Genomic DNA, 72,089 nt, shown 5'->3' on the forward strand with positions numbered 1-72,089 from the left:
ACTGGCTAGACCAAAAGTCCCTCTCCTAGTCAGCACTGCCCTATGTAATCCTTTCTTTCCCTATTAGAATGTAGTTTCCTTTACCGTAAGGGCTGTCTCACTTTTTTGCACATATATCCCCAGTGCTTATCATAGTACTGGGTACACAAAGTAGGCTTAATAAATGTTCATTCACTGAGAAAAGAAGCAAGAAATAGCTTGTCTACAATCAAAACTCAGTGACAGAGTTTGTACCCAAACAAAATGTAAATATTTATTTTTTTAAAAAAATCTTTAAAAAATTCTTTCCTTTTCAACCCACACATTACTTAACATTTAGAAAAATGTCAACATGAGGTTTCTAGTATTGGTGGTTTCCATTAGAAGGGAAGGCATTGATGAATGGGTTGCTATGCTGTGTTTCAGTTGTCTTTGGAATGCGTTTTCTTACTTTAAAGTAATATTTTCTTACTTTAAAGTAACATTGGAGGAAGACCATACTTACCTACTAATGAACTTGAAACTGATTTTTCTTAGAACTTTGGATAATGAGGAACCATCAGCTTTGCCAACACAGAAGAATCTTAGAGATTGAAACACTAAGTTGAAGGCAAAAACATTTATAATTCAGCAATGTAAAAAACCCCAACTCTGATATTTTTTTAGCTATAAGAGAGATAAGAATTCCATCTCTAGGTATCAATTTCATAGGGAAAGATTGCCTCCCAGAATCCTATGGAGGAGGTTTGGAGACATTATTATTCCATAAGTATTAAGTCTAGGCATATTGGGAGCTTTGTTCACATTTTCCTTTTCAATTATCTCTGTCTTTACTAAGGGGATAGGGGAGAAGTTAGGAATCTATTACTTTTCAGAAACTCATTTAAGTGGATCTATAGTCTTACAAGTGTGAGTATTCCTTCTAATAATCACAGCCTGTCCATGCCTCCCTGACCTTCCCATAAGATCACCACAGACCCCCACCCCCAATGTTCAGTTGAGTGGCATAGTTAAGAGGACACAGTATTTGGAGTCAGTTATTGATGGTCAGTTCTAAAAGCTTTCTGAATAATCTCTAGTTTTGGGGCTAAGCAAGGAGGTCTCAAACATTTGTTACTCACTCCTGAATTTTATGCTGACTTTAGAGTGGTTGAGAAATACTGTTTTCATGAACAGTAACACTACAAGAGAGTATAAAATATAAGGTAATAGTATTATAAGAAAAGATCAACATGATTACAAATCTTTAAATAAGGATATACATTTTTAACTAGAAAAATTTCTTGTAGCAAACATTTTATAAGGCAACTTGTATTATCTCATTATCTTAAATTATGAACAAGAAAAATGAACTGATTTCTTGGCCTTTCTTTTAACAATATAGGATATTTCTCTTGAAATATGACAACTTTCCCTGTGTCTCTGTATTGTTTACCTGGAAAGTTCTCTAATGGAAAATGGGTCTCATTATAATAGCCAATAGAAACCCTGATGGCACCAAAAACATAGGATTCCTATTTCCCATTGGCATCCACCACAACATCCCACTCACTGGCCAGTGGCAGAGAAATCAGAGTGCTTCCTCACACTGCACACCTTTGACTGGGAACAAATGGACAAACACAGGTCATTATGCCCACCATCTTCAGTTTCCTTACATTTGTAGAATGCTAGGACTCAATCTAGTAGATCGCATTTCTTGTATCCTGAAAAGCTTCATTATCCCTATGGGGCTCCAGGAACTGCACTCTCTACTGGAAATTAGTTTCCCTGAACAACAAAAAAATAATGTCTGATTTGTTGTTAATTCATGCTTTTTATGAGCCCACATTGATAAAACAATGAATTTGACCTCAAAGTCTTTCTGTCTAAAATTCTATGTGATGATATTTTCCCCCCAAAGAAAGGTAGAAGGAACCATCTGCAGGCTTTGTGAGATGCTAATGAGAGAGTCTCAGCTATAACTTTGTAGAAAATCAGATATTTTTCAAAGATGAACTGAACATGGGCATCTCTTTTCTCTCAACTGCATGGACTTTGTCCATAAGCAATTTGCTTGAAATCTGGGTATTCTTTCCTTTCTTACCAGGGAGTGGATGTACTTCAGAAGATCAAAGTAGTTCACATACACCTGGAGATACTTCATAATTTTAGAATTATGCAAGTAATTTGGGTAATGGTCAGGAAAAGGATAATCACTCTTGGCTGTCATCTCCTTGGACGTGATGCAAGTTCCTGACTTGTAGACACTATAGGGTCTTCTAGGTTCATAGTTTTTCTATAGATAACAAAGGACTTCACTGAATCAATAAAAAAAGAGTTCCATGTCTAATGAAGAATATTTCAGATATGGCAAAAAGTGAGGCTTCCAGATTTATTACTAAAAGAGAAAAATTCTTAGGGGAAGCAGTTGAAAAATATGTTATTAATCCACTCAACTTATTTGAGGTTTTGGCTCCATTTCCCCATAATTAAAAATGTGTCATAAGGAATAATGCTGGACAGGAGAGTCTGGGTGACCCAGTGGATAGAAGCCTAGCCTTGGAATCAGTATAACCTGATCTGGAATCTTTCCTTTGACTTATACTGGTTGTCATCATACTACTTAACTCCACAGTAACCCAGGCATCTCTCTAAGCCATAAACTGAAGTTGCAGATTTGTATTGGTAGAATGAGTTTCCTCCACACCAGCTCCCAACAAAATCACAATAACTAGAACCTGCTAAAGGGTAGGGCTTTAAATGTAAAGAAACTATTTCAAGGGGAATCTCTGACTTCCCTGGAATGGTCTTATATACTTTATTTAACAAGAGCATGCCTGTCCATCTAGACAATGGGGGATTGATGCTACTTTCCATCTGAGTCAGGCCTGGGAATCTGTTTCACATGGTAGGAGGGCAGTGGTTAATGAATTCAGAGACTGCGTGAACAGATTTTTTTTTAATATCTGTAAAATGGGGATAATTACATACAATCTGAGAATTTCAGAATTAGAAGGAAACTCAGGGAGCATTTATTCCAACTGGTACCTTCATGAAAACGCCCTCTGCAACATATCTGAAAAGTCATCACCTACCTCTTGCCCATAGACCTCCACTTTAGAAACCCAACATTCCTTAAACTGAGGCCAAGAAAAGTGAATTATCTTTCCCAAAGTCATGCAGATAGTGAATAAGAAAGCTGGGTTTTGTACCCAGGTCTTCAGGTCCAATTCTTTCCCCCGCCCCCTTCCAGTATGCTATTTTCATTGTGGTCAAAATGGATGTAACTGAAACATGTCTTTCCAACAAATTCTGGCAAAGGTATGCAGATGTTCTTGATTTGATATGAGGGACTGGGAAGTATTAGAATCAACATGCATGTGTCATTTAGGTGGGAAATTGGATAGCCAAGCATTTTGATCTTATACCCCATCTAGTTATGGTTTTTAAAACCTAGATACAAGCAAAAACATTTGAATTTTATATAACCATTCTTGCAGCTGGCCAATAAAAGCATACTATGCCAGCCCTAATGTGTAAAAAAATGTTGTCCTACTGACATATTGTCACACTTCTTACTACGTATAACCTTGTGACTATTTTTTCCTTTGTAATTATTGAAATGTTGACTGCAGTTTGATGCTTTCTGCCCCTGGGTCCAGATTCTTTGGACTGGATCGTGATATATCTTTTAGTGTACACATTCCTACACCGCACTTCCCAAGCCACTTCCCAGGCAGAAATTAACTCTTGATTTGCTTCTGTCTTGTGGTGGAATGAGACACATAGTGTGGAGGGAAAAAAAGTGAAATTAGTGAATTAACTGGTTCTGCAACTAACCGGTGAATTAGCTGGTTATTTGGTATTCTCCAAACAAAGTAATAAATTATTAATATTTCACCTTTCAATAGGTGGTGTCAGAATTTTATTATATAGATTTTATTTAACATGCTACTGGACACAGATTAGAATTCATGTCTGCTATGTTTAATTTGATGGAAATCATAGAAACTATCAAAACAAGGAGAAATCATCTGGGTCATTGTTACAGATCACCTAGATGCTGTAGTTCCATTTGAAAAAAGACAAGTTTACAAATGATACAGATTATTAGAACGTACGTGAAATCTAGAACATCGAGTTAACATGATAATAGCATAAATGAACATGTCAGCAATATGACAAAAACTGGACGGTCAGGTGTCAAGCGAGCTTCCCTTACAGAGTTAACTGTTTTGTTTTCTGCAACAAAGGAATGGTATTCTCAAGCATCTTTTGAAATCATCTTGTTAGTGTTCTGACTATGGTGTGAAGGGAGGGGAGAGAAAGAAGGAAGATGAGCATTTACATAGCACTTACTATGTGCCCGGAAGGGGCAGCTAGGTGGTGCAGTGGATAGAGCACCAGTGCAGGAGTCAGGAGGACCTGAGTTCAAACCTCAGACACTTGACACTCACTAGCTGTGTGACCTTGGGCAAGTCACTTAACCCCAACTGCTTCATCCTGGGTCATCTCCAGTCATCCTGATGAATATCTGGTCACTGGATTCAGTGAGGTTAGTGACCTGCACAGCCCTTCCTCACTCAAAACAAAGTCAAGTACAAGTCATGTCATCATTTCTCTGATGGCGTGGTCTTCTTCGGCAATAAAGGATGAACATACACTATGTGCCTCTAATGCTTTACAGATATTATATCATTTGATATTCAAAACAATCTCATAGGATAGGTGCTGCAATTATCATCCCAATTTTACGTTGAGGAAAGTGAAGTAAACAGAAGTTAAGTGACTTGCTCAGGATCACACATGTAGTAAGTATCTGAGATGAGATTTGAGCTCAGGCTCTTCCTGATTCCAGACTTAGCATTTTGTCTACTATGCCACTGGCTGTCTCTAGGACACTGTTTGCATTTTATTTAATAGCCAAGCACTGGTATGCCAATAGTAAGTTGTATCATATATGTGATATAGCCAATATATTTATTACATAATTAATGGAGTGATCCAGATAAAAGGGAAAAGTATACGGGTTGGGGTGTGGGAGTGAAGGAGAAAGGAAGCAAGTAAAAATGAAATGGGAAGTAACCATAATGAAAGGACAAGCCAGTATGAAAGGTTGTGGAGAAGGGATAAAACTGGCTACAGATCCCCAATCCCATAACCATTTACTCCAGTTGAGTGAAATGAGTTGTGTGCATTTACTCCAAAGTGACCTTATACTTTATGTCTAAATCTCTCAGTCTTTTTCTGCCCTATGGCTTGGCTTGTTTAAAGAGTTTGACTTTATCTCAAAGGGAAAATCCATTGATAGCTTCTAGTCCCATTTCCATATCATTTTCTCAGAGGGATTTAACACTTGATTAATGTACATTGTAAGTAATAATCCATTGATGCCACAATGGTGGATATCCAACAGCTAGGAAAACCCCAGATGTGAGTTATGGATCTTAATAGATTAATAGGGGGGTGGTAACTAAAAATCCACTTCCTTTCCTAGTAATTCCTGAAGGCTGATGAGAGGGTAACCACAGGTTTATTAACCTCAAACTAGAAGATTTCTAGAGCTCAGACAAAAGATAGCTAGGTGATGCAGTGGATACTTCAAATCTAAAATGAGTTCAAACCTGATCTCAGACATTTATCAACCTTGTGATCCTAGGCAAGACACTTAACTTCTTTTTGCCTTAATCCACCAGAGAAATGGCAAACCACTCCAGTATCTTTGCCAAGAAGACTCATGAACAGTATCAGTGTGCTATGGTTTACTGGATCACAAATAGTCAGACTCAGCTGAACAACAACAAAGACACTTAGATTCTCTCCAGCTTGTCTCCTCCCATTTTAATGGGACCCAGAGTGCTCTTGACTCTAGGCTTTTATTTATTATACAAGCTTTTCAAATATTCCTTCCACTGCTTCACTACCTTCCTCCTTTGTGTGTTCGTCCTTCGTTGCCAGAGAAGACCATGCTATCAGAGAAATGATGACATGACTTGTACTTGACTTTGTTTTTTGAGTGAGGGAGGGCTGTGTAGGTCACCAGCCTCACTTCTCCTCCAGAGCCATCTGAATCCAGTGACCAGATATTCTCAGGTAGGTAACCCAGGATGAGGCAACTGGGGTTAAGTGACTTGCCCAAGGTCACACAGCTAGTGAGTGTCAAGTGTCTGAGGTGAGATTTGAACTCAGGTCCTCCTGACTCCTGCACTGGTGCTCTATCCACTGCACCACCTAGCTGCCCCAGAGGAGCTACCTCCCTCCATTAAAAAAAAAAGGAAGTAGGGACAGCTAGGGGGCTCAGTGAATAGAGCACTGGCCCTGGAGTCAGGAGGACCTGAGTTCAATCGGGCCTCTTTCTTGACACTTTCTAGCTGTGTGACCTCAGGTAAGTCACTTAACCCCAACTGCCTTGCCTTACGCCCTCCAAAAAAAATAATCACTAGAGGGAACCTGTCACATTTATATGAGGCAAGTTGACTGAATGCTGGATTTGGAGTCAGGAGGATCCGAGTTCCAATCTTCACTCAAACACTTGCTAGCTGGGTAACCCAGAGCAAGGCATTTAGCTGTGCCCCATTTTGCTTGCCTGTCAAACGGTTATAATAATAGTACTTCTCTCACAAGGTTGTTGTGAGGATCAAATGAGGTAACATGTATAAAGTGCTGTGCAAAACTTAGAGTATTATACAAAAGCTATTATTATTGTGACTTTAAAGGGTGGGAAATTTCTTGAGTGATATCATTCAGTTACTCTTGAAAGTCTTTGGGTTATTTGAAGCTTCTATCTTTACTGGACCCTGATTTGTTTTGCCAAAGCAGGATGTAGCCAGGGGAAAACTACTGGTAATTTGGGTGCATATGGAAAGATAAGTTTAGGCAGATTCCAGTGTGCCTAGTATCCCTATTCACATATTTTTCTGCCTTAAATGCTTTTTAAACTTAGACATGAGAGAAAGAAAGAAAGAAAGAAGGAAGGAAAGAAACTTCTCTTCTTAGAACTTGGAGATCATCGATCAAACAGTCAGAGATGTTAACTGAAGACTATTTTGTGAGCTTTGCATCTACATAAAAAATATTAGCACTGCAGGATACTTAGCTACTGTAGTTTGGTCAAAACCAAACAGAAACCAGTGGCCACCTAACTACTTAATTTTCTGTGTTACTGTTGGCAAGGATAATGACAGTGTTATCTACTCATTACAAAAATAAACATAAATACAGCTAGACTAAGGAAAGCTCCTAACAACCAAGACAAGTTAGAGGATGGAGGATGGTTACATTTGAGGACCTGGGTCCTCATGGGTTTAATAATTCGTTCCCTTTGAGTGAGGATGGCTGTCCTGGCCCCAGTCCATTTCCCAGGCCCCTGCAGGCGGTACTGGTATGGGGTACAGGGACCAAAGAAAACTTCTAAGGCCAGTTTGGGATCCCGGAGGAAGAGAGAGAAGACATTAGGTTTGACACCAATTTCAGAAGCAACAGCATCCATGTAGTCAACGTACGGTACCCGACTAGCATTCCATGGTTTTGTCAAAAACCTGAAACCAAAAGACAAAGAAGTAAAGCCTCAGGTCAGAGATTTACTGTGTCCCCTTTCTGCAGTTGTTTCCATTATGTGAAAACATAGGTTTCCGTATGTCAAAATGGAATTTATCCCAGTTTTGGGGTCTCTAAGAAGTTATGAAACCATCCTTAAGCAACATGGGGTTTTAGTATTTTTAGTCAAGTCAATTCAACAAGCATTTATTTAAGTACCTACTATGTGCCAGGCACTGTGTTAAGTATTGGAAATACAAGGAAAGGTCAAACATAGTCCCTGTCCTCAAGGAGTTTACTATGTAATGGGGATGGTAGTGGTGACAACATGCAAACAACTATATTCAAATAAGATCTATATATGTAATATATATGTACATATGTGTATATAAAATAAATTGGAGATACTTTCAGAGGGAAATAATTATAAGAAGTACTAGGAATGGATTCTTGCAGATTTGAAGGAAGCCAAGGAAGAAAGGAAGTGGAGCTAAGGAGGGAGATGGTTGCAGGCATAAGCAATAGTCAGTGAAACTGCATGGAGTTTGGAGATGGGGTCTTGCGCAAGGAACAGCAGAGAACAATTGCTAGATTCTAGAGTTCATGGAGGATGACTGATTTCCATCAAGTCAAGTTATGTCCTGGTAGTATCATTCCGAACCAGCTCTTTATTCTGCAGTTTAATAAGCATCTTCTACCCTTATTTTATACATGTTTACAGATTCTGAAGGATGATCAATTCATTTCCTGCAGAATTTGCTTGTCTTAGCTGTTATATATGGAATACTGCTTCAATCCTTCCCCCCTCTCCTTAATGGACCTTATTCATAAAACTGTCGATTGCCCAGGAGATTGAAACACACTAAAACTGTTACAACTTGCATTCTAGTAAGGGAATGTGATAGGAGGCTTTCCACAGCAGAAGATTCTGTAGCTTTCTATAGTCTCTAACTGTAGGGTTGAGAAGCTCTGCATTGAAGCCAATCCTGACTGGGACTCTTAGAAGCTACATTTGGTAGGCCAAAAGGCTAGGCACCACTAATGTTTTCTTTCTTCTTGCCCTCTCCAAAAGGCTGCCAAGAACCCATCAAGGAATGCTGAGAGTTGATTTGTCTGACACCATGTCAGCACCCTAGGTCGTCATCCTAGGACACCAAGAATCCATTTAGGTTAGCTAAGAGGCAGGAAGACTCATCTCCATGGTCAGACTCTTTTCCCGTCACTCATTTCCCATGTATTGGGCTTCCCATATCAGCTTCTTGACTGAGATAGATATTACTAATTGTATTCCTTCTGGGAAGATGGAAAACCACCAGAACTATAATTTGCCCTGTTGCTTTGACTTCTAGACCCCCAGCACTGTTAGATGGCCTAATAGTGTAACCTACTAGCCATCCACTCTACTGACTTACAGGTCATTCCACTTGCCCTGTAGCTGAACTTTCTTTTATAAATTATATTTCCCCCATTACAGTGTGAGCTCCTTGAGATCAGGAACTGTGTTGCTTTTTCTACTTGTATACTCTGTTTTGGTTGTTTAGTAATTTTAATCATGGCCAACTCTTTGTGATCCTATTTGAGGTTTTCTTGGCAAAGATATTGGGGTGGTTTGCTATTTCCTTCTCCAGCTCATCTTCCACATGAGAAAACTGAGGCAAAGAGGATGAAGTGACTTGCTTAGGGTAACACAGCTAGTAAGTGTCTGAAGCTGGATTTGAACTTAGGTCTTCTTGACTCCAGGCCTGGCACTCTGTCCACTGCACCACCTAGCTGCCCCTATACTCAGTGTTTAGTTTAGTATACTGTAATTACTTTAAAATGCTTTTTCATTTATTCATATTATTAATTTATAGAACCTATTTAAATGAATTTGTATGTTTTTAAAGAGTTAGAAATTTTTGCAGAAGTTCACATTTTTACTAGTCTAAATTAAATACTTCTCTCTCTCTCAAGAACAAAATTGTCTGTTCTTTAAGGTTCAGCTCTCCAAGTGAACCTGAGATAAGAAAGCACTGGATCTTTAAAAGTTTTCGTGGAATAATCTCCATAGTCTTTTAAAGAGAAGACTATTTTAATAGAATTGTCTTGAGGGCAAGAGCACTTAACAAGTTTCTAACCCCAGTTGCCATAAGGAGAAGAATGTCAGTTAGGACTAACAAGCAAACATCAACCATATAGTTTCTTACAGTTTGTCCAATTTGGCTCCGGTCTGTTTAATTTCTGCCATCATATCTTTCTCTGAAGGTAATTTGTTCAATCCTAGGAAAGAAAAGAGAGAGAGAGAACCTGAGTAGGACTGATTGGAGAATCCTTGAATGAGAGGAAGTAGTTTCAGGAGAAAATTATGATATCTGTATCAGAAACTCAAAGCCAAAATTCCAATGGGGAGCTCAGAAAGAAGGAAAGACAGCATTAACTTTTGGGTTGCCAGTGTTGGGAAGACAAGTTATCTTATGAATATTGCAACAATGTTGTTCAGATACAGAGTATTTTAGATCACAGAACAAAAAAAGTGCTTTAGTGGAAAAGAACTTAGAGATCATGTCCTCTAGCCACTTTATTTTATAAAGGAAGATTACTGATCATCTACCAAGCTAATTCTGATAGAGAAAAAATAGTATATGAAGAAGAATATAGATAAGATACTTGGATTTTTGCAGGAAACAAAAATCCAAGGAAAGAACTCGTAGTATATCCCGTGATCTCAGACATCTACAAACAAATGTACAAAGTATAGATAAAAAAGAAAAGTGAACTAGATATCCTAATGCAAGAAGCCAATTTTATCTCCTTTTGGTGGGAATTCACAAGTAACATTTTTAGAAACACTACTCCAAAGCATTCCTGTTAACGATGGGAAACTTATCCATAAGGCACCATACTCATTTGGAAAGATCCCTGCTTCTGTCTACAAGTACATTCTATTTCTTATGGAAATCTAATTGATATGGTTTTTCCTTGCATTCATCTAAATTAGCCTTCTTATTATTTCCTTGCATTCATCTAAATTAGCCTTCTTATTATTTCTTCCCAATGATCCCAGTTCTGTCCCACGTGATCAAGCAAGTCCCGTCCTTTTTAATAATAATGATAATAATAACAATATTTACATAGTTATCTATTATTGACCAGACATTGTGCTAAGTGCTTTGCAAAAATTATCTCATTTGATCCTCACAACAACCTAGGAGATAGGTGCTATTATGATCCACATTTTAAAGTTGAGGATGTGGAAGAAAACAGATTAAAATTGCTTGCCCAAGTTTGGACAGCTAGTAAGTGTCTGAGGTGGGATTTGAACTCAAAGCTTTCTGATCACAGGTTCAGGATCCTATCTACTGTTCTACCTACAAACATTTTTCATATGACAGTCTTTCAAAAACTTGAAGACAGTTATCATTGTCGCAGATCTCCAGGATGATGATGATGATGATGATGATGATGATGATGATGATGATGATGATAAATAATAACAGCAAAAATAGAATCTAACATTTCCATAGCACCTACTATGTGCAGGCACTGTGCCACGGACTTTGCAATTATTATCTTATTTGATAAATATCCACAGTTTCTTTAATTTTAAAAATTTCTGTATTTATTTTTAGTTTTCAACATTCATTTCCCCAAGATTTTGAGTTCCAAATTTTTTCCCTTCCCCCACCCCAAAACACCAGGCATTCTGATTACTCCTTCCCCCAATCTGCCCTCCCTTCTTTCACAGCCCTCCCTTCCCTTATCCCCATGTTTTCTCTTGTCTTGTAGGGCAAGATAGATTTCTATACCCCATTACCTGTATTTCTTATTTCCCAGGTGTATGCAAAAACAATTCTCAACACTTGTTCCTAAAATTTTGAGTTCCAACTTTCCTCCCTTCCTCCCTCCCCACCCATCGCTACTGAGAAGGCAAGCAATTCAGAATAGGCTATATATGTGCAGTTTTTCAAAAATCTTCCTTAATAGTCATGTTGTGAAAGACTAACTATATTTCCCTCCATAATATCCTGCCCCCATTTATTCTATTCTCTCTTTTGACCTTATCCCTCCCCTAAAGTGCGTACTTTTAATTACTCCATCTTTCCATTTGCCCTCCCTTCTATCATACTCCCGCTCTACTTCTCCCTTTCTCCCATATTTTCCTGCAATGTAAGATAGATTTTCATACCAAATTGAGTGTGCATGTTATTCCTTCATTAAGCCAAATCTGATGAGAGTAAAATTCACTTTTCCCCTCTCACTTCCCCCTCTTTTCTCCTTCATTGGATAAGCTTTTTCTTACCTCTTTTGTGAGAGACAATTTGCCCCATTCCATTTCTCCCTTTCTCCTCCCAATACATTCCTCTCTTGTTGCTTATTTTATTTTTTTAGATATCATCCCTTCCTATTCAACTTACTCTATGCCCTCAGTCTCTCTCTCTCTTTCTCTCTCTCTCTCAATATATATGTGTGTGTGTATGTGTGTGTGTGTGTGTGTGTGTGTGTGTGTGTGTGTGTGCAATCTCTTCAACTACCCAAATTGAGAAAAGTTTCAAGAGTTACAAATACTATCTTTCTGTGTAGGAATGTAAACAGTTCAACTTTAGTACGTCTCTTATGATTTCTCTTTCCTGTTTACCTTTGTATGCTTCTCTTGACTCTTGTATTTGAAAGTCAAATTTTCTATTCTGCTGTGGTCTTTTCATCAAGAATGCTTGAAAATCCTCTATTTCACTGAATGACCATTTTTTCCCTGAAGGAAAACTCAGTTTTGCTGGGTGACTCTTGGTTTTAATCCTAGTTCCTTTGACTTCTGGAATATCATATTCCATGCCCTTCGATCCCTTAATGCAGAAGCTGCTAGATCTTGTATTATCCTGACTGTATTTCCACAATACTAGAATTGTTTCTTTCTGACTGCTTGCAATATTTTCTCCTTGACTTGGGAACTTTGGAATTTAGCTACAATATTCCTAGAAGGTTTTCTTTTAGGATCTCTTTCAGGAGGTGATTGGTGGATTCTTTCAATATTTATTTTACCTTCTGGTTCTAGAATCTCAGGGCAGTTTTCCTTGATAATTTCATGAAAGATGATGTCTAGACCCTTTTTGTGATCATGGCTTTCGGGTAGTTCCATGTATGTAAATTGTCTCTCCTGGATCTATTTTCCAGGTCAGTTGTTTTTCCAATGAAATATTTCATATTGTCTTCTGTTTTTCATTCTTTTTATTTTGTTTTGTAATTTCTTTTTTTCTCATGAAGTCATTAGCTTTCATCTGCTCCATTCTAGTTTTTAAAGAACTATTTTCTTCAGTGAGCTTTTGAACCTCCTTTTCCATTTGGCTAATTCTGCATTCTTCTCCTCACTGGCTTTTTGGATTTCTTTTACCAATTGAGTTAGCCTATTTTTAAAGGTGTTATTTTCTTCAGCATTTTTTGAGATCTCCTTTAGCAAGTTATTGACTCACTTTTCATGATCTTCTTGCATCACTCTCGTTTCTCTTCCCAAGTTTTCCTCCACCTCTCTTACTTGATTTTCAAAATCCTTTTTGAGCTCTTACATGGCCTGAGACTATTGCATATTTATTTTGGAGGTTTTGGATGCAGAAGCCTTGACTTTTAGGTCTTTTTCTGATGACATGCATTGTTCTTCCTCATTCAAAAGGATGGAAGAAAATACCTGTTCACCAAGAAAGTAACCTTCTATAGTCTTATTTTTTCCCCCTTTTTTGGGCATTTTCCCAGTCAGTTACTTAACTTTTGAGTCTTTTGTCAAGAGGAGGATCTACTCTAGGGACCTGTAAGTTCTCAGTTCCTCCAAGGTAACATAATCAAGGGAGAGGACCTTTCTCCTCTCCTGGCCTGCACTCTGCTCTGGAAGCAACCACAAACTTTTCTGCCCAGGATCTGTGACTTGAATTCCCTCTCCAAAGCCTCTACTAACTCTAACAGCCAAAACTCCTCCTCACCCCAGGACCATCACCCAGAACTGAGACCCAGATCAGTAGCTGCATTCCCCCAGGGTCTTTAGCCCAAGGGCTCCAAAAATGGATGCTGCTGCTTGATGCCAAGGTCAGATTGTGTTCCCTTCTCATCCAGGTGAAAGAGCTTTCCTACTGACCTTTGAAGCTGCCTTTGGTGTTTGTGCGTTGAGTAATCTGGGAACTGCAGCTGTTGCAGGGGATTATGCACCCTGAATTCTCCTCTGGTCCTATCCCTGCTGGGTTGCACAACCAAGGTTGGTCTGTGCTCCACTCTGCTGTGGTGCAATAGACCTTTCCTATAGGCCTTCCAAGCTGCTTTGAGTTGCAAATCTCCTTCACTCTGTCCTTTTGTGACTTTTGTTGCTCTACAATTTGTTTACAGTCATTTTTTTTTAAATTTAACTTTTAACATTTATTTTCACAAAATTTTGGGTTACAAATTTTCTCCCCTTTTATCCCCTCCCCCCCCCAAACCCAAGCATTCTAATTGCCCCTGTGACCAATCTGCTCTCTCTTCTATCCTCCCTCTCTGCCCTTGTCTCCGTCTTCTCTTTTGTCCTGTAGGGCCAGATAGCTTTCTTTACCCCTTAACCTGTATTTCTTATTTCCTAGTGGTAAGAACATTACAGTTGATCCTAACACTTTGAGTTCCACCTTCTTTACCTCCCTCCCTCTCCACCCCTTCCCTTTGGAAGACAAGCAATTCAATATAGGCCAAATCTGTGTAGTTTTGCAAATGATTTCCATACTAGTTGTGTTGTATAGGACTAACTATATTTCCCTCCATCCTATCCTGTCCCCCATTACTTCTATTCTCTTATGATCCTTTCCCTCCCCATGAGTGTTGACCTCGGATTGCATTCTCCTCCCCATGCCCTCCCCTCTATGCTCCCCCCCACCCTGCTTGTGCCCTTGTCCCCCACTCTCCTGTATTGTGAGATAGGTTTTCCTATCAAAATGAATGTGCATTTTATTCTTTCCTTTAGTGGAATGTGATGAGAGTAGACTTCATGTTTTTCTCTCACCTTCCCTCTTTATCCCTCCACTAATGAGTCTTTTGCTTGCCTCTTTTATGAGAGATAATTTGCCCCATTCCATTTCTCCCTTTCTCCTCCCCATATTTCTCTCTCACTGCTTGATTTCATTTTTTTTTTAAGATATGATCCCATCCTCTTCAATTCACTCTGTGTACTCTGTCTCTATGTATGTGTGCGTGTGTGCATGTGTGTGTGTGTAATCCCACCCAGTACCCAGATACTGAAATGTTTCAAGAGTTACAAATATTGTCTTTCCATGTAGGAATGTAAACAGTTCAACTTTAGTAAGTCCCTTTGACTTCTCTTTGCTGTTCACCTTTTCATGGTTCTCTTCATTCTTGTGTTTGAAAGTCAAATTTTCTGTTCAGCTCTGGTCTTTTCATCAAGAAAATTTGAAAATCCTCTATTTCATTGAAAGACCATTTTTTTCTCCTGAAGTATTATACTCAGTTTTGCTGGGTAGGTGATTCTTGGTTTTAGTCCGAGTTCCTTTGACTTCTGGAATATCCTATTCCATTCCCTTCGATCCCTTAATGTAAAGGGTGCTAGATCTTGTGTTATTCTGATTGTATTTCCACAATACTTGAATTGTTTCTTTCTAGCTGCTTGCAATATTTTCTCCTTGACCAGGGAACTCTGGAATTTGGCCACAATGTTCCTAGGAGTTTCTCTTTTTGGATCTCTTTCAGGTGGTGTTCTGTGGATTCCTTGAATATTTATTTTGCCCTCTGGTTCTAGAATCTCAGGGCAGTTTTCCTTGATAATTTCATGAAAGATGATGTCTAGGCTCTTCTTTTGATCATGGTTTTCAGGTAGTCCCAAAATTTTTACATTGTCTCTCCTGATTCTATTTTCCAGGTCAGTTGTTTTTCCATTAAGATATTTCACATTATCTTCCATTTTTCCAATCTTCTCGCTATGTTCTGTGATATCTGTCTTTCTCACAAAGTCCTTAGCGTCCATCTGTGCCATTCTAGTTTTGAAAGAACTATTTTCTTCAGTGAGCTTTTGAATCTCCTTTTCCATTTGTCTAATTCTGCTTTTGAAAGCATTCTTCTCCTCATTGGCTTTTTGAACCTCTTTTGAGTTAGGCTAGTTTTCAAGGTGTTAATTTCTTCAACATTTTTTTGGTTCTCCTTTAGCAGGGAGCTGATCTGCTTTTCATGCTTTTCTTTCATCCCTCTCATTTCTCTTCCCAGTTTTTCCTCCACCTCTCTAACTTGATTTTCAAAATTCTTTTTGAGCTCTTCTATGGCCTGAGCCCATTGGGTGGGCTGGGACACAGAATCCATGATTTCTGTGTCTTTGCCTGATGGTAAGCATTGTTCTTCCTCATCAGAAAGGAGGGGAGAAAATGTCTGTTCTCCAAGAAAGTAGCCTTCAATAGTTTTATTTCTTTTCCCTTTTCTGGGCATTCTCCCCAGCCAGTGACTTGACCTCTGAATATTCTCCTCACACCCACCTCGCCTCCTGGTCCTCCCAGCCAGCGTTTGGGGACTGAGATTCAAATGCTGCTTCCAGCCTTAGGGCTTTTGGCGGGGGCAGGGCTGCTATTCAGTGTGAGAATTAAGTTCAGATGGTCAGGTCGGGTCAGGGCCGCCTCTCAGGCTCCGTTCCCTCAGGGGGTTTATGTACAGACCTTCCACAATGGATCCAGGCTCCCGCTCGCTTGGGGAGCCCCTGTCTGCAGCCACCTCTCAGCTTGTATCTCCTGGGGGGGCCTGAGCCATGGGGGCACCCCACTCCCCTCTCAACCCGCCAAAGAGACTCTCTCACCGACCCCCGTCACCTGTGGGTGGAGGGGCTTGTGCGGCCACTGGAGATCCCGTCCCTGAAGCCTGCTTGGATCTGTACCTCTCGGAGCTGCGGCCGCCGCAGGTCTGGGCTGGGCTCAGCGTCTGCAGTGCAACGGCCCTTTTGCGAGAGGTTTGCAGGTCCCTCTGTGGGTGGAGGGACCCGCGTGGCCACTGGAGATCGCGTCCCCGTAGCCCGCTCGGATCTTTTCCTCACGGTGTCGTGGCTGCTGCAGGGCTGCCCTCTGCTCCCAGTCCCGGCGCCCAGTCCGCAGCGTGAAGGACCCCCCACGAGAGGTTTGCAGGTCTCTCCGGAACAGAAATCTGCCTCACTCCAATATTCCGTGGCCTCTGGGTGCAGAATTCACCGTGAGTTGGTCCCCTCTAGCCGTTCTGTGGGTTGTGCGTTCGGAGCTATGTGTATGTGCGTCTTTCTACTCTGCCATCTTCTACAGTCATTTTTTACAGGTATTTTATGGGTTGTGGGAGGGGAGAGCTTCTACAGGTCCATCTTTCTACTCTGCCATCTTGGCTCCACACTGCCCCCCCCCTTTAGTTTCTTTATCTTCAGTTCAGTCACTGTCCTGGTCTCCCTTTCCTGGGTATGTTTTCCACTTATTAGTGCCCTTCTTAAAAGAAATAAATTGTTCATCTCAATCTTGATGTGAATTTCCAAGGCATAGTCTGGACACTCTCCCCCTTCTGATACAGCCAAGGATAACATTATCTTTTTTTGTAGCCATGTCACACCTTTAACTCATACTGTGTCCATATAATTTTCACATGAACAAAGAACTGGACACTACTGAAAAACATCTGAAATTGTCTAGGTACATATCTCCTAATTCTGTATGATGAAGTTGACTTTTTAAAAGTTAAGTGTGAGACTTTTGAATAAATCCATCATTTTAACCCACTGAGATCTTTTTGGATTCTGACTCTACTATCCCACAAGCTTTTTATTTCTCTCAGCTGTGTCTTTTACAGATCTGATAAGCCTTCCATTTTGCCTTCATGAAGGTAATGAGAAAAGTGTTGAATAGTGTAAAGGTCCAGGACTGATCCTTGAGGCATTTTATCAGAGATCTTCCTCCTCATAGACAGTGACCCCTCTTGTTTCCAGCCATTCAGTCTGTTCTGAATCTACCAAAATTTAATCTCATCCAGCCCATATCTCTCCATCTTATCCACAAGGACAGCATTAGTGGCTCTGACAAATGCTAAGCCGAAACACAGATATACTATGGGCACAACATGCCCATGATCTATCAGTCTTGCTAGATAACAAATGTGTTCTCATATAAATCTTACCTGCTTTCACTTCTGTCTTCTGGTGATGTCTTTTTAACATCTTTATTAGTGAGACCCTTCCTTGTACATCCATATTGCTATTTTCAGGTTGTTTCCCCTTTGTTTGTCATTGCATTTTTTTTTGTATTTTTTACAGTATTTCATTCTTGAGGGCTCCCTATTACTCTTGGGAAGGCTTGCCAGGTAGAATTTTAGACCATGAAATAAAGGTAGGTAGCTGGATAAAGCATTGGCCCTGGAGTCAGGAAAACCCAAGCTCAAATTCAGCCTTAGATACTTACTAGAAGTGGAACCTTGATAAAGTCACCCACTTAACCTCCGTTTGCCTTAATTTCCTCAATAACAAAATAAGAGTCATGACAACAGCTACCTCCTAAAGTTGTTGTGAAAATCAAATGAGATAGTATTTGTAATGTCCTTAGTACAGTGGTTGGCTTAATCCATACTTCCTTCTCTCATAAGATCTTATTTAACATTTCTCTGAGTTCTTTGACATTTGCTTTTGCTAAGTCTATGGTACGTGGAAAGGTATGGCCATTTTTCTTCTTCTCTATGACTAATTCTAAGATAAAGCGAACATTTCTTTCTAAAGTTTCTCATAATTTGATGTCAGCCACCAAATGCCACTTATTAACCTGAATCAGACCAGAGAAGCAGTTCCCATCTTACAAAGGACAAACTATCACAAAGACAAGATAAAAAACTTATCAACTGCTCTGCCTTTGTCACTGAGAGAACTTTGCTAGATAATCAGCTAATGACTACGACTGTTTTATCACGTCTACAAAAGAATTGTGAAAAGGCTTGTCAAAAGCAATGCTAAAATGAATATTTGTAATTTTTTTCCTGAACCCTATTTATCCTCTCCATCCATCCAGATACACTCCCACCATGTATGATTTCTGGTCCTCCATCAGCTGACTTACATTTGAATGAGAGGTTTTTAAGAGGAAGGTGGATGACTATTTGCCAGAGGGGATTCAGCCCTGGCATAAATGGACTTGGTGACCTCTGAGATCCCTTCCAGATCTGATATTTTGTGTGTTCTGTAGGATATCATGACTATAATTTTTGATAAGGGGGAAATGGACAAAATGCGGCAATGATTTCAGAAGACAGAGACAAAGGCATGGGCTTCCATTTGCTTTCCCTGTCTTCCTGTACTTCAGTCACAGCCTTGGAATTCTGACAAATGTAGTCATAATGCACTTTCAAGGTGGGCCTTTAGTTTTGTTGGAGAACACATTATTGATTGTCCTTTGAACAGAAGTTTTTTTAAAAAAAGGGCAGCAATTTTATTTCTTGTCACAGACACAAGACTAAGTCTTGGCAAAATTGTGAGGCTGGCTAACTTTGTCCTCTCTCAGCTTCCTATTTCACCATTCCTTTCTCATACTGGAATTTCTGTCTCCTCAGGTACATTACCCATGGACCTCTGCCCTAATCTAATAGATCCTTGTTTTCAACCAGCAATCGCCACTAGGATGAAGGGATTAAATTAATAACAATAATAGCAATTAATATTTATATATCACTTTAAGGTTTGTAAATTGCTTTCCAAACATTATATCATATTATCCTTACAGCAATCCCAGGTGATAGGTGTTACTACAACTCCCATATTACAACAGTAAGATGCTTCCTTATGATGTCTTAATATGTTATTCTTTCAGAGAGAGATAAATAATGAGACTCTTGGAATTCTTAAATTCTTTAAGCTCCAAGGAACTGATTCTCTAGTCTTTGATTAGATTAAACTTCAGTTTGCCAGAGCAGCTTATCATTCTTTAGTACTTTCCTAAGAGCAGGTTAATTTTGGCACAGATTTTTATATCTGGAATTGCTAAAATTCACCAGGCAGTAAAATTTCCTGAATACCAATGGTGTACAGAGATGAAAGTCCAAAGGCTTAATTTCAGCCATTATGACAGATCAATAACAAAGATATATTGGGTATAGGCGACCTCTTCTTAAATCATGTCCTATAATTGGCTTTCTATTTAACAAATACAAATAGTTAATGTGGTAGAAAAACTAGAGAGCTGGTTTGGGGAGTCCAAAATGTCTAGGTTTAAGTCCTAACTTTAATAGACACTAGTTTTCTGATTCTACTTAAATCACTTAATTTCTCAGTGCTTCACACAACTGTCTGCGACTATACACAGTAGGAAGTTTAATCATTGGGCGTTCCCTACATGAGTGAAATCAAAAGTCTAATTAAAAAAAAATGGGTCCTCTACTTACCCTTGAATATACGTACAACCCATCTGCTCTGGATTTCTGATGTAGGAATGATAGCTCCCACTGGTTTGTGGAAACCAATAAAAGCTAGTGTTGGCTTCTTGAGAAAAGTTGGAAATACAAACTTATACATGGAGTTGTGGATGTCAATATTTTTCAAGTCGTCTTCCAAGAAAGGGAAGTCAAGTGTATATCCTGTGGCAAAAATTACAGTGTCAACCTCCTCTTCAGTACCATCCTCAAATATAGCTGTGTGTTCTGTGAATTCAGTCACATTTGGTTTCACAAGCAGTCTCCCAGAAATGATGTGGTTGGGCATATCATCACCGAAAATAGCCAGATCAGTCAGAAACCTATAAAAAAATGGATATGATCCCCAAAAGTAAATGTCCGTCTTTGTGAAGGCAAGTGATAAGCACTGAGGAGGAACTTCAGTTTGCCAAAGTAAGTAGTACACCATTTTTTAATACTTTCCTAAGGGCCTGTTCATTTTAGCATGGTGATTTACATCTAGCACTATTAAAATTCACCAGAGCAAAGAAGTGGAATTTGAGGGGATGCCCATCAATTGGGGAATGGCTGAACAAGTTGTGGTATATGAATGTAATGGAATACTATTGTGCTATAAGAAACAACGAGCAGGCAGATTTCAGAAAAACCTTGGAAAGACTTTCATGAACTGATGCTGAGTGAAATGAGCAGAACCAAGAGAACATTACACACAGCAACAGCAACATTGTGCAATGATCACTTAGCTCTTCTCAGTAATACAGTGATCTAAAATAGGGGTGGAGAACTTGTGTCCTCCAGGTCACATGTGGCCCTGGAGGTCCTCAAGTGTGGAACTTTGACAGAATCCAAACTTCACAGAACAAATCCCCTTAATAAAAGAACTTGTTCTATAAAACTTGGACTCAGTCAAAATGCAGCACCCAAGGACCTGGAAGGCCACATGTAGCCTGTAAACCACAGGTCCCCCACCCCTGAGTCTAAGACAATTCCAAAAGACTCGTGATGGAAAATGCTATTAACATCCAGAGAACGCACTATGGAATCTGAATGCAAAGAGAAGCTTAGTATTTTCTCTTTCTTTTTAGAATTTCTCATGGTTTTTCCCTTTTGTTCTGATTCTTCTTTCACAATATGACTAATGCGGAAATATGTTTAATATAATCATGCATGTATAGCCTAATTGGTTTTTTGGTATCCTGAGGAGGGTAAAGGGAGGGAGGGAGAGAGGAAAAACTCTGAAACTCGAAATCTTATAAAAGTGAATGTTGAAAATTATATTTATATGTAATTGGAAAAAATAAAACACTATCAAGTGGAAAAAAATTCACCAGGCAGTAAACTATCCTGAGCACCAATGGTGTGCAGAGATGAAAGTTCAAAGGTTAGAACTGCAGATTGCAAATAGGTGTCCTGCAATACATAGTCATTCGACATGTGGCAAAAAAACCTATTGAAATAAGATATACTTGTCTAGTAGTGATAGCATCAAATTGGAATTAAGAACCGACAATATTCTCATTCCTATTTCACTGGGAGAATTCACATATTCACAAGGACTTAAGAAGAACTCCACTAAGTTATACTTTATCTTGCCCATTAATCTATTTCTGACTAGAGAAACCAATGTAAGTTTGGGGGCGGGGGGGGAGCTTGTTACTGACTTCCCAGATAACAAACAGAGCTAGGGATGTTTCTTCAAATATGCTAATTTTCATTATAGGCTATCATCAATGAATTCCTCAAAACATGTTTAACCTAATTATATTTCCAGTCTGTCTACATAGTTCACAACTTTCTTTGTAATATAGTTTATAAATGTAAAGTAGTAAGTCTTTTGGTTATGAACTTGCCTCTTTCAAGACCCAAGGAGCATTTCCTAGTCCCTAGTCCACATTTGGATGGGCAAGTTCCTATTCTCTCCTTACTTTGATTTTGTGAAGTGATGTCATATTCTCTCTCTGAGCCTTTGCATTCCAAGAATGAAAATTTGAAGCATGCTTTATTCAAGGTCAAAGGATTCAAATCAAATCCTGGTTTGGCAATTGATTGTGACCTTGAGAAGTTATCTCCTCTCTTTTGCCCTCTCCTAGGGAGGTGAGGTGGCACCATACTGAGTAGAGCACTGGGTCTAGAGTCAGAAAATCTTGTCTTCCTGTATTCAAATACACACAATTCCTGGTGTGTGATGCTGGGCAAATCACTTACCCCTATTTGCCCATTTCCTCAACTGTAAAATAGACTGGAGAAGGAAATGGCAAACCACTTTCTTTGCCAGGAAAACCTCAAATGGAGTTACAAAGAGTTGGACTTGACTGAAAATAACTGAACAAAAGACAGGCTTCATCTTATTCCTCTATAAAATGGCAGGGTAGACTAGTTGACTTTGAGTGTCCCTTCTCATTCTAAATCTCTGTTCCTATGTTGTTATGATCATATAATTCCTAAATGTTTTCATTAGTTTTCATATGCAGTCCCTCAATTCTTTTGTTAAATTTGCATAACCTTTGGTGTTTCTGATGTTCCATGCTTGTTTTTTTTGAGATTCAGGCACTGGAACTGGACACAGTATCCCAAGACAGACTGTTTTTCCATAAGGAATAGAATTGTGTTTTTCTCTTTTGTTTCCAGTAATTCAGTAACTTGTTTCTATTAATTAGATGAAGCTAATGGCAAAATAAATAGAGCACTGGTCCTGGAGTAAGGAAGACCTAAGTTCAAAGATATGTGGAAGTATGGAACTCACTTAACTTTTGCTTGCCTCAGTTTCCTCAATTGAAGAAATGGAGATAATAAGAGCACCTACCTTGTGAAGATCAAGGGAGATAGTATTTATATAAAGGTGACTTAGTCCATTGCCTATACTATTTATATAGCAGATACCGTATAAATACTTATTTTCTTCACCAGCAGTTTTCTTGATTATGATTTCTTTGATGTCCTCTTGGACAGTACTATATAAATATATATTCTGAACATGGTTATTATTATGTGTATAATATATTGCATGCATATAAATAACAAATCTACACACACACAAACTTTTTTTAATACATCAGTTTTCACAAGTAGCACAGAAAGACCTGTCACAAAGTCAAAGAAAAAGAGAGGAGAAACCCAATGTACTACCCAAGAGGACAATGTATACATACACTGCGCATTTGTATAAGTACTTTTTAAAACACTTTTACAAATAGCACAGAACAACCTTTGTGTTATAAAGTCATAGAGAGAGAGATCAGAGACTTGATGTATTGACCAAGAAGACATTGTGTGTGTATACACACACACACACACATACATATATATTTACACACACACTTTTCTTTAATACACTAACTTCTACAAAGAGCATAGAATGGCCTGTATACACAGTGTATGTATGCACTGTCCTCTTGGGAAGCATATTGGGTCTCTGATCTCTCTGTGACTTCATAACACTAAAGTCATTTTGTGCTACTTGTGAAATTTGGTGTGTTAAATGTTTATTATTAAAATAAATATTAAATGTTAAAATAAAAATGTTTATTAACTATTTAGGGATAGAAAAGCTCCTTTATTTATAGCTTAATCACCTTTAAATAGAAAAGAACTTATGATTTATTAGAATTTGGTGTGACATGAGATGAGAGTAGAAGTAAAGGTGGAGTAAAGTTGATGATACACTGGGCATTAAGGTTTCAGAAGTGTATTTAAAACAATTCTCTTCATTCTAGAAAAAAGGCCCTTCCTCCTTAGTGATCACAGAGCATAGATTGATGAGAAGGACATTTTATCCACAATACAGGCTAGATTTTATAGCATTAATTCAAGAGTTTTATTTCCTTTTCTTTTCTAAACTTTTAGTTGGAGAAGCCCATGAATCCAAGAGAAAAGGAAATAAGAAAATTAAATGAATTACATGGGTTGATATACCTAGGAGAGAAAAGGAGAGGGCCAAGAGAGTTACTGCAAGTTCAGTTTATGAACCTAGTCTTTATTTATAACTTAACTAGATCTGATCCTTTGTTAAGGGTAGACAATTAGGAATGGGATCTAGAAACATATTCCTAACTTGCACATGTACCATCTATATGACTACCTTGGAAACTGACACCGTAATTCCTCATAACAAAAGGCAGTATAGCATCTCCATTTTTTTATTCTCAGTAAAAAATAAAGAGGCTCAGAAACTTACGAGGAAAGAGGCTATGATGCCCATTCATGTTATAGAACTGAAAGAGACATCAATGGTCACCTAATCTAAACCACACTCCCCAAAAGGTTTTATTATAACACTCCACTACCCATCCAACGAGTAATCACCCTCCTTTGCTTTCCATTTTTAAAGTTGACATTTTGTCCTGAGAGTATGTTTCCTGGAGGATTCCTTATAGGGAATTTAATCCATCTCCAAATTTCCTGCTTGACTAACCACTTCAATAGATAAAGGAAAATATCCCTCCTGTCACCTTTGAGGATACCTGTGCTGAGGCTGAAGACCAAAATCTGCATGATTAAACTTGGAATTGAGTTTATTCTCTACCCAGTTGTTGATCATGGAGGCTGTTAGCCACTTATTCATGTAGGCAAAAAAGCGTGTGAAGAGTACAGTGTCCATGGGCTTCCCATTGTCCCAAACACGGGTCCATATCCAAGCCCCTCGTCTTGTACTGAGAAACACCTAGATGAGAAAGAAGTTGCTGTAGCACAAGATACATACTTTCCATACTTTATCCTTATTCTCATCCTGATCTTAGTTTGATTTTACATAGCTCTTTAAGGTTCTCAAAGTGCTTTCCTTATGTTATCTCATTTAATCTTCTTAACAATCTTGGGTGGTAAATGGCATTATTTCCTCCACTTACAGATGAAGAAACAGTCTCAGGGAAGTTAAGTGTCCTGCCCAGTTCACACAGCTAAGTATCTAAGACATGTTGAACTTATCTTCTTTATTCCAAATCCAGCACTCTGTGCCCTGCACCACCTAGCTAACTATTCGTATGTGTCAAAGGTAGAACCTGAGTTCAGGTTTTCCTGATTCTGAGACTAACTCTCTATCTACTGTATCATATTGTATCATATTACCTCTTAGAAATACATTTTTTAAAGCCACATTTCATCAGATCATCTTCTACATGATCTAAACTACTTCCCCATAGCAGGAATAGACTCCTGGAGCACTAAATTCTCAGCATCCTGAAGCAGTGAGTCTTTTGGGTTCCAGCCATGCCTAAAAGTCCATATATGTGCATAGATAGTGGTGAATGAATTCCCTTGAAGAATAGTGTATTTCATAAAGCCAGACCTGTTTAGCCATATGACTGAGCTCGCAGGCTATGTCAGCTGCAGAATTCCCAATGCCAATCACAACAATTCTTTTCCCTAAAAATTTCTCTGGATTCTTATACTCCCATCTGTGTAAATAGGGTCCTTTAAATTTCTTGATTCCTGTGAGGAAAGAAGGAGAGAGACAGACATATAGACAGAGAGAGAAAGAGAATTAGGAGAGGGGAATGACAGAGAGAGAAAAAACAGAGAGAGAGAGAGAGAGAGAGAGAGAGAGAGAGAGAGAGAGAGAGAGAGAGAGAGAGAGAGAGAGAGAAGATAGAAGAGGAAAGGAGAGGAGAGACAGAAAGAAAAGAGAAAGTCAGAGACACAGACAGGAAAGGAATGGGAAGAAGAAAGAAAGGAAAGAGAGAGACTCAAGAAAGGCAGATAGAGAAACAATGAATTTAGAGTCTTTGCCATTATTTCTTACTATGTATCTTTCCTCACTCCCTTCACTGCATTTAGTCTGCATTTATTCTGTACATAATCATATCTACAACACACTTATTCTTCTCAGTGTTGAGGGGGTAGAGCTAGAAACTGGATCTGTGATTTCACTGACACGAGGAATTCCCAGATGAAGAAACCCCCTTACCATATGGGCACTGTCATGGCAACTTAGAACCTTAGAGAATTTCCTGGAACCGGTAGCAGTTCAATGACTTGTCAAGGCTCACATAGCCAGTTTGAGTCACAGGTGGGGCTTGATTCCAAGCCTTCCCAGATCCAAGGTCAACACTCTGTCCACTCTACCATCCAAAGGATGAAGTATCTAAAAGCATTGGGAGCTGGAATTATGTTTCATAAACAACTCTGCTGAGTTTTGGGAGGTCATTTTCTTATGAATTGACCTTGGAGGAGGGTATCTTCTCTAGAGAAACCTAAAATAACTTCCTAGAATTTTAATTAATGTTAGTTTAACTGTTTTGTAGAGGCAGCAGGATATTAGAAAAGATGAGCTTGAATATGAAGGCAGTTAAAATTCAGTCATCCCAAAGAAAGGAGGCAGCTGGTGGCTCAGTGCATAGAGAGCAATAGGCCTGGATTCAGGAAGTTCTGAGTAAATTTTTAGGGAAGCCTATAGCTTTTGGAGATGACCAGTGTGGTCCGAAGCAAATAAATCATGCCTGGAGTATATGTTGCCCTCTGTGGTGTTTTATTTTTTTTTTTTAAACTGATTTTTATGCACACAATATAATGTGGCATTGGAGCCTTTGAAAACATCAGTTGGATAATTGTATTATGTTAATGCATGTACAAATATATGCATACATGCATATGTATATGTCTACACATACCTTATATAATACAAGGATTAAATATTACATTTGTTTCTGTTGGATTATTCATTTGTGTTGGACTCTTTGTGATCCCCATGGACCATTATTGTTGTTCATTCATTTTTCGGTTATATCTGACTCTTTGTGAACCCATGTGGGATTTTCTTGGCAAAGATACTGGAATGGTTTTCCATTTCCTTCACTGCTCATTTGTAAATAAGGAACTGAGGCAAACAGGGTTAAATGACTTGCCCAGGGTCACACAGCTAGTAGGTGTCTGAGTCCAGATTTGAACTCAGGTCCTCCTGATTTCAGGGCTAGCATTCTACCCACTGTACCACCTAGGTCCTCCTCCCACTCCCTACTTTCCACTGTGGACTTTAGCATGCCAATATTGTCCACGGGATTTCCTTGGCAAAGAGACTGAACTGATTTGCCATTTCTTCTCCAGTGAATTAAAGCAAACAGAGGTTAAGTGACTTTACCAGGTTCACATAGCTCATAAGTGTCTGAGGATGGATTTGATCTCAGGTCTTCCTGACTCTAGGCTCAGTGCTCTAACCACTGAGCCATCAAGCTGCCTTTCTCTCTCTGTATACACACACACACACACACACGTGTGTATATATGTATATATACACATTTTAATGTATGCAGAACCAAATATATATGTATGTGTGTGTATATATGCATACATATATAAGAAATATATATTTCTTAGCTACTAAAATAAATGCAAATTTATTCAGAATACAAGTAATACAAAGATTCTCTATGGTTTTGTTTTACTATTCAGTTACTCCAAGTGAGTAGCAATACAAAGGTCACTCATTTTCTGTTCTCTCTGTGATAGAATACAAATAGAATATTTTTTAAAATGTTAATGGCTGCTGGTAACCTTATGGGTGACTTACCTGGAAAGTCTTTTAGTGGCAAATTAGGGTAACTATAACGGCCAGTGCAAACCATGATCCCATCAAAGATGTAGGATTCCTGCTTCCCATCAATATCTACCACAACATCCCACTGGCCAGTGGAAGAGAAATCAGAGTGCTTCTTTACACTACATACCTTTGACTGGGAAGAAAGGAATAAACACAGATCACTTTGCCTAGTTTCTTTAAATCTCTAATGTTTTTGTAGAATTCTAGACCTTGGTATGTGACTAATACCATCTTTTTCTGAACTCTAGTTCAGATAATAATGTCAAGTCCAGGGATTCTTTATCTCTTTTGTGTCATGGATTCCTTAGGCACTCTGTTGAAGTCTACAGGTCCCTTCTCAAAATAATGTTTTGAAAAAATATAATAAGATGTATAGAATTATAAAGGAAATAAATTATGTTGAAATATAGTTATTAATTTTTAAAGCCAAGTTCATGTACCCAGGTTAAGAATCTTTATTTTTTGCTGCTCAAGCCCCACCCTTCACCTTGTTGGGTATTGTAGAATAAGATTGTGGAACAGGAGGCATAGTAGAAATCTCATTTTGAGGTAGAGGAATCTGGTTTTCAAAGCCTCTGTTACTTCCTCTCCTAATGTCTATTACCAACCCTGACTTGGGTATAGATTGTGTTTTAGTAGAGTATACTCCAAGCACTGTTCTCTGCATAGTGTTTTTTGTAATGTATTTTTCTTATCTACCAAAGGATGAAATGGAAATAAAATTATTTAAATAAAATAAGAACCTTTATTCTAGTTCAACATTTCCTTCCAGAATTCATTCAAAATGGAACTGTCTTCACTCCTGGAAATAGGAACTTCCCTAGACTGAAAACACACCCTCCCCCTCTTTTCTATAACCTGAGTTGTCCATTTTATCATTATTAGTAAATTTGTAAAATGAGTAAATTAGCAAAATTTGAACTCTCTCCATTCATGGTCCAGTCATGTGAAACTACTCATACTCCCCATGAGAAATCTGGAATCTATGTATTCACTCTTTCCTTACTTACCAGAAAGTGAATATACTTCAGAAGTCCAAAATGCTTGGCATATGTTTGTAAATACTCCATCATTTTGGAATTGTGCAAGTAGTTGGGATAATTATCAGGAAAAGGATAATCACTGTAGGCAGTCATCTCCTTAGAAGTATTGCAGGTCAGAGATCTGTAGATAGAGGGTCTTCCGGCTTCTGATTTTTCCTATCAAAAAAAAAAAAAAAAAGAGAGAGAATTCTCAGCATCAAAAAAGCACCAAAGATGATTTTTTAAAATGAAGCTCACTGGTCTGCTACTTTTCCTGTATTAGACAAAGTCATCCTTCTCAATTATGTACATTAGTGGAAGAAATGTTATAGGACAAATAATGGAAAATGTAAAGTGATACACTTAGCTAATTTGAGGATTAAGCCTCTTTTCCATCTGCTGGGAAATATACCTGCCTGCTGAAATGACTCAGGAGCACAGATAAGAGTCAAGAAACCTGCTTTGCTAGGTGGAGTAATATGCAATCTATGTGAGGGAGGCAATAAGGTTATAATTATGTTTTCTTTGGCAATTATAATAAGAATGACTAGCATTTGTATAAAGTCTTTTAAAAAATACCATATCACTTGATCCTCACAAGAACCCTACGAACAAGGTACTATTATCTTCATTTTATGGATGAGGATGGACCAATTTTCTGCTTCCCTCCTAATCTAGGTTGCATTGAGTCTGTGCAAAAACTTTTCAATTTAATGTAATCAAAATTATCCATTTTGCACTTCATAATATTCTCTATCTCTTGTTTGGTCAGAAATTTCTCCATTCTCCATAAATCAGACAAATACACTATTTCTTGATCCCCTAATTTGTTTATAGCATCAATCTTTATACCTCGATCATGTATACATTTTGACTTTATTCTTGTGTATGGTGTCAGGCATTAGTCTACGCCCAGTGTCTGCCACCCTATTATACAGTTTTCCCAGAAATTTTTGTCAAATAGTGAGTTCTTATCCCAGAAGCTGGGGTCCTTAGGTTTATCAAACAGTAGATTGCTATATTCATTGACTACTGTGTCTTGAGTACTTAATCTTTTCCACTGGTCTACCTCTCTGTTTCTTAGCCAGTACCAAGTGATTTTGATGATTGTTGCTTTATAATACAATTTTATATGTGGTAGGGTTAGGCCACCTTCTCTAGCATTTCTTTTAATTAGTTCCCTTGATATTCTGGACCTTTTGTTCTTCCAGATGAATTTTGATATTATTTTTTCTAGCTGTAGAAAATAATTATCTGGTAATTTGATTGGTATAGCACTGAATAAGTAAATTAATTTAGGTAGAATTGTCATTTTTATTATATTAGCTCAGCCTACCCATGAGCCACTGATGCTTTTCCACTTACTTAGATCTGGCTTTATTTGTGTGAAAAGTTTTTTGAAATTGTATTCATATAGACCCTGGATTTGTTTTGGGAGGTAGACTTTCAGATATTTTATTGTGTCTACTGTAGCTTTAAATGAAATTTCTCTTTCTATCTCTTGCTGTTGGACTTTATTAGTAATATATATAGAAATGCAGTTGATTTATGTGGGTTTATTTTGTAACCTGCAACTTTGCCAAAGTTGTTTATTATTTCAAGTAATTTTTTACTTCATTCTCTGGAATTGTCTACATATATCATCATATCATCTGCAAAGATACATAACTTAGTTTCTTCTTTGCCTAGTCTAATTCGTTCTGTTTCTTTTTCTTCTCTTATTGCTCCAGCTAGCATTTCTAAAACAATATTGAATAACAGTGGTGATAATGGACATCCTTGTTTCACCACTGATCTTCTTGGAAATGCATCTTGCTTATCCCCATTGCATATAATGCTTGCTGACGGTTTTAGGTAGACACTGCTTATTATTTTATGGAAAGTTCCATTTATTCCTGTGCCCTCCAGTGTTTTCAATAGGAGTGGTGGTTGTATTTTGTCAAAAGTTTTTTCTGCATTTATTGAGATAATCATGTGATTTTTGTTAGTTTTGTTGTTGATATGATCAATAATGCTTATAGTTTTCCTAGTATTGAACCAGCCCTGAATTCCTGATATAAATCTTACTTGATAGTAATGTGTTATTCTCATGATAAGTTGCTGTATTCTTTTTGGTAATATCTTGTTTAAAATTTTTGCATCTATATTCATTAGAGAAATTGGTCTATAATTTTCTTTCTTTGTTTTGTCTCTTCTTGGTTTAGGTATCAAAACCATATTTGTATCATAAAAAGAATTTGGGAGAACTTCTTCTTCCCTAATTTTCCCAAATACTCTTTATAGTATTAGAATTAACTGTTCTTTAAATGTTTGATAGAATTCACTTATAAATTTGTCTGCCCCTGGTGATTTTTTCCTAGGGAGTTCATTGATGGCTTGTTCAATTTCTTTTTCTGAGATGGTGTTATTTAAGTATTCAGCTTTCTATTCTGTTAATCTGGGCAATTTATATTTTTTAAAATAATCATCCATCTCATTTAGATTGTCAAATATATGGGCATGCAGTTGGGCAAAATAATTTCCAAGTATTGTTTTAATTTCTTCCTCTTTGGAGATTAGTTCACCCTTTTCATTTTTGATATTGGTAGTTTGTTTTTCTCCTTTCTTTTTTTAATCAAATTGACCAAAGGTTTATCAATTTTATTGGTTTTTTCATAAAGTCAACTCTTAGTTTTATTTATTAGTTCAATAGTTTTCTTAATTTCAATTTTATTAATCTCTCCTTTGGTTTCCAGTATTTCTAATTTGGTATTTACTTGGGGATTTTCAATTCATTCTTTTTCTAGCTTTTGCAGCAGCATGCCCAATTCATTGATCCCCTCTTTCTCTATTTTATTCATGTAGGCATTCAAAGATATAAAACTTCCCCTAAGAACTGCTTTTACCATATCCCATATGATTCTGTAGGTTGTCTCATTATTGTCACTCTTTTGAATGAAGTTGTTGATTGTTTCTATGATTTGTTGTTTAAATCACTCCTTCTTTAGGATTAGATTATTTCATTTCCAGTTAATTTTTGGTTTATCTTTCCATGGCCTTTGATAACATATAATTTTTATTGCATTATGATCTGAGAAAGAAGAATTGACTATCTCTGCCTTTCTGCACTGGATTGTGAGGTTTTTATGGCCTAGTACATGGTCAATTTTTGTATAAGTGCCACATACTGCTGAGAAAAAGATATATTCCTTTCTATCCCCATTAAATTTTCTCCAGAGATCTATCATATCTACCTTATCCGGAGTTAACTTCTTTCTTGTTTATTTTGAGGTGAGATTTATCAAGTTTAGAGAGGGGGAGGTTGAGGTCCCTCACTAGTCTAGTTTTGCTGTGTATTTCTTCCTGTAACTTCCTTACCTTCTCCTCTATAAATTTGGATGCTATACCACTTGGAGCGTATATGTTAAGTAATGAAATTGCCTCATTGTCTATAGTGCCTTTTAACGGGATATAATTTTCTTCCTTATCTCTTTTGATTAGATCTATTTCTGCTTTTTCTTTGTCTGAGATTAGGATTGCTATCCCTGCTCATTTTAGATCAGCTGAAGCACAATATATTTTACTCCAGCCTTTTAACTTTACCCTATGTGTATCCCCCATTTCAAATGTACATAGCTTTCTTTTCAAGAATCAAGAGTCTTTTAATTTCTTGGCTGCAGTCATCATCTGCAGTGATTTTTGAACCCAAGAACATAAAATCTGACACTACTTCCTTTTCTTCTCCCTCTGTTTGCCAGGAAATGATGGATCAATTGCCAAGATCTTAGGTGTTTTTTTTTTTTTTTGTTATGTAAAGCTGCAAGTCAGCTTTTACACTCCCCTCTGTCACTATCATCAAAAGACTTCTTAATTCTTCACTTTCTGCCATCATAGTGATATCATCGACATATCTGAGATTGTTGGTCTTTTTTTCTGACAGTCTTAATTTTATCTTTTAGTTTATCTGACCTGACATTTTGCACAATGTACTCTTCATATAAATTAAATAAATAAGTGACAACATACAGCTTTGTTGTACTCCTTTTCCCATCTTAAACCAATCAGTTGTTCCATATTCAGTTCTAATAATAGTTGCTTCTCAGCTTGCATACAGGTACCTCAGGAGACAAGTAAGATGATCTGGTACTCCCATCTCTTTGAGGACTTGTCATATTTTGTTATAATCCACACAATCAAAGACTTTAGTGTAACCAAAGAAGGAGAAGTTGGCATTTTTATGGAACTCCCTTGCTTTCTCCATAATGCAGTGAATATTGCTAATTTGGTCTCTAGTTCCACAGCCTCTTGAAAAATCAACCTGTTCTTCTGGTAATTCTCAATTATTGTTGAGGTCTAGCTTGTAAAATCTTAAGTATAACCAGACTAGCATGTGAAATGAGTGCAAATGTTTCCCCTTTTTTAGGTTTGTGGTACAAACTGATTTTTTCCAATCCAGTGGCCTCTGTTGAGTTTTCCAAATTTGCTGGCATGTTGAGTACAGCATTTTAACAGCATCATCTTTTAGGATTTCAAATAACTCAGCTGGAATTCCAGTACCTCCACTAGCCTTATTATCCACAATGCTTTCCTAAGGTTCACTTGATTTCATTTCGCAGGATGTCTGGCTCTAAATCAGTAGCCATACCATCATGGTTATTGGTGATGTTAAGATCTTTCTTGTATATTCTTTTGTGTATTCTTGCCACCTTGTCATAATTTCTTCTACTTCTGTTAAATTCCTACCATTTTTGTAAGTTATTATACCCATTTTTGCATGAATCATTCGATTAATAGCTCTAATTTTCTTGGAGACCTCTTGTCTTTCCCATTCAGTTGTTTTCTTCTATTTCTTTTCATTGGTCATTAAAGAAAATCTTACCTTTTCTTGATATTCTCTGGAATCCTGCATTCAGTTGGGTGTCATATTACAATCAAAATACAAATTATGCCAGGCCTAGAGGCCTGAGGCCTACCCGAGTCTTACCTTACCTGTATCGCAGGTCTTCGGCCGGCCAAACCAGATAAACGTATGAGAGAAGAGACTTTACGGAGTCGAACAAGGGTTAGGCGTTATTCAGGGTCCTGGTTACAAGTGCAGGGGGAATTCTTCCTTAGGAGGGAGCGAGGAATCTCCCAAGGAGGCAAAGATAAGTGGGGAGAGAGGGGGAGGGGAGAGAGAAGAGAGGAAAAACGGAGGCTTCTGTCCTGTCCGCGCCCCTCCCACGCTAAGAGAGCCTTCAGGCTTTCCTGATCCTAATTAAGCTCTCTGGCCGCATAGTTTGCACCTGAATACCGTGCCTGTTAGATAACAATAGGTGTGCCCAGATCCGGGACAGTCTCGAGGGGGATGCTCCTCCCATCACGTTTCTCATGGGAAGAGGTGGAAATACACAAGATTGCTCGGTCTCACTCCTCGATTCCCTGCTGTTTTATGGGGGGCCTCATGAGAACTCTAAGATTTAGAAGTTCCCACCTTTACCCGCCCGAGACTGTCCACATGGAATTGAGCTTCCACTCCCAACAAAATTATCTCACATATTTCATTAGAATATTCTCCTTGGGGCAGGAATTGTTTTTGGTTTTCTTTGGCACATAAAAAGTGATTAAGATAAATGCTTGTTGATTGGTAGTTGATTGATTTAGTTGATTGATAGTTGATTGATTTAGTCAAATTATCTTCTCTGACAATGGAGGTTAAAAAAATAAAATTCCCACATACAGAAAGATGTCTGACCTTAGCAAAAAGTTTCAACTTACCTCATATCTCCAGAGTCCTCCAATATCATTGCTTCCTTCAAAGCAGGTAGGTTCCAGTCCTACTTCTAAACACCATTTGATGGCACCTAAGCCACTTACCCCAGCTCCAATCACTGCAACTCTTTTCACTGGCATTATCTTCTGTAAAAAAAGAAAACACAATCAAAGAGGTCTTTTAGTTCTGTTTTTTGGAAATAAAATGATATTTAATAAAAAGACATTTTAACATCTTGCACTTTATTCTATATTTCAGAATTTCAATTAAAATGAGCAGGTTGTTATGATATTTCTAAGTTTGGTTAAAAACTCATGCAATCTCAACTTTTATAGCATCCTGTGAATCATGTGATAAGATCAAAGACCACTGTCACTTCTAATTGGAATCCCAAGTAACAGGTTTAGAATTTCCGGGGGGCAGAGCCAAGATGGCGGAGTAGAAAGACGCACATACACATAGCTCCGAAACCACAACACATAGAACGGCTACAAGGAAGTAACTCATGGCGAATTCTGCACCCAGAGGCCACGGAACATTGGAGCAAGGGAGATTTCTGTTCCGGAGAGACCTGCAAACCTCTCGCGGGGGTTCCTTCGCACTGCGGACTAGGCGCCGGGACTGGGAGCTGAGTGCAGCCCTGCAGCGGCCGCGGCACCGAGAAGAAAAGATCCAAGCGGGCTTCAGGGACGGGATCTCCAGTGGCCACGCGGGTCCCTCCACCCACAGAGGGACCTGCAAACCTCTCGCAAAAGGTCCGTTGCGCTGCAGATGCGGAGCCCAGCCCAGACCTGCTGCGGCCGCGGTCCCGGCACCAAGAGAAACAGATCCAACCAGGCTTCAGGGACGGGATCACCAGTGGCCGCACAAGTACCTCCACCCACAGGTGACGGGGGTCGGTGAGAGAGTCTCTTTGTCGGGTCAAGAGGGGAGTGGGGTGCCCCCATAATTCAGGCCCCCCCGGGAGGTAGAAGCTGAGAGGCAGTTGCAGACTGGGGCTCCCCAAGCGGGCGGGAGCCTGAATCCATTGTGGAAGGTCTATGCATAAACCCCCTGAGGGAACTGAGCCTGAGAGGCAGCCCTGCCCCCACCTGACCAGCTGATCTTAATCTCACACTGAATAGCAGCCCTGCCCCCGCCAAAAGCCCTAAGGCTGGAAGCAGCATTTGAATCTCAGACCCCAAACGCTGGCTGGGAGGATCAGGAGGCGAGGTGGGTGTGAGGAGAATATTCAGAGGTCAAGTCACTGGCTGGGAAAATGCCCAGAAAAGGGAAAGAAATAAAACTATTGAAGGCTACTTTCTTGGAGAACAGACATTTCCTCCCTTCCTTTCTGATGAGGAAGAACAATGCTTACCATCAGGCAAAGACACAGAAATCAAGGCTTCTGTGTCCCAGCCCACCCAATGGGCTCAGGCCATGGAAGAGCTCAAAAAGAATTTTGAAAATCAAGTTAGAGAGGTGGAGGAAAAACTGGGAAGAGAAATGAGAGGGATGAAAGAAAAGCATGAAAAGCAGATCAGCTCCCTGCTAAAGGAGAACCAAAAAAATGTTGAAGAAATTAACACCTTGAAAACTAGCCTAACTCAATTGGCAAAAGAGGTTCAAAAAGCCAATGAGGAGAAGAATGCTTTCAAAAGCAGAATTAGCGAAATGGAAAAGGAAATTCAAAAGCTCACTGAAGAAAATAGTTCTTTCAAAATTAAAATGGCACAGATGGACGCTAAGGACTTTGTGAGAAAGACAGATATCACAGAACAAAGAGAGAAGAATGGAAAAATGGAAGATAATGTGAAATATCTCATTGGAAAAACAACTGACCTGGAAAATAGATCCAGGAGAGACAATTTAAAAATTATGGGACTACCTGAAAGCCATGATCAAAAGAAGAGCCTAGACATCATCTTCCATGAAATTATCAAGGAAAACTGCCCTGAGATTCTAGAACCAGAGGGCAAAATAAATATTCAAGGAATCCACAGAACACCGCATGAAAGAGATCCAAAAAGAGAAACTCCTAGGAACATTGTGGCCAAATTTCAGAGTTCCCAGGTGAAAGAGAAAATATTGCAAGCAGCTAGAAAGAAACAATTCAAGTATTGTGGAAATACAATCAGGATAACACAAGATCTAGCAGCCTCTACATTAAGGAATTGAAGAGCATGGAATAGGATATTCCAGAAGTCAAAGGAACTAGGACTAAAACCAAGAATCACCTACCCAGCAAAACTGAGTATAATACTTTAGGGGAAAAATTGGTCTTTCAATGAAATAGAGGATTTTCAAATTTTCTTGATGAAAAGACCAGAGCTGAAAAGAAAATTTGACTTTCAAACACAAGAATGAAGAGAACCATGAAAAGGTGAACAGCAAAGAGAAGTCATAAGGGACTTACTAAAGCTGAACTGTTTACATTCCTACATGGAAAGACAATATTTGTAACTCTTGAAACATTTCAGTATCTGGGTACTGGGTGGGATTACACACACACACATGCAGACACGCACACATACATAGAGACAGAGTGCACAGAGTGAATTGAAGAGGATGGGATCATATCTTAAAAAAAATGAAATCAAGCAGTGAGAGAGAAATATATTGGGAGGAGAAAGGGAGAAATTTAATGGGGCAAATTATCTCTCATAAAAGAGGCAAGCAAAAGACTCATTAGTGGAGGGATAAAGAGGGAAGGTGAGAGAAAAACATGAAGTCTACTCTCATCACATTCCACTAAAGGAAAGAATAAAATGCACACTCATTTTGGTACGAAAACCTATCTCACAATACAGGAAAGTGGGGGATAAGGGGACAAGCAGCGTAGGGGGGATGATAGAAGGGAGGGCATGGGGAGGAGATTGCAATTCGAGGTCGAAACTCATGGGGAGGGATAGGATTAAAAGAGAATAGAAGTAATGGGGGACAGGATAGGATGGAGGGAAATATAGTCAGTCCTATACAACACAACTATTATGGAAGTCATTTGCAAAACTACACAGATTTGGCCTATATTGAATTGCTTGCTTTCCAAAGGGAAGGGGTGGAGAGGGAGGGAGGTAAAGAAGGTGGAACTCAAAGTGTTAGGATCAACTGTCGAGTAATGTTCTTGCCACTAGGAAATAAGAAATACAGGTAAAGAGGTATAGAAAGCTATCTGGCCCTACAGGACAAAAGAGAAGACAGAGACAAGGGCAGAGAGGGATGATAGAAGAGAGAGTAGATTGGTCATAGGGGCAATTAGAATGCTTGGTGTTTGGGGGGAGGAGGGGATAAAAGGGGAGAAAATTTGTAACCCAAAATTTTGTGAAAATGAATGTTAAAAGTTAAATAAATAAATTTAATAAAGAAAAAAAAAAAAGAATTCCCCTGATTGGAGAACCTTGTACCTACACCATAACCATTGGTGCTCTTTTTAATACCAAAGGAACAGGTGAAGCATCTCCATATTCATTATCAGTAGTAGTTTAATCAAGTATTATGAATACTTACAAATGGGGCACTCTGGGGTGGCAGCCAGACAATTTTGTGGATCCTCTACTCCTGAACTCCCAAATCCTCGAGATAGTTATAGAAAACAAAGGCAGGAGGAGCTAGAGAGTGCATCACCACTGATTAGTGGATATTTTTGGTTTTCTGCTTAGTAAGGAGATTTGGAGTTAAGCCAATATTATGGGCAAACATAAGTTTATGTATTGATCATGTTGTACTGTCACAATATTCTAGGTGTAGTATCTTAAATTTTTACTCAGTCTCTAAGTTATAATTTCTAAACAGGTCACCATGTTTGGACTTCCTTCTTTCATACAGTTTAAGTTTTTATGGTGTTGATCCTCAAAAATTGCGACACCCTCTGGCTCTGAAAAATGCATAAGTACTCTGAGGTGAGGTTTTACTTTGGGGCTTACTCATTAGAAGTATTTGTTTGGCCAGATGAGACTCTGGGAAGCCACTAAGGAGCCCTCCCCTCCTTGAAAATTCAGATGTTGGTGTGTCTTTCCCTGTTAACTATATATGTATGGTCAGACAATTGAACCTGTTGATCTGTGATGTATGTATTGCTTATGTCAAACAGTTGGAAATCCTGTCTGTTGATTATTATTTCTTTGTATTTTCTCTGAAGTTCAGAGCGCTGACTTTCCCCCCTTAACTAAGTAAATGCTGTATGTGCTTGATTAAAGAGATTGTTGATCCCTCAAAAATTGCCTTTCCTTTTAGAAAGCAGATCTAATAACCTGTACAGTAGGCCTTCCTGTGTAGGTTGCGGTGCTTACTTTTACATTTACTCATGGCAGCTTCGCCTGCTCACCAGCTCCCCTGGCACCACAGCTCTTCATTAGGTTAAGTAACAATACCGTTAGTACTGCAGTGCTCTAAATAGACCATGCAAGTCATCTTTCTGAAATATACTGACAATGCATGTGCACTGTGAATTCTAAGCTTGTGGACAATGCACAAGAGATAAATGCATATTCACATGCCATTGGTGAATACGTTGCTGCTGTTTACTTTTTAAACAACATGAAAAATAGAATTATACCATTCAATGATTGTGCAATGAAAGATAATTTTTCAACTGAAAAGAAAAATGGCAAAAAACAGGGTATGATGATTATGTGGTGGCAACAAGTATGTGGCAAAATACAGTAGTTCCTGACACAATATGCTGAGAATTTCCAAGTCAAGGATAGTCAAGTATAAAATATCCAAAGCTATCAAATTGCTTAACAATCTGTCTCTAGGTCATAGCTAATTATTTCCAAGATAAGAATTACACCGTGCTTCTTACCCCTAATTATCATCTTTACACGTAAAAAAGCTATACTGATAAATGAGTCTATTGGTGTTATAAATGCAGTCAGGGCTACAATAATCAGGGTTGATTGTAAGTCATCTAAATGACAAGATAGGATTTATTATTTTATTTTCCTTTTTGGTCAAAAAAAGTATCAATGGAACAAATTGACTGTTTTATTTTTATTAGAATTTTTTTAGTCCTATCCACAGAATAAGTTCTGAGTTGAATCCTCCTCATAATCTTTCTATGTACCTTTGGCTCATAATTCCCATCCTCAACCTTCCTCTCCCCGCCTCCCCCATGCCTAGTTGGAGCTAATTAACATTCATTAAGTTAGTCAGTCAAATAGCATGTATTAAATGTCTACTATGTGTGAGTCATTTTGCTAAGAACCAGAAAGTCCATGATTAAATTTCTCATTACTCAGTTATAGTGCCATAACCCTGCTCTATATGTGTGTGTGTATGTGTGTGTGTGTGTGTGTGTGTATGTGTTTGTGTCTGTGTTAGAGGAGGTGGGGTAGGAATACTGTCTATTAACTATTGTATGTATAAAGCATTGATACAATGGCAACCTACCATAGTGGATAGATAGCTGGCCTTGGAGTCAGAAAGTCCTTAGTTTGAGTGATACCTGAGCAAATCACTTACCTTCCCAGTACCCCTGGCAACTCTTTAAGACTCTTAGTTGTATATCAGCTACTGCTCTCTGTTGGTAGAGGGCGTTTCCTCACTAGACATTCCCAATACCAATGAAATCATAGGGACAAATATGCTATGTGTTAGAAGGGGATGTTAGTAAATGACTCTTCTGGAGAGGAAATGGGGATCATGACTCATTAATCTGAGAACAGAGGAGCAGAAGTGTCACAGAAAGCTATAAAATCTTTATTATTGGTGGACTTTTTATTTCAGTTTTTCCAGTTGGAACACAGAGAGATCGCAAAAGAAAAGGAACACGGAGAGGATTCTGGGATAAGTTTTCAAATTTTTCTTTGTAGCCCAGCTCCTTGTACAGTATTTTTCATGTAGTAGGCTGTTACTAAATGCTAAATGAACTGAATTTTGAATGAGCAAAGTCATAGGTCTCAAAGTGTGATCACTGTTAGATGAAGCATTTGCAGGGAATGCTCAAGTGTCATTGTTAGGCAGTTGGTTAAATTCACAACAAAAGGCTAAACCAATTATAACAACAAATTTTGGATATAGTGACTTTGCATTGCCAGAAGAACATGAAATTTTGGCCACTAGGCTGTTGATAATTCTGGAATACAGGTGAAAGATGTATGCTTGGTATATAGATTTGGGAGTCACCTTTGTAGAGATATTAAATGAACTCACATAAGTGGTGCGATCACAAAAGGAGAGAGTATAGAGAGGAGAGATAAGTATCCTGGACTATCAATTAATCAACTGATCCATCAACAAGCACTTATTAAGTAGCTACTCTATACTAGGGGCAGCTAGATGGTGCAATGGATAGAGCATCTGGTCTGGAGTCAGGAAAATTCTTCTTTTTGAATTCAAATCTAGTCTTAGGCACTTACTAACTATGTGTCCTTGTGTCATTTAACCCTGTTTGCCTCAGTTTCCTCATGTGTAAAAGGAGTTGGAGAAGGAAATGACAAACCTTTGCAGTATCTTTGCCAAGAAAAACCCAGATGGAGTCATGAAGAGTCAGACAAATGAAATAACTGAACAACGGAGATAAAAGCAGTACATTCCAGCTCTGTACACATGCACGGATGCAGGAAAAGATATGAGCAATTTTGAGGAAACACTAATAGAGTTTAGTTGGATTGCAAAATTGGTGAAGGGCAGTAATAAGAAATAATCCTTCAAAGCTTGGTTCCAGCTGGATTGTGGAATACCTAAAGTGGAGGGCCTTAAGTGTTTTTGGAATACAATTACTGTGACTCCCTTCACCCTCTCCCCAAGTTTGTTCTTTGAATTAAGTATCTCTAGTTTAGCTCTAAACAGTAGCCCAGTCTCCACATCTTCCCTATGCCATCAGGTCTCCTACCTGAGCGCAGCCATGATCCTGCAGGGGGTAATGTTTTAGATTATTTCATATTACTTCCCTTCACCAATTATGCTATCCAATTTTGCCCTACTAGACTATCCTCAAAATGGTGCTTCCCAAGCATTTATTAAGATAATATTTCTTGATAGAAAAAATTGAGATCTTTCTCTTTTTATTAACTGATTATGAAGAGTAAGTGAAATATAGAATGAGAAACATTTGCCTGCCAAAAGTATTTGTCACTATCATTGGAGACATCTAGCACAGAATCCAAATGAAAGAGGGATTCCTTATAGATTGTGAGATCTTATAGATAACTGTGCTGACCATATCTATCCCTGACATACTACAACCTTTTAATTGAGATCTCCAACAAATTTAAAGAGTTTCCAGTAATATTTCATATAAGAAAAGCAAAATAGTTGAAGAGTACATTCTCTCCAGAGCATGTTAAATAGTTGACTAGAGAGGGCATTGATTTAATACATCAGTCCATATATCTTGGCTAGACACTGGACAATTAGATGAGTCCAAAACTGAATTGGAGAAAAACAAGAGGGTGAATTGTATTTGGGAAACTGTATACCACTTTTAATGATTCCAAGCTATTACATACATTAAATCATTTGAACCATACTAGCTCTTAAGGTAGGTGCTTAAGGTTTTTATTTTTGTTTCCATTTTCAGACAAGAAACCTAAAGTTAGTTAAATGACTTCCTATATTCACACATCTAGTTAATGTTGGAGATGAGATTTCAACCCAACGTCTTTTGATGTTATATCTAATATTCTCACCATTATGCCATGTTGCCTCTCAAGATATTATTAATGACATATGTGATAGGGAAAGGAGATGGGTTGATGACATAGGAGAGTTAACTATCAGATGAACAATACACTGTGTTGGTACTTGCATAACGTTAGGAGACCTAGTGGAAAGATATCTAGTATATTATATGAAGGATTGATAGGAAGACATAGACAAGAATAGAAGAGGAATGAGAAAGTGTGCCTGGATTATAATCTGAAATGTGTTGAAGTTCATGCACTGTTCTAAATGAAAAGTTCACCATGGTATGCATACCTTTCTTAAGATGAACTCCTCCCTATGTAGCTAGAGTGACCTTTAAATGGTGGAACCATCCTCAAAAGTCTTTCTAGCTTGGTGGAAACTGCATGGTCCTACATACTGCTGCCATGGTCTTTGACACTTAAATGTTACATTAATGCTTTGTCAAGGTACCAGAGAAGGACTTTTGTGGAATATATAAGGTCCAGGGTGATAAGTGACCTCTTGATATGAGGGATGTAACTCTTTGAAAGCTGGATATAAGATAGATGCACAAAATACTTGTCAAATGAATGAATTAAGTTTATTATTTCATTTTTTTCTCACTAAGTTACTAAATTGGTAGATGGGGAGTAAGGATGCTGTAGAAAGTATCCCTATTATTCTTGTAGAGAAAAAATATAGATAAAACCCCTCAATTAGTTGGATTCAGACTTGGTTGATAGCTGGACTCAAAGAGGAACTAGTTCTATATCAGCTTGAAACTTTGCATCTGTAACTTTGAAGAGCCTGCCAACTATTCCTATATCCAAATTATAGTTAAAAATATTCAACAGCTCAGGACAAAGCATAGATTCCTGTAGACTCTTTACATACTGTACCCTCCTAGCAGAATGCTAGTTCCTTAAAGAGTATAATATGGGGGGACACATAGTGGCCTGTTAGTCAGGGAACTTCAAATCAAACTCTGACTCTCCTACCTAGAAAGTGCCTGAGCTTCAGTTTTTCCATCTATAAAATTAGGAAATGGGACTAGAAGTTGTATGAGGTTCCTCCCAGCTCTAAAATTCTCTGAGAACTTCTTCGGACTTTCCCTTGCCCCCTCTCCCAATCATGGATTAAGGGGCTGATTACTTTAGCTGTTCTATTCTTACATTGACTTTTGTGAACTGAAAATAGACCCAGAGGCTACAGGCAATCGCTACAGCTGGTATACCTGTAGAATTCGTCAAGAATCTATATCACTCAACTTCGGTACTGACTGCATGATCTTACAATTTTACGTATCTGTGTTCTGTACCCGTGATCTCATGGGTTCTACAGATAGGTAGCAATAACACATAATAATGAAAATAGTTGCCAATTATATAGTAATTTGGCCCACTAGGTGCCAAATACTTTGAAAATGTCATCTCATTTTATCCTCACAGCAACCCTGGGAGGTAGGTGCCATGATGATTCCCAATTTACAGTTGGAGAAACTGAGGCAGATGGCAGTGAAGTGATTCTCCCAAGATCACATAGCTGGTAAATATCTTAGGTTAGGTCTGAACGCAGGCTTTCCTGACTCCAGGCCCAAGTGCTCTGGGCATTATGGAACCCCTTAGCTGCCTCTACATACAGTGATAAAGAGTCTTTGCAGTTAACAACTTCTATCATCCCATGAAGTTATTCTAAGCAGAAAAGCATAGAATGATCACAGAATGTTAGCACCTGAAGGAAGCATAGACATAATGAAGTCACAGCTCTCTGGAGAGGAGCTCTCTCTGCTCCTGAGGAATCTAAAGTGAAGTTACTGGCCCAAGGTCACATTGTCATTTACTAGTCATACTGATAAGATTTCTTTTTCTAAAGAAAACAAATGAGAATAGCCATCAGAAATGCACAGAAGTTGTTTAAAACATTCTTCTAGCTGGATAAATTAATTTTTAAATCAGCATTCAAAAGCTGAAGTCCTTAATCTGATGCTTTTTTCCTATATATTTGAGGTTCAATGCTATTGATGCGGTCGTGGTAATCTTAAATTAATTAAAAGTTTCAATCGTCTCTGCCTGCCCCTGCTAAGTGCCTTCTATGTCTTCATCTTTTCTGGACTTTTAATTTCCCTAACAAAGGAGGAAAAGGAGGAACAAATTCCATCCTTGTCATTACTTCAGTTCAGTCTAACAAGCATTTATTAAGAATATATTATGTGCCAGGTGTTATGGTAGTTGATGGAAATATGAAGGGAAGGGAGAGGGTATAAAGCAGCATACACGCCTCCTATGTGCCAGGCCTTGTGCTAAGTACTTTACAAATATTATTTCATCTGATATGAGGACAAAAGGAAATAGCCCCCGATGCCAAGGAGATTGCATTCTCTAGGGCAAACAACAGATATTCAATTAAATAAATGGAAAATATGTGCAAAGCAAATAGAAAGTAATTAATTTGTAGGGCAAGGGCAATAGCAAATTTCACATTTGCCATCCTAGTCTTCAGTTTCACCGAAAACGAAATAGATCAATATTTAGGGAGCTTTTGACCTCTTCAGTCCCGATACTCCTCTCGTTTGTGGATTTTGTGCACCGGATTAAATATTATTGGTTACTATATAATAAAGAACATTTTTCAACAATGCAATGATGTAGACATAAAAATAACATTTCACCTGTATTCTTCATACATTTTTAGAAAATAGAGTTCACCGAACTCACCTGGAGCAAAGGTGTGTCCAACACCACCGTGTAACAAAAGAGGGAGCTTCTGGGTACTTGCCAATTGAGGCTGTGCTGCTTCCACTGGATTGAGCCAGGGCACCAATGATGTATTTATATGTCGTGTAATGTTGCAAAAACTCCTCCCTGTTTCTCTCCTCTCCTTCTTTTGGTTTTAATAAGTGGTGTATATGTATAGAAATTTGGCATGTCATCACCTTGTTTTTTTCGTTTTTTAAACTGAGTCAGTTCAGACTGAGAACCACAGGGGGTCTGCACCTTGTTCTACTTATTAGGCATTCAAGGGCACAGTCTACAGCTCTGGAAGTTCAGGAACACTATTTCACCATCTCAATCAGGGGTCATCCCATTAATTTACCCTAGTAAAACTCCAAAGAAACTGATGAACTAAAATGAACTAAAGTTTCATTTAAAAAATATTTTAAATACAATAACTGTCAAGGAGCTGTTCACTCACTCAAGGCATTTCCTTTAACCATGACAAAAACCAACTAAGGAAATCAAAAGAAAACTAAAAGGCTTGGTAAAGGTGTTAGTAAGAGGATCTGACTTCCAATCTCATGTCATCACTTAGACCTCCCAGAGCCTTAGTTTCCTCACCGTAAAATAAGGACAATAATAATTATACTCTCTACTCCATAGGGATCTTATGAGAAAGACACTTGGTGAGCCTTAATGTGCCCTAAAAAGGGAATTATTTAGTTTTGTTCATGTTTTTAAGAGATGCCAAGAAATCCCTACAGCGTGATTCACTCATTAGCACTATAGACACAAAGTTGCCAATCAGTCGAACATTAGAGGGTTTTCCACTGTAACATTTTCTCATGACAGATTTGTTACAATTAGTGCGGGGTCCCTTTCTTTTTCCTAAGCTAGGGGGTATGGTGGGACTTTAGTTATTACTGAGAGATAAAGTCCCCACTTGAAGAGTTGAGATTGATCATAACTTTAGGTGACATGATTAATGTCAGAAAATGTTTCAGGGTAATGAATTAGTGGAAATTGGGGTGTTTTCTTAGCTTTGGGACCTGGAGGGAGTAACCTCTTAGAGAAGGGAAGGCTCACCCCAAAATCAACAATAGGAAAACATCAGAGTTTGAGGGAGGTTGATACCACGAATGATAATAGGGTCAGTGACATTGTCTTATGCGGTACTCTACTTTTGCCCCATGAGACCATGCGACTAAATGTAGAAGGTCTTTGGAGTGGACCTCCAGAAAAGATTAGCTTCAGGTACATGGCACATCTAGCCTTAACAAAAGGGATGCCACCATTGGCCTTGTCCTTTCCTACTTGAGCTCTTTTAGAGCAGAGTCTGTCCTTTGCCTTTCTTTGTATTATTAGCATTTGGCACAGCGTTGGTATATATTAAGTGCTTAACTAGATGTTTATTGGTTGAGTGAATGACTCCAGAAGATACTGTAACATCACTCCTTGCTCACATCTTCCCACTCACTTGAGAGTAGGAAGGTAGCCTTCCCTGAAAGACTACCTAAGAAGACACTGCTAAGAATTGCCAATGGATACAGCAGTGACATCCTGGCAGAAAGATGGGAGGTAAGTCACTGCCAGATGAGATATAGAGCTGCTTATAGAGCGTAGGCTGGAATGGCTGCAGGAAATGGTAGACAGATGTAGTTTAATAGACAAAAAAAATCCACACATTCCTATTCCAGGCCTCCTGGTGTCATATAGATGACCTTGGGTTCTCTGACCCAATACAAATGGCACATACGCTCTTGTAGATTCTTCTACCATGCTGGAAAGATTCTGAGTAAAATCTGAAGCTGCTGTCCAGGAATCAATCTAACTAGAGAACAACACACCAATAAGCTGGTCACTGATAAATCCATGACCATGGCAACCCAAGAAGAGCCAACTGAAAAATTATCTTTAGTCCTATGTCTTCACACTCTCAGTACACCATTTCTTCAGAGTTACAGGTGGAAAATCAGAAATAAAGTGTCAAGATATAAACAAATTTTGATCTGCATATCAACAAACTCTGGCTTTTCCCTCTTACTTGCTTTGTGACCTTATAAAAGTCATTTCAACACTATGGGCCATAGTGTTCTCATCTGTAAAATAAGAGAATTGGATTAGATGATTTTTGCAGCATTTTCCAACTCTCAGTGAGATTCTACGGTCTTAAGACATTATGATCCAGAAGCAGCTAGGAGGCACAAGGGATAAAGCATGGATTTGGAGTTAGAAAGACTTGTATTGCAATCTACCCTTAGATCCTTAGTAGTATGACTAGTATGACACTCTGTGCCTCAGTTTCCTCATCTATAAAACAAAGCTGTTAAGAGTACCTATCTCCCAGGGTCACTGTGAGGATCAAATGAGATGATATTTGTAAAGTCCTTTGCAAATCTTAAAGTGCTACGTAAATACTGACTGTCATAAATATTGCCCCATAGTTCACTATAATTACTATTTCAGTTAGGAAATGATTAATTACTGATGTGGGGATTGTATCAAATCCTACTGCGGATGTGTAGGCAAGCCATTACTTTATTAAAGACAAGGTTAAAATCAGTATCAAATTAGAAGAAAATCTAAAGATGATTACGATATAGTGGAAACTGACAAACCTTTTACCTGACCTTTTCAAATGAGTTAATGTTACCAAAAAAGGAAAAATCAAAGAGAAGCACATTAATCTCTTAGTGGGCCAGACATTGAGTCATGGGTAAACAAATAGAAACAATATAAAACAAAACAAGAAAGTCCCTGTTGTCAACTAGCTTACATTCAGAGGATATTTCTTCATTAATGAATTCCTTATGCCAATGAAAACACAGGTCCCATCCAGATACAGATACAATATGTGGGAATGGTAGCTCAAGATGGGTATTTTGTTCAGGAAAGTCATAAGGATGATGAAAGGAGCCAAAGAATGATTGATTAAAGCATATTTTTTTTGAATGATAACATTAAATTAAAGTAAATGATCATTTTTAGGGGTAAGGAAGAGAATTCAATGGTATGGTATGAAGATGACTAGAGAAAAATAGTGTGGGGAATCTGGGTTGGGCTAGAAAGAATGAAGGCTCACCAGTCAGAAGCCAAGGGACCCAAATTAGATTGGTGGAATTGCTAGAACTGAGTGGGAGTCTGGAGCACAGTGTCATGAGGAGTCTTGGTTAGATTAGAAATGGTGAGGTCTTACACCCATGAGAAACCAATAAGCTTGTTTATTGCCACTTACTCCAAAACTTAACCCATGGACAGCAAATGATAGAAGACTTTTGTTCTCCTGGCAAAATGGTTGGGGAACATGGGAGTAGAATGTTGCATATATTGTCAGTCATGATTGGTCAGTTTATTTTGCTTCAACATGGGTTAAATGAAGGTAGAAGGGACTAAACTGGGAAATCACTGTGAGGTTGATCAATATCTCTGTCTATTTACCCAACAGTTACTAAGTAGCATGGCATATGGACAGATCGCCAATATCTGGGTCAACAAGACCTAGGTTCAAAGTCTTCCCTCTGACGCATAAACTGTCACCTTGGGCAAGTTTCTTAACCTCTCAGGCTCCCCCAGGCCATCCTCTTGGATTATCAGTTGCAGAGGAAGTAGTGGTATGCTATGATTCCTTATTAAGGAACTTGTCATACTAATGAAAGCACAGGTCCCATCCGGATACAGTTGCCACAAAGAGTAGAACAATAGACCACAGAAACACCAGTCAGCCAATGCTTGATCTTGCCAAAGTGGAGAGACAAGGAAGTCAAGTACAGCATCCATTTAATAGGAACTCATTTGTCAAACTCTGAGGACTGCAGGAGAGTATGAGTAGCATTGCCTTAAAAAGCAACACAAACTAGTGGAGGAAAATATAACTCTACAGAAAGTTTGATCTGAAACCCAACCAGTCCTCATAATCCCTAGAACACTTAAAGATGAAATTATGTGATTATAATTGTAATTGTGGTTATAATTATAACTAACATTTATGGAGAACTTTGAAATTTGGAAAATGCTTTACATATTCTCATTTGATCTTCCCAATCACCCTGTAAAGTAGGTGCTATTATCATTCCTATTTTACAGATAGGGAAACTGAAGCTGAGAGAGCTAAGGTAATTATAGAAAAAATAATAAATATGTCAACTTGTTGAATGATCAAAAGTCACTTAATTATCATTGGCAAAAACTACCATATTTGGATCCCAAGGTGACAGAAGAAGTAGAAATTGCACTTAGAGAGACAAATTCAGGAAAAAAACAACCCAACCTGACAAAGTCATATACCCAATATGGAAGTACACACTGGAGATGATGGGTTCTTGAAATCATTGGGTGATCCTTTTATAAGACATGATAGAAACAGAATAGCTACAACTGCTTATTCAGGGTGATGATATCCCAAAGCAAGTAATCAGGAAAACAGAACAACTACAGACCTATGTTCATGCTTTCTTTCATTCTTTTAAATTATTTATGAAAAAGATCAACCTAAAAATAAGGACTTGAAAAGGGAACATGCTGGCTTTCATAAGTTGCTCTCTTCAGCAGGCAGTTGAACAATCAGTCAGTCAATATTTATTAAGCAGCTTCCTCCTGGGAAATGGGCAGATGAGAACAATTTATTCTAATAGTCACAGGCAGTTGAAGCAGGTGCTTTAAAGTACTTGGAACCTGGCTGCGCATTGATGATGCCAGGGTCATCCACTGTCAGCCCTTGCCAGTCATTCTTACTTTTGTCTTGTCACTGGGCTTTGATGACTCAGGAAGAGAGTGAGGTTGATGACTTTGCTTAACTCTGCCTCACTTAAATTCAATTCACACACAAGTCAAGACATCACCCATCATTGGTCCTCTTTGGAAAGGAAGGATGAGCAACATGAACCATCTACTATGTGCTAGGCATTGTGCTAAATACTGGGGATACAAAGAAAGACAAAAGATAGCTTCTACTTCCAAAAGGAGGAGGGGTGGAAAACAACCTTTGTCAGTCAATAAACATTTTGTTAGTCAGTTGATAAGCATTTATTAAATGCATGCTATGTGTCAGGTTCTGTGCTCAGTGCTGGTTATAGAAAGAAAGGCAAAAATAGTCTCTGCTTTCAAGGTGCCCTCAGTTTAATAGGAGAGGTAACATGTAAACAATATAAATTGAACAGTCAGTTTGCTGAAATGGCTTGGGTTTGGTCGTATAATCACTGCCTGTAGTCCGTGTTCAGTTGTTTTTCAGTATGTCCAACTCTCTGTGACCCCATTTTGGCCTTTTCTTGGCAAAGATACTGAAGTGGTTTGTCATTTACTTTTCCAGCTCATTTTACAGATCAGGAAACTGAGGCAAACAGATTCTAGAGACTTCTCCAGTGTTACATAACTAGTAAGTGACTGAGGTTGGATTTGAACTCAGGAAGATAATTCTTTCCTACTCTATGTCCTGGATTCTAGCCACTGGCCACTGGCTTCAGTTCCTCATCTATAACATGAGCTGGAGAAAAAAGGGAGGGGGGGCAACTAGGTGGCATAATAGATAGAATATCAGCCCTGGAGTCAGGAGAACCTGAATTCAAATACAGTCTCAGATACTTGACACTTACTAGCTGTATGACCCAGGGTAAGTCACTTAACCAAAAAAATTTAGCTGGAGAAATGGCAAACTACTTCAGTATCTTTGCCAAGGAAACTGCAAAATGGGGTCACAAAGAGTCAGATATGAAAGAAACGATTGAACAAGCACAGCCTAGCATGGCATAAAATGTGAGAGATAATCCCATTTAACTATGTTTTCTTCTGAAGATGGTCAAATGAAACTGTTTGGGGATCCAGGATGGCAATTCTTAACTTTTGAGGGGTTATAGTCTCTTGGGCAATCTGGTGATTTCTTCAGAATTGTTTCTTGTCTGCGTAAATTTTTTTCCTTTTATTACTATTATAATTTTTTGATTACATTTGAGTTTCAAGCTGTTTCCCTCTCTCCCTCCCAACACCTTACAGAAAAGGTCAACATTTCTGTGAAACTATACAGTGTATACTTCCATATATCAGTTCTTTCTCTGGAATTAGATAGCATCTTTCTTCATAGGTCTTTTGTAGTTGATTGGAATATTATATAACTTAGAATAGTCAACCACATTTACTCTTCACATAGTATTGCTGTTAGTACACAGTGTTCTCTTGATCCTGCTCATTTCATTATTCATTATTTCATGCAAGTCTTTCTATGTTTTCCTAAAATCAACGGGCTCACCCTGTCTTAACAGCACAGTGCATTCTATTACAATCATTTTCCACAACTTATTCAGCCATTCCCCAATTTATTGGCATCCCCTCGATTTCCAGTTCCTTGTCATCATGAAGAGAGCTGCTAAAAATATCTTAGAAGATATGTTTCCTTTTTTCTGTTTTTTCCAATTAATTAATTAATTTATTTTAAGTTTTCAATATTCATTTCCACAAGATTTGGAGTTTCAGATTTTCTCCCCATTTTCCCTTCTCCTACCCCCAAACATGGTGCATTTTGATTACCCCTTTCCCCAATCTACCCTCCCTTCTATCATACCCCTCCCTTCCCTTATCCCAATCTTCTCTCTTTTCTTGTAGGGCAAGAAAGATTTTTATACACCATTACCTGTTTTTCTTATTTCCCAGTTACATGCAGAAACAATTCTCAACATTCTCTGCTAAAACTCTGAGTTCCAACTTCTCTCCCTTCCTGCCTCCCCACCCATCCCCGCTGAGAAGGCAAGCAATTCAATATAGTCCATATATGTGCAGTTTTTCCAAAGACTTCCATAATAGTCATGTTGTGAAAGACTACCTATATTTCCCTCCATCCTATCCTGCCCCCCCATTTATCCTATTCTCTCTTTTGACCTCATCCCTCCCCAAAAGTATTTTCTTCTAATTATCCCCCTCCCCTCATTTGCTATCCCTTCTATCATCTCCGCACACCCCAGTAATCCCTTTCTCCCCTATTTTCCTGTAGTGTGAGACAGATTTTCACACCAGATTGAGTGTGCATGTTATTCCCTCCTTAAGCCAAAAGTGATGGAGTAAGTTTCACTTTTTTCCTCTCATCTTCCCCTTTTCCCCTCCATTGAAAAAACTTTTTCTTCCCTTTTTTATGAGAGATAATTTGCTCCATTCCATTTCTCCCTTTCTTCTCCCAAAATATTCCTCTCTCACCCCTTCATTTTCTTTATTTAGATATCATCCCTTCGTATTCAACTCACCCGGTGCCCTCTGTCTATATGTGTGTGTGTGTGTGTGTGTGTGTGTGTGTGTGTGTGTGTGTAATCCCTCCAACTATCCAAATACTGATAAAAGTTTCAAGAGTTACAAATATTATCTTTCCATGCAGGGATGTAAACAGTTCAGCTTTAATAAGTGTCTTATGATTTCTCTTTTCTGTTTACCTTTTCATGCTTCTCTTGATTCTTGTGTTTGACAGTCAAATTTTCTCTTCAGCTCTGGTCTTTCCATCAAGAATGCTTGAAAGATCTCTATTTCATTGAATGACCACTTTTTCCCTTGAAGTATTATCCTCAGTTTTGCTGGGCAGGTGATTCTTGGTTTTAGTCTTAGTTCCTTTGACTTCTGGAATATCATATTCCAAGTCCTTCAATTCCTTGATGTAGAAGCTGCCAGATCCTGTGTTAAACTGATTGTATTTCCACAATACTCTAATTGTTTCTTTCTGGCTGCTTCCAATATTTTCTCCTTAACCTGGAAACTCTGGAATTTGGCTAAAATATTACTAAGAGTTTTTCTTTTTGGATCTCTTTCAGGGGGTAACCAATGAATTCTTTCAAAATTTATTTTACCTCTGGTTCCAGAATATCAGGGGAGTTATCCTCCATTATTTCATGAAAGATGATGTCTCAGTTCTTTTTATTATCATGGCTTTCAGGTAGTCCCATAGTTTTTAAATTGTTTCTCCTGAATCTATTTTCCAGGTCAGTTGTTTTCCAAAGAGATATTTCACATTGTCTTCTATTTTTTCATCCTTTTGGTTTTGTTTTGTAGGTTTCTCATAAAGTCATTAGCTTCCATCTGCTCCATTCTAATTAAAAAAAATCTCGGACAAAGTCCCCTCCTTCAGGCTTCACCTTCAGAAGCTGCATTTCTCTCCATTAGCTTGGTCCTCGAGAGTTTGCAGCTTTGGTCTGCAGCAAGGTCTACTCTCAGGGTACAAGGGCTACTCTATAGGTTCATACTCCTAGAACTATAGTTCATGAGGAGTGAACACAAACTTAGAGTATGTTGGTAGTGAGGTACATATATTAGGAACACATATGGCCAATGTAGCTCAAGGTTCTGATGCTGTAGAGCCCAAATATCCTTTCTCTTCTCATGTTGGCATCAGGTTTCTCTCTCCTGGGCACATTGCTCAACTGAATTCCTTGTGATTCAAATGGAACTACTTGACCATGACTTAAACCCAAATGACCCGGCTCTTGCTGATTGGTCAACAATAGATAACAGCCCAAGCTTCACTTAGTCATTTGAGGGGCTTGGATGGCCCAGAGTAAGTATAAATAGCAATTATTTCCTCCTATGGGCATCATGTACATGTGTGGCAGAATCTGCTCAGGTTTATGGAGGAGGAGGGGTGTTTTACAATTATTGTTCTTACTATGTCATCTTAGTAAATGCTTTTGCCTTGAGATAATTGTAACTATTAGCTGACTACTAAAAGTAAACTCATTAGCAGAAACTCATGAACTTAGCATTTGCAAGGGCTGACTGGAGACATTCTTCTTCCCAGACTCTCCTTCTTGGATGCCCAAGATCCACCACAGGAAAAAAGGCATTGTATCTTCTTTTATTTTAAATTGTCATTGAACAGTTATTTCCCCAGTGTGTTTACTTTATAAGTCAGAGCAGTTTCTCTGAGATCACTTCTGAATTGTTTCATGTTGTTATATTGCTTTATCTGATGAAAAGATGGAAACCTATATATAGGTACTACATGTGATCTCCCTAAAAACCTGGTGCCTAACAGTTTGCCTAGAATCCACCATGGGGGTTTGTCATTTTTTTCAATTTATTTATTTGTTAATTTTTTTTAGCATTTTTTTGGGTCTCCTTTAGCAAGCTTTTGACTTGCTTTCCATGATTTTCTTGCATCACTCTCATTTCTCTTCCCATTTTTTCCTCCACCTCTGTTACTTGATATTCAAAATCCTTTTTGAGTTCTTCCATGACCTGAGAACATTGCATATTTATTCTGGAGGTTTTGGATGCAAAAGCCTTGAGTTTTAGGTCTTCATCTGATGTTATGCATTGTTCCTCCTCATCTGAAAGGATGGAAGAAAATACCTGCTCTCCATGAAAGTAACCTTCTATTGTCTTATTCTTTTGGCCTTTTTTTTTGGCATATTTTTCAGCCAGTTACTTAACTTTTGAGTTCTTTGTTAAGAGGAAGTTCTGGGGACCTGTAAGTTCTCAGTTTCTCCAAGGTGACACAATCAAGGGAGAAGAGTTTATTCCTCTCCTGGCCTGTGCTCTGATCTGTGAGCAGGATTCCCTCTCCAGATCCTCTAGCAGTTCCATCATGCCAGCCAGCACTTCTTCTCATTCCAGGGCAGCCACACAGGGCTGAGATCCAGTTCAACTGCTCAATTCACCCAGAGACTTTAGGCCAGGGCTCCAACAATGGAAGCTACTGCTATCTGTGTCCAGGGATAGACTGATATGTTCCCTTCTCACCCAAGTAAAAGAACTTTCTCACTGACTTTGAAGCTATCTTTGATGTTTGTGAGTTGAGGAATCTTGGACCTGTGGCTGCTGCTAGTGGCACCTTGAAGCCTCCTCTAGTCCTGTCCTTGCCTTGGCATGGTCCATGCTGTGCTGTGTTCTGCTTCATGCCTGGTGCAATAGACCTTTCCTGTCAGCCTTCCAGGTTGCCTTGGCCTGGAAATCTATTTCACCCTGTCGTTTTTTTTTGACTTCTGCTGCTCTAGAATTTGTTTAGAGTCATTTCTTACAGGTAATTTATGGGCTGTGGAAGGAGACCTTCTAGAGGCGTATCCTTTTACTCCACTATCTTGGTTCTGCCCATTCATCATTTTTTTTTAAAGAGGTGATTTAGATTTCATTCCTTATTGTGACATGAATCTAGATTGTTTGTCTGTGATCCTTATGAACTGTATGTCTGTGGGCTAAGATTTTTCCAGTGACACAGAAATCCTGTGTAATCAACCCCCAGTAGTTGCTCCCTTTTATGAGTTGTTAGTATACCTCTTTGGGATGTTTCCTGAGTTTGTTTTTTTGTCATCCTGGTGGTCCTAGTGAGAAATTAGGTTAGACCTCCAGATGGAATGCTCTATATGTTGCAAGGACTCAGAAGAACTTCTCCCTGGTATAGCTGGGTTTCTCACCTGAAGGTGATAGAGTGGATTCTAGTCAACCTCAGATCTAGTATCTCTCTTGAGAGTTCTGTTGTGAATAGATTTTTTTTCCTCTGAGGGAATTGTGGTGATTATTTTTTCTATTTCCTTTATTGTCTTTGGGTTGGGACACATCGTTGGAAATACCAAGACGTAGTTAATTGGGGATCAAAAAAGACATGAAGTACAAAACTATTATTAAACTGTATATTGAAGGACATGAGAGATACTATGACACAGACGTGAAAAGAGAAAGCATTCTAAGTTGGGGGAAAGATAAAATGTCATGCATGAAGACCAGAAAAAAGACCACTTTAGCTCAACCCTAGAATATGGAAAGGGAAGTATTTATAATGAGTTTGGAAAGATAAGTTGCGATCAAGTTGTCAAGGATTTTTAAGGAAGTATTGTTATCTTTGAGGCAATAGGGAGCCATTGGAGTTTACTGAGAAGGAAAGTGATGTGATCAGTATGAGCTTATAAAAAATCATTTTGACTGCTATGTTCAAGAAACATTAAGTTGAGGAGAGAATTGAAAAAGGGAGACCAAAGAGAAAACTATTGAAATAGTTGAAACAAGATTCAATAAGAGTCTGAATCAAGATGGCAACTATATGATTAAAAAGGATTATTGTTACAGATGCTGTGGAGATAGGAATAGAAGAACTGCAACTAATTAGATTTATGAGATGGTGGCAAGTGCAGATTTAAGGTTAACACCATGCTTAGGAACCTGAGAGACTGAAAGAATACATAGAAGAGGAGATGGTTTGTAGGGAGGGATAATGAGTACATGTTTGTACTTGTTGAATTTGATATATCACCTAGTTCTTGCCTTCAAGGATTTTGGGAATGCAATACATAAATAAATCTGGACTGGATAGGGTTGACTTAGCTAAGGATGACTTCTAAGGTCTCTTGCCATTCTCATGTTCTGTGATTCTGTGAGGTATATAAGAACTTGAGTAGGGTGTAAATGTTAATAGCTAGAGGAATGAGACAAAGCTTCCCCTAGAAAGTGGCACCAGAATTGAGTTTTGAAGGAAGCTAATGATTTGAAGAAGGAAGGTCAGGAGACTGCATTGAAACATAGTAGAGGGCTTACCTAGCCTAAGGTATACAGGAACAAGATGAAATGCCAAGTTCTGAGAATAGCTTGGCTGAGATAGAGGGTCAGAAGGTCAGTAGTATGAAATAAGTCTGGAAATGTAGGCTACAAACAGGTTGTGTCTACCTCTAACCAGAAGTGAAAATATTTTTCCCATATGGTGTAATTAGACAAAACTTCAAAGGTGTTATGTATTCAAAAAAATCAAGACTAATGGATAAGCAGTCCTAGCTTTTCCAAAAATAATACCAGTCACATCAGGATGGTAGTTTCTCCTCCTCCCTCCTTTCCAAGTTTAGGATAGTTTTCTCTCCTTTCTTAATACCCAATTGAATACTCTCCCCAGGCTGCGTCATAAACAGAAACTACCCTCTAGATGAGTCAAAGTTCTCATTCTTGATCTGAAGTAAATCTTTGACAAAAAGGTGTAACTTTGCACCAAGATATGATTGAGAAAGTCAGAGGAGATTAGTGTTGTTTGACTATGTTGAGTTGCGACAAGGAAAGGCTTTATTTTTATTATTATTTTTAAGGGAGTCAGGAAGGGAATAGAGAACAGTGATAATAACTGAAATAGGAAAAAAGAGAAAAGAGTTTGAATTAAAGTATACACAGAAAAAAAGAAGAAAACTCAGAAGGGGTAAAAAAACAAGTAGAGAAATATTGAAACCCCTATGTTCTATGAAGAATACAAAAGAAAACAAAACCCAAGCTATACCTAGTGGAAATTCATAGTTTTATGTGTAGTCCTCTTTTTTCTCTTTTTAATATAGGGAAATGTTTGTTTTCTGTTTGTCAAGTTTCTTTTTTTTTAAAATTAAAGATGGCTTAGAGATCATAAAATCTTTCTACCACAGTTAGTATTCATTTACCCTTCTACTCTAGAGCAAACTTCAAGCATAAAATTTCAAGCCTGGAGAATAAGAGAATGGTCCCATCACTAATAGAAATAGGAACTTCTAGTGTAGGAATGGTTTTTTTTTTCAGGGGGAGAAAATGATGGGTTCTATTTGACATGCTCAGTTTTAATTTCCATCAGGGCATCTACAGAAGCATAAACCAATGGACTTATTAAGGTTTGGGAAGCAATTCACTTCAGTCTCTTTCCTAATACATAAATCCCCTTCTAAAGCTTCCCTGAGTAGTAGTTATCAAGCATCACTTAGTGATAGAGAACTTACTACCTCATAAAGCAACAAATTTCAGTTGTTAGTGTAAGAGGGTGTTGCATGGGAGTCTTTACTCATGTAGGTTATGTATGTCTGCATGAGTCTGTGCCGATGTGGCTCTCAGGGAGTCAAGAATACACATTTCTAGAATCTCTTCCTCACCGATCTTCTCCAGAGAGACTCTGATTCCTGCCAGGAAAAGAGATTGGGGTCATAAACTAGCAACATATCTCTCCTCAGAGAGAGGCTGAAATAATGTTTCTCTTAATAAAAATATTAAGACATCTTTAATATTGAATATTGTTAGTCTAACAGAAGTAACTTTAAAGTTCAAGTAAATCCCTTTATTTCTATCCCCTAATGGGAAAGTTTCCAGTTCTGCAATAAACACATATATCAAATAAATGCATTTGTCCAAATAGCAAAACTGAAATCAGAGAAAATATAAATATGAGAATACAAAATAGATACCACACAAAGTAAATGATCTCTTCCATTAGAAGCAAGGTAGCTGAGCTCTACCAAGATAGAGTTTCAGATCTTAATCAAGGAGAAATTTCCCAAAGTCTCTAGAGTAGCAGGCTAGTGTAAGATAGATAGACTTCCAGCTTCCCTCAAGTTAGCTTCTTCTCGGGGTCTTTTTCTCTCTTCAGGGATTTGAAGAGAGTTTGGAATTGTAAATCTTCCCTCTTGCTAGTGGAAATTAGAAAAGCACAGATCTTTCTTCTCTCCTACTCTCACCAACTCCTTCTGTACTTCATACAGATGTAGGGCATTGCTTGATCAATCTCCTCCAATGAGAAGAGTTCTGTACAACTGGCTCTTTGAGCAAAAAATTACGCTATATTTATATATGTACTTTTTGCCTTTTTTCTAAGAAATTAAGCTCCCTGAGAGTATGGATTATTTCATTCTTTGTTTTTGTATCTCTACCATCCTGTCTGGTACATAGTAAGTTCTTGTTAAATATTTGGTGATTGGCCATTTTGTTTTGTTTTTGGTGGGGTCTCTTGTATGCTACCCCTCATGAAGACATTAATTAACTAATTAATTAAGGCAGTAATTAATCTCTACCAATGAAGAGAGAGGTCTATAGAATTAGCTCTTTGAACCAGGTGTTACATCAATCAGCCAACAAGCAATCATTAGGCACTATGTGTCAGGCATTGTGCTAAGTACTGTGGTTATAAAGAAAAACAAAATTCCGGTCTCTATGCTCAATGAACTCATTATCTCGCAAAATTCTTTCAATATTTTCAAGAAAACCACTTCCCCTAAACTGTCCCTCTTGTCCTCTGGAATCATGTTCAATAAATGCAATATCATCCTCAAAAGCCTTAAAACACATGAAGACATCCATCATTCTTCCTTAAGATGAATGATAATGAGCAATATGGTAGAACTAGAAGGCATGGAAGATTTGGGTTCAAGTCTCATCTCATCTATTAGCTGTTCGTAGACAAATCATTTTAAATCCTCCAAGCCTCAGTTTTTTCATTTACAAAATGGAGAAATTCCTATAGCAATTACATAGTTGGGTCATCAGAAAAGCTTAAATAAGATATTTATAAAGAACTTTGACACTCTTAAAGAGCTATATGAATATTATTTAATAATTGTAATGTTCCCTCTCTGATTTTCTTCTTCAAACTATACTAATATCCTCATTTCCTTCATCTATGTGTGTAGCCATCATTCTACATCTTCCATGTGGCATGGTTGCAAGGTCCCTTATCAACCAACTGTTCTTTTTTAATAATTACACTTCATCAGTGTTTCTCCTAAAACACAGGACCCCAATCTGAACACAGTACACCAGGAATGGTCTAAATAGTTCAGAATACAGTGGTACTATCCCCTACCCTCACTTTAGATACTATTTTTAGCCTTAAAATACCTTAGTTTCTGGGAGTGGCATATTACACTTTTGACCTATGAGTTTTTCATTAAATAAAGCCCCCATTATTTTATGTATTAGCTACCTGAACATACCTTTTCTATCCTGAGCTCATGCAACTGATTTTCTGAAACTTAAGTGCCAGATTTTACATTTATTCCAAGTTAATTATATCTTATTAGAGTTGGTGCATTGCTCCATCAGATCTGTCAGGATATTTTAGACGATGATTTTGCAACCTAATGTATCCTTTCCAACTTCCTATAATTTGAAAATGTAGTGACACGGCATCTATTTCTTCATTCAAGTAACTGATAAACTTGTTGAACAGGAGAACTGGGATGAGTAAAGAGTCATGAACCAAATCAATGGAAACTTTAGGCTGACATAATTCCATTAGCTAATGTCCCATAGATACTATTCAATCAGTTACATAATCTACCTATATATAATCATGCATGCCTTTATATTTCAAACATCTACCCTGGTTGTAGCTCACTGTACCCTTTCAGGTTTTAAGATGTCACCCTTTTACCATGTTTCTCATGTTCTTTAGTTCCTATGTTCTCTCATGAGGAGAAAAAGGTAATTTATCACCAAATCCCTCTTCCTCTTCCTTAATTAACAAGAGACTCTATCCCTTAAATATTTCATAGAATCAATAATCTTGGACTTGCAAAGAACCTTTGAGACCATTCTCACCAATATATACCTCTGCAGAAATCTTCTTTATGATGTCCCCAGCATATGGCCAGCCAAATTTGGCTTTATGTTGTCTAATGAAGCAAAATAATCACATTTCAAGGCTGTCCATTCTATTTCTTGATAACTTCAATTGTTAAGAGGTTTTTCTTTACACAGAGTGGCATTGGCTTCTCTGAATCTCCTACCCATGTCTTTTACTTCAGCCTTTGTGGACAAATGGAATAAATTTGAATATTCTTCTACATGAAACCCCTGAAGGCAACTACCATAGCCTTCATTAGCCTTCCATTTTCCAGACTTAACCATTGCAGTCCTTCAGTTCCTTTAATTAACCTTCCTATGACAAGATTTCCAAGTCCCCTAACCCTACTGGTCACCCCTCTTCAGGTACCATATGGCTCATCAATGTCTTTCCTCAAATATAGCACCAAGAACTAAGCACAGTGCTTCAGATACCATGGAGAGTAGCTGGGAGTAGAGACATCCCAAAATTCAGAGGATGCATAACTCAAGAAAGAAGCCAGGAATGAAACTCATGAATTCAGTTGTCAACAGTACTCACTAACTATACAAGGTACGGGTAGACCTTAGCTTAAAGAGGAAGAATATTTTCACTATAAACATAAGCATACACATACAAGTAATATACACAATACATTACCATATATACATGATGTGTATCTATATATGCACACATATATGTAGGCTTGTCTACACATACACATAAATATGTATATGTCTAGCAGTAGATTTTTAGGAAAGGTGAAGGAAAAGTGCATGTTTTTCTAGTTGGCTACAAAAAAACAGAACACAAAAGAACTTGTTCAAATGTGATTGTCATCATGCCCTTCATATATTGATATGATAATAAATATGAGTAAACAACCCTCCCCTCATTTTAGCAGGTAAGGTGATCAAAAAGGAAATTGACAACCTGATGAGGTTGTGGGTTACTCTCACTGGAGGATTTCAAATGGAAGCTGGAAGTTCCTTTTCCTAGCTTCCTTATCTGTAAAACAAGTTCATGCTTGCATTAGGTAACTTAACAGTATTGCTATAGGATGACTTAAAATAAATTATTTGCATCCTTCATATCTAGCCAGAACTATGCAACCTATCAGCAGGCATCTCCCAAATGCCCATCAGCATCACCACTGTGTTGGTACTGGGCATACTAACGGAAAAGTGAGACCTTCCCTTCCCCCAAAGAGCTCACATTCATATGAGGTTTTCAATAAATGCTTCTTGACTAAAGAACTGAATAAATAAAGGGCAAGGCTAAAATGAGACTTTAAATACCATAGTGATGATCTTATTTTCTATGTACAGCAACAGTCCCCTCTTAAGATTGTTTTGAATGAGGTATAGACATCAAGAGAATTAAGAATCTAGAACAGTAAGAAGCAATTCCAATTACAATGTCTCTTAGTCTAGGGCAGCTAGGTGGCACAGTAGCAGATGCTGAAGTCAGGAAGACTCATCTTCATAAGTTCAAACTCAGTTTGAGACACTTACCAGTTGTTTGACCCCAAGGAAGTTACTTAATCCTGTTGGCTTTAGTTCCTCATTTGTAAAATGATCTGGAGAAGGAAATGGCAAACTACTCCAGTATCTTTGCCAAGAAAACACCAAATGGGATGAGTCATGAAGAGTTGAACAGAATAGAGCTAAACAATGAGAATCTAGACAGAACACTATGAAACAGTTCCAAGTGTAATCTCCTTAGTCTATCAAACTATGTTTACAGGGAATGGGATGAGTGGAGTGGGGGAATCAATTCTTGGGTAACAGTATAGAAACGTTGGCATACCTGTGAAGTATTGTTAAGAGTGCCCTAAAGAAATCAATTTAATCTTTGGCTCAAAAATAATGTCTTGCATATGATAAAGCAAATATTACCAGGAAATGAAGCAAGAATCAAAAGCACAGTAATAGATAAGCCTAGATCACACAAAGCATTAGTACCTACTTTGTGCATGTTGCAAGGAACCATTTGATGTTGCTGAAGGATATGAAGTAGGTTTTTTGATTCATTTACCACCACAGATCTGTAGGTGTGGTGGGAAAGACACTTTGTATATTGTCAGAAAGTCAATGACTGAACACAATAATGATAAAAATAAGAAGAACTTTCATTTATGCAGTACTTAAGTGTGCAAATCATTTATACATATCTTATCTCATTGGATCTTATTTGATCTTTATTGGTGATGTCAGTAAAGATGTGTTAAACCCATTGTATAGATGAAAAAACTGAAGGGGGAAAAAGAGTGTAAGTGATCTGTCCAAGATAACACTAGCTTGTAGCACAGCCACAGCTTTTTTGATAATTGCAATTATCCCTCCCCATCTAAATCAAATAGAAATAATAAAACAGGCTCTCGTCCTAGAAAAGTGATCAGTAGGAGTCATCTTCCTCCTATTCTCCTATTAGTTTTGGGTAGGACAGAGTGAAGGGCACAGCTTCAACCATTATGGTTGGACTGCAATATGCAATCCAACTTGTTACACTAGCCCCTCTCCCTTTTCTGAATGAACCTTTCCATTTCTGTCAAAGGCATTGTCATCCTTTCAGTCATTTAGGTTTTCATCTTCACTGTCATCTTTAATGCTATATTGGGATCGTCTTCAAGTCCTCATTTTTCCTCATCCCACACATGTAGTCATTTGGCAAAAGTTTCCATTCTTCCTCCACAATATTGATTTCATTAACTCTCTTCTGTAGTCACACAGTCACCACCCTAGTTCAGCACTCACCACGTCCCTCTTGGATTATTGTGCAATAGCTTGCAAATTGTTCTCCTGTCCTCAAGTCTCTCCCTTCTCCAATTTATCCTCCATAAAGCTGCCAAAGTCAGTTTCTTAAAGCAAAAGTCTAACTATGTCACTTCCCTACTTGATAAACTCCATTGGATCCCTATTGACTCTAGGATGAAATGTTATTTTATTTTTATCATTTCCTTTTTCAACTTTCATTTTTGCATGAATTCTATAACATACCTAATTATCAGTTCAGTTTTAACTTATAAGTTAAAAATAGGATATATACTCAAACATTTTTATGGATAGAAGTTCATAATCAAAAAAAGTTTGGAGATCACTGGTCCAAGGTATAAAAAGTTCAATGCATGAGGAGTTGGAGATCTTTAGATTTGAAGACCTTGAGTGTTCTTATGAAGACAATGGGATTTGTGTTCATGTGATCCAATACTGTATACTTGCTGAATGTGCTCTTCATGCTATTATTAATTCTTTTTGTTAAATGTTTATCTGGTTTTCTGAGTATCTCAGTCCCAATCTTGAACCATCAGGTTGGCCAGAGTCAAGTTTGATCTAGGATAACCAAATATCTTCTGGAATCCCTACCAACTCTATGAATCTATATTTCTGTAACTGTGGTATAGTTAAAAGAGTTCTGAATTTTAAGAACAATGTCAGGATTATACCCTTACTCTTCCAGGTACTATCTGCATTAGCTTAGCTGTATCACTTCATCTCTTTGGGCCTCAGTTTCCTCATCTGTAAAGTAATGGAATTTGATAAGATAACTGCTAAGATTGATTATATGAAATTAAAAAGGTTTTACACAAACAAAACAAATAGTCAAAATTAGCAGGTAGGAAACTGGCAAAGTTTTTTTATAAGTTTTTCTGATAAAGGTGTCATTTCTCAAATATATAGGGAATTGAACTAAATTTGTAAAAAAAACAAAAAAAAGAGCCATCCCCTAATTGATAAATGGTCAAAGGATTTGAACAGACTGTTTTCAGAAGAAAAAAATCAAAGGTTTTGATAATCATATGAAAAAATGTCCCAAATTCCTATAATCAGAGAAATGGAAATTAAAACAACTGAAACACCACCTCACACTCACCATATTGGCTAGTACAATAGAAAAGAAAACTGGCAAATGCTTGGAAAAAGCAAAAAAAACAGGCACACTAGTGTACTATTGATAGAGCTATGAATGGTCCAACCATTCTGGAGAATAATTTGGAACTATACTCAAAGGGTTGTAAAACTACACATACTCTTTGACCCAGCAATGCCAGTACTAGATCTGTATCCTAGAGAGATCAAAGAAAAAGGAAAAAAAACCCATATGTACAAAAATATTTGTAAGAGCTCTTTTTTATGGTGACTAAGAATTGGAAGTTGAGGGTATACTCCTCCGTTAGGGAATGGCTGAACAAACAAGTGATGCATAAGTGATAAAATACTACTACTGTGATACAGGTATGTAACTGGATAGGAATACTAACGTATTATGTTTATCAATCACTAGCATAAATGCACAATTGCTTTAAGTATTCCTATCCCATTATGTACTTCTGTCATAATTGATGAGGAAATAAGATCAGACAGATTATGGTTCTTGTTTGGGGTCTCAAAAATGGGAAATATTAGAGCTAAGCCTCAAACATACAACTTCTAATCCTTAGTTCAGTACTGACAAAGCACCAAGCAAAACCCGTCTCCTTCATCATGCTCATTTAAAAAATTAAAATCATAGATTCATACCATACCCTAGAAGAATGCTAGAAATGGGGAGAATCTAGTGGTCATCATTTTACATCAGAAGGAAATAATGACTCTCGGAGGGTGAAACGATTTACCCTAAACTAGGTAAGAACAGAAATAGGTCTACATTCCTTAAACTTTTTAAAAATATGAATTTGACACATACCGTCAACCAAAAAGCATTTCCACACATATAGTAGAATGGGAAAAAAAGATTGTACATGAAAATGAAGCTCTATTGTATATAGCTTACTTTTTCTTTTTAAGTATATAATAAATTCATCCCATAGCTTTCAAAGCTAACATGTTTATCTATGCTTCTTTCTGGCTTTCCTCCTGTTTTCTGCAGTTAAAAAAAAAGAATCCTTAGTGCCCCTCACTTCTTCTTTTACTTTTTCTTTCTTCCTTTTTCTATGGCTGCTCTATCTCACCTGCCAAAATCCCCAGTTAGGAAAAACAAAAGCAAAACTCTTGTAACAAACATGCCTTTGGTTACATTGTTTCTACTCTATACAAAAAAGTAAACCCAATGATGATACTTTTTAAAAATAGGTTCATTTTAAAGCTATTTTTAAAATTTAGATTAATTAAATTAATTTTAATTAATTAAAAACTTTAAATTTTAATTAAAAACATTCTAGATTTCATATTGATTTGCTTTTTCCCCCCTTCTTTATTTATTTATTTAACTTTTAACATTCATTTTCACAAAATTTTGGGTTCCAAATTTTCCCCCCTTATGTCCCCTCCCCCCACCCCAAAACACAGAGCATTCTAATTGCCCCTGTCTGCCAATCTGCCCTCTCTTCTATCATCCCTCTCTGCCCTTGTCTCCATCCTATACCCCTTTACCTGTATTTCTTATTTCCTAGTGGCAAGAACAGCACTCGACAGTTGTTCCTAAAACTTTGAGTTCCAACTTCTTTTCCTCCCTCCCTCCCCACCCCTTCCCTTTGGAAGGCAAGTAATTCAATATAGGCCAAATCTGTGTAGTTTTGCAAATGACTTCCACAATAGTAGTGTTATGTAAGAACTAATTATATTTCCCTCCATCCTATCCTGTCCCCCATTACTTCTGTTCTCTCTTTTGATCCTGTCCCTCCCCATGAGTGTTGGCCTCAAATTGCTCCCTCCTCCCCATGCCCTCCCTTCCACCGTCCCCCCCACCCTGCTTATCCCCTTATCCCCCACTTTCCTGTATTGTAAGATAGGTTTTCATACCAAAATGAGTGTGCATTTTATTCCTTCCTTTAGTGGAATGTGATGAGAGTAAACTTCATGTTTTTCTCTTACCTCCCCTCTTTATCCCTCCAATAATGTCTTTTGCTTGCCTCTTTTATGAGAGATAATTTGCCCCATTCCATTTCTCCCTTTCTCCTCCCAATATATTTCTCTCTCACTGCTTGATTTCATTTTTTTAAGATATGATCCCATCCTCTTCAATTCACTCTGTGCACTCTGTCTCTATGTGTGTGTGCGTGTGCATGTGCGTGTGCGTGTGTGTAATCCCACCCAGTACCCACATACTGAATAGTTTCAAGAGTTACAAATATTGTCTTTCCATGTAGGAATGTAAACAGTTCAACTTTAGTAAAGTCCTTTATGACTTCTCTTTGCTATTTACTTTTTCATGCTTCTCTTCATTCTTGTGTTTGAAAGTCAAATTTTTTTTTCAGCTCTGGTCTTTTCATCAAGAATGCTTGAAAGTCCTCTATTTCATTGAAAGACCAATTTTTCCCCTAAAGTATTATACTCAGTTTTGCTGGGTAGGTGATTCTTGGTTTTAGTCCTAGTTCCTTTGACTTCTGGAATATCCTATTCGATGCCCTTCAATTCCCTTAATGTAGAAGCTGCTAGATCTTGTGTTATCCTGATTGTATTTCCACAATACTTGAATTGTTTCTTTCTAGCTGCTTGCAATATTTTCTCCTTGACCAGGGAACTCTGGAATTTGGCCACAATGTTCCTAGGAGTTTCTCTTTTTGGATCTCTTTCAGGCGGTGTTCTGTGGATTCCTTGAATACTTATTTTGCCCTCTGGTTCTAGAATCTCAGGGCAGTTTTCCTTGATAATTTCATGAAAGATGATGTCTAGGCTCTTTTTTTGATCATGGCTTTCAGGTAGTCCCCTAATTTTTAAATTGTTTCTCCTGGATCTATTTTCTAGGTCAGTTGTTTTTCCAATGAGATATTTCACATTATCTTCCATTTTTTCATTCTTTTGGTTTTGTTTTGTGATTTCTTGGTTTCTCATAAAGTCATTAGCCTCCATCTGTTCCATTCTAATTTTAAAAGAACTATTTTCTTCAGTGAGCTTTTGAATCTCCTTTTCCATTTGGCTAATTCAGCTTTTGAAAGCATTCTTCTCCTCATTGGCTTTTTGAACCTCTTTTGCCAATTGAGTTAGCCTATTTTTCAAGGTGTTATTTTCTTCAGCATTTTTTTGGGTCTCCTTTAGCAGGTGTTTACTTGTTTTTCATGCTTTGCTTGCATGTCACTCATTTCTCTTCCCAGTTTTTCCTTTACCTCTCTAACTTGATTTTCAAAATCCTTTTTGAGCTCTTCCATGTCCTGAGCCCATTGAGTGGGCTGGGATACAGAAGCCTTGACTTCTGTGTCTTTCCCTGATGGTAAGCATTGTTCTTCCTCATCAGAAAGGAAGGGAGGAAATGCCTATTCACCAAGAAAGTAACCTTCTATAGTCTTATTTTTTTTCCCTTTTCTAGGCATTTTCCCAGTCAGTGACTTGACTTCTGAGTGTCCTCTCCACCCCCACCTCGCCTCCAGATCCGCCCAGCCAGCACTTGGGGTCTGAGATTCAAATGCTGCTCCCCAGCCTCAGGGCTTTGGGTGGGGTTGGGGCTGCTATTCAGTGTGAGATTAAGTTCAGGTGCTCAGGTCAGGGCAGGGCTGCCTCTCAGGCTCAGTTCCCTCAGGGGGTTTATGCAGAGACCTTCAACAATGGATCCAGGCTCCTGCCTGCTTGGGGAGCCCAGGTCTGCTCCTGCCTCTGCTGCTGCCTCCCGAGGGGGCCTGAGTTATGGGGGCACCCCACACCCCTCTCGACCTGCAGAAGAGACCCTCTCACCGACCCTTGTCACCTATGGGTGGGGACTCGTGTGGCTGCTGGAGATTCCATCCCTGAAGCCTGTTCGGATTCGCTCCTTTCCATGCTGCGCCACCGAGGCAGGGTTGGGCTCTGCTCCGGGTCTGGGGCACGAGGTACCTTTTGCGAAAAGTTTTCAGTCTCTCTGGAGCAAAAATCTCCTCCACTGTTCTGTGGCTTCTGTTGTTCCAGAATTCTCCGGTGGTTCTTTTTTTACAGATATTTTATGGGCAGTGGGTTCGGAGGTAGTGTATGTGCATCTTTCTACTGATTTGCTTTTTTGATAAAAAAGATAGTATACCAAACAATAATTTCAAAAAATAGATTGCTAGTAAAAATTTTTAGTTCTTACACTGACTCATTTTTAATTGACTCAGGATTTCCATCAATGTTGATAGAAAATTCTTCTTTTGAAGATACCCTTCACTGATTCATGCAAGCAATTCCTTTATAACTTGTAGTTTTAGAGAGTTTTCTGGGGAGGGGTATGTAGGGGTTAACAATTTGTTCATGGTCATATAGTCAATGTGTCAGAGACAAGACTTGAACTTGATTCTTTCTGACTCCAAGATCAACCTAGAAGCTATACACATTTCCGTGTCTTGCTCTTTTTCCACAAGAAATGTATAAGGAACTTAACCTTTGCTGCACCATATTCATTGGTAATACCATAATCCCTCCCACATTTATAAAATACTTTGCTTTTCTATGAATTTGGTTAGAGAAGCTCTCAAATTAAGTCCCCTATGCATGCACCCATTCTTCTTTTCTTAATATAGAAAGCCTGTACTGTGAATTCTTTCTGCACCTTTGTCAGCATCCTTGCTACTGTCTATTCAAGGAGCAATGACAATGTTAGCCCTACTCTGAAGTTTAGGAAGATTGGTGAGTAAAACTGATGTCAACAGTTAGTGACTCTTTCTTAATTCAGTTAACCTTTGGATAATCCTGCCTTTTGGGTGCTGATAAAGTAGTGTAAATGGTATAGCAAATGAAGTCTGGAGGGCAATTTGGATGGCCAAGAATTGGAGTCCCATAGGTTTCATAACTCTCGATCTTAAGAGGACAAACAGTGAATGAGGTTGGCAAGATATATTGTATAAGTAACTAAATTGTAAGGTCAGCAATAATTTGTTATGAAAAACTTTGACATTTCATAAAGGACATCATGTAGCATTTCTTAATCTCATTGGCAAACTGAGGTCCATGCCAACATTCTACTTTCAGCAGATTATACAGATTATGTGTAAAGTGTTTTTCCTCAGGCCAGTGAAAAGCCAAGAGTTGATGATGAGGGTAAAAGGGGTATTTCAACTCAGAGTATTTGAGACAAGGTTTCTTCTTCTTCTTCTTCTCCTTCTCCTCCTCCTCCTCCTTCTTGTCTTCTTCTTATTCTCCCTCTCTCTGTCTCTCTCTCTCTCTTTCAGATTCAATGGGGGAAAATGGATTGGCAAAGAAGATAAAAGATACAAATAGTGTTGGTGGGGCTATGAAAAGAGAAACACACTAAAACAATATTGATAAAACTGTAACTGGTCCAACCATTCTAGAAAAGAAAATTATGGAATTTAAGAGCTAGAAGGACCCTTGAAGGCCGTCTCATTCAACTCATATTCACAAGTAGCTCCTAATACATTACACCCTATAAGTGGTTATCTAACCTGCTTGAAGTTGTCCAAGCATTAAAACAATTTGGAATCATGTGAGAAAATTACTTAAGTCAGGAAAAAAAATCCACAATGATTATGATAATGCAAATGAAAAGAATGCTAAACAAAGGGGAATTTATTTGTAATGATCGATCTTGGTCAAAAAGAAGAGAAGCATTGAGGAAATGTACTGCTCTTCTCCCCATGGAGAGGCAGAAGACTATGGAGATGGAATGCTATAAGACATGGTTATTATATCAAGTGGTTTGACTAAATCATTTTTCTTTGTTGTAAGGAAAGGCTCATTCAGTAGGTAAATGGTCAGGAAGAACGACAGCAAAAAGCACCACTAAAACATATTAAACACTTGAATGAGCAAATGAACTCAGTACAACATGAGATACCTTCAAAAATGAGAAATTCAGAAAGAATGTTGGTTAGAAATGAGATGATTGTCTGTTACCAGTGCAATATCCGAACAGTCATTTTCCGCACACATCTCTTCAATCCTACAACCTCAAGAGAAAAGAATGTTAAATAATTACAATGAAATCAGCAAGATAAGAAGACAGACTCCCTCCTCATTACCCTCCTCAATACACATACACACAAGGTCAAAGCCTTATGAAATAGTTCTAGGGAATTTTAATATTTGGAGTTCTCAGTTTGCCTCTGTCACATGATTACATAGCTCTGCTGAAGGAACAGTATGCCAAGTTTGATAGAATGGGGACTAGAAACTCAACTGGGGCCAATCTCTTCTTCCTGGAGCTTACTTGGGAAAGGGCCCTTGCCAAATTTTCTCATATTCTCCAACATAAGGAGGCTGAAGCAGCTTAGGAGATTTGTGTGCCAATGGAAGGAGAGATGTCACAGAGTAAAAGACAACCAGATAAATCAACAGAGGGGACCTTAAAAGAGAAGGAAGTATGGGTAAAATCAATCAATAAATATTTATTAAATGTCTACGATTTGCTAGGCATTGTGCCAAGTTCTAGAGATACAAAAAGAAAAGTCCCTAATTGCAAGATTATTAAAATTTCCTAAAAAAATTTTTTTAAAACCTGTTAAACCAATGTTATAATATAAAGGAAACTGAACTAAAATGTGAGCCTGATGAAAGAATATTGTATCAAACTCAAGTTTAAAGGGGGCCACTAAACCATACAGAAATATCTCTGTGGACCTATTTAAAGTGTAATAATATCTATGTCTTCTCACATTTTTATTTATTTTGTTAACTCTTTTCAATTGTATTTTAATATGATCCAGCTGCACGCAAGAGTGCTGTGGATGGGACTCTGTGCTGAATACTTCTGTTATGGCAGCTCAAGAATCACGGAACAGCAGCAAGAATTTCCAGAACAATTCAAAAGGTGAAAAAATTCATAAAAGAAGTTAGGGATGATTTTGAAGTCTAACATTAGGACTCATAAAACAGCAGAATTACATATCTCTGCGTAGAATAATGAAAATTATTGGAGCCTGAAAAACAGAGTACATGTAGAGAATTTCTCCAAAGACATAGACACTGCATGAGACAGAATACAATATTTGAATCACAAAAAAGACTACATTGGGGAAAATTTTGGTAGAAAACAAAAGCAAAAGACAAATGTTTAAAATAGCCATGAATTATATGAATGTGCATGTGCATATGTATACACGTACATATAGAAGCAACTGACCTTGAAGGTATTGTAAGTAGATATATCTTAAAGATCATGGATTTCCCAGAAAAGAAGTCACATACATAAATCAATAATATCAGGTAAAGGACAGTGAATACTATGAGTCATGGTATATTTAGACTGTCAATACTTGAATTCAAATTTTTTTATTATGAAAGTAATCGCCTCATCTAACAACCAAAGACTGAATACCTTGACAGAAGAGCTGGATCATATCAATTGTGGCATTTTTTTCCATAAGCAAAACCAAAACAAAGGAAGAAGTTATTGATAAAAGGCAGGTTGGCTTGGTACTCCTTGGAGATGCAAGGAAAAGGGTTGGCAGAATAATTTTTTTCACACACTCAAAAGCCATGAGAAATGTATTTCATGGAACACTTGGTCACTGCATATTGTAGTAATAATGATCAGTATTTAGAAAATGACAGCAAAAATAATTGTAGCTTATGTATCAATAATGGTGGCTGAGGATTAAATAACAGAGAAATTCTTCAAAGAATCACTTTCTAAATCAAATCAACATATACTTGACTTCAGTACAAAATGTGAGGATGGGGAAAATATATGAGAAAACTGGTTCAAAAAAAAGAAGAGGCCAAAGACCTGTGTATTGTACAGAAAATTTTGAAACAAAACGGTATCTTTAATCACTCTAAGAGGTGTGGTCTGTTCATCTACAGAGGAAAGCCCAAGTGGATGAAGACTGTCTATTGTCCAGATTTCAACATGCATTTGAACGGACATCTTACAGAACTTTCCCCAAAGTGTGCATTTTTGGGACAGATAATGAGCTGATACCAAAGTTGGAAAAGAAGTAGAGTATAAGCTGCATTTTTTTCTCCAGGAAGTTGAATAGCTTCTTTGCTGTCCCCATGAAAGCAAAGGTCCATCTTTTCTTTAAAAAAAGGTTTACGAAAACTATTGAAGCGAGACCTAGAACACCACTGCTTCTAAAGATTTAAAGATGAATGTCACACAGTACTCTGGCAATGGAAAGATGAGAGGCTAGTGGGCTAGTGAGAAGGCTGCAACATATGACCAATGAAGAATTTCAAAGGACAAGAATAAAGCTGGGCATGTGTCAAAAACAAAGGAAGATAGATAGAGAGCCAGAGGGTTCCATTGCTAACCTCACAATGTTGGAAGAAAACAGAGGTCTCTGCTGTTTGGGGTGGACAAATTGAGGCATTGATGGGTTAACCTATCATATATCATTGAAGAGAAATACCAAATAGATGAGAATACAGATCCATTTGAATTTTTGAGTACTGATCATTTTGTCTTCGGTGAACTCTCTAGTCACATATTCAAATGGTTGAAACAAAAATAGAGATCTCTGAATAAAAGTGTTGTGCAGGGGCTAAGTTGTGGAGTCAATTTGAATGTTTTCCTAGACTTCATTCCTATCCCTTTATACTTTAGAAAA

The 72,089-nt window shown here is 38.0% G+C and overlaps 1 protein-coding gene and 1 pseudogene across 1 annotated transcript; both read right to left on the reverse strand.

Annotated features, from left to right (window-relative positions):
- Nucleotides 1-3,015, reverse strand: part of LOC140523197 (flavin-containing monooxygenase 5-like) — a 14,618-nt pseudogene extending 11,603 nt beyond the window's left edge.
- Nucleotides 3,016-7,147: 4,132 nt separating this feature from the next.
- LOC140523198 (flavin-containing monooxygenase 5-like) lies at nt 7,148-34,275 on the reverse strand. The gene is made up of 8 exons (XM_072638188.1): nt 34,141-34,275; nt 28,393-28,581; nt 27,353-27,515; nt 25,136-25,278; nt 24,312-24,511; nt 19,843-20,192; nt 9,684-9,756; nt 7,148-7,499 (listed from the first exon to the last, which is right to left on the reverse strand). The coding sequence occupies exons 1-8, from the start codon at nt 34,273-34,275 to the stop codon at nt 7,148-7,150; spliced, it is 1,605 nt and encodes a 534-aa protein (XP_072494289.1).
- Between the last annotated feature and the right edge of the window lie 37,814 nt (nt 34,276-72,089).

Source organism: Notamacropus eugenii, chromosome 2 (assembly GCF_028372415.1).
Source record: "Notamacropus eugenii isolate mMacEug1 chromosome 2, mMacEug1.pri_v2, whole genome shotgun sequence".
NCBI lineage: Eukaryota > Metazoa > Chordata > Mammalia > Diprotodontia > Macropodidae > Notamacropus > Notamacropus eugenii.

Bases quoted from the DNA above. Each gene is read 5' to 3' on its own strand.
- LOC140523198 (XM_072638188.1), bottom strand. From the start codon at position 34,275: ATGCCAGTGAAAAGAGTTGCAGTGATTGGAGCTGGGGTAAGTGGCTTA. The intron at 27,516-28,392 runs GTAAGTAAGGAA...CTTTCTTCCCAG, and splicing joins TGAAGTATATTCACTTTCTG to TCAAAGGTATGTAGTGTAAA. The intron at 7,500-9,683 runs GTAAGAAACTAT...TTTTGGTTTCAG, and splicing joins GGAGCCAAATTGGACAAACT to GTTTTTGACAAAACCATGGA.